This window comes from Hippoglossus hippoglossus, chromosome 10, assembly GCF_009819705.1.
Source record: "Hippoglossus hippoglossus isolate fHipHip1 chromosome 10, fHipHip1.pri, whole genome shotgun sequence".
Lineage (NCBI taxonomy): Eukaryota > Metazoa > Chordata > Actinopteri > Pleuronectiformes > Pleuronectidae > Hippoglossus > Hippoglossus hippoglossus.
Genome location: NC_047160.1, coordinates 25,039,143 through 25,100,090, shown reverse-complemented (window position 1 = coordinate 25,100,090; position 60,948 = coordinate 25,039,143). Strand labels below are relative to the sequence as shown.

At 43.8% G+C, this 60,948-nt stretch overlaps 1 protein-coding gene across 3 annotated transcripts; it reads left to right on the top strand.

Moving 5' to 3' along the window:
• The first annotated feature begins 4,245 nt into the window (after positions 1–4,245).
• LOC117769266 (complexin-1-like) lies at positions 4,246–49,951 on the top strand. Of its 3 annotated transcripts, none has more exons than XM_034598069.1 (4): positions 4,246–4,829; positions 5,711–5,830; positions 43,813–43,988; positions 47,858–49,951. In XM_034598069.1, exons 2-4 carry the CDS (start codon positions 5,800–5,802, stop codon positions 48,050–48,052), a joined length of 402 nt encoding a protein of 133 aa, XP_034453960.1. In that variant the 5' UTR covers positions 4,246–4,829; positions 5,711–5,799; the 3' UTR covers positions 48,053–49,951. The 3 variants fall into 3 exon arrangements, with proteins under 3 accessions (XP_034453960.1, XP_034453959.1, XP_034453958.1); XM_034598068.1 differs by lacking the exon at positions 4,246–4,829 and adding an exon at positions 5,138–5,161; XM_034598067.1 differs by lacking the exon at positions 4,246–4,829 and adding an exon at positions 5,217–5,371.
• The last annotated feature ends 10,997 nt before the right edge of the window (positions 49,952–60,948 follow it).

Sequence of the window (60,948 nt, the reverse complement as noted above, 5' to 3'; positions counted from 1 at the left end):
GTTGATGAATTCGATTTACCTGCAGGGAAATGCCGATGTGTGTGTAACTATCCATCATGAAGACACATCTGACCCTCATGTAGTTACATTTAGGGCTGAGACTTGGTTTTGAGGTTAGTAGCTGAGGAGGAAATTTGGCTGAAACGCACAACAACCAAACACCGGCAGTAACTAGCATTCACCATCATCCTCCAGCGTCCAGGTCACACGACTCGTCCTCTGGGGAAATCTGTGGGCTGAGCAGAGATCAGCGTCCACACTGGGGAATAAACCGAACACGTCACTGCCGTCTCACCGGCTCCTCGGGCTGATTAACAGACCACCTCGCCACTGACATGCCCAGATCAGCTTTGGAGAGTCAGTGGGGATCCTGCGATGTCTGTGACTCAGAGCCAGCGCTCCTGTTCTGCCTGGAAAACAAAGATGTATCGCTCCACTTTCTGTGTGTGTGTGTGTGTTTGTGTTTCATAAGAGACGAGGCTGTGAGAGTGAGACGGGAGCATATACAGAGCGTTGGAGTGGGTTTGAGTTGCATTAACAAGACGTCAGGGGAGCAAGTGTGAGACAGAGGGGAGAGAGTCAGATGGTCTGTGCTTCCAGGAGAAGGTGGAGAGTTCCTGTTGTTGCTCCTTTGGCAGAGAGAATTCCCAGGGTTGTTCAGGTTCAGGTTCACTTGGAGGTAAAGGTCGGAGTTAAGGTTGGGAATAAGAATTGGATTTGGAGAATCGGTGGAGCGTCAACTCACCTGATCAAATACTTCACCTCTGTAGGGCTGTGTGAAGTTCAGCCCAAAGACAGAGATGAAACCATTAGATAGATGGAACCAATAATATCATTGTATTTCAATATATTTTATTATTTTACATATTTCTGTCTTTTTTTATTGGTACTATTTGAACTTATTTAAAATGTGTTACACAGATTTATCTTTTTTAATTTTCCTCTTCTAACTTCATTACCTCTTTCATTTGGCTTTTTAAAAATGTATTTGAATTTAATTTAGTCTCTGTGTTGTTTTAAATGTCCTCAGACAGCTTCTTGTACTGGACTCTGTTGAATCCTTTATTAATGAACACAATGTATTCTTCAGGAATCCACAGAAAATAAGTGTGTAACCTCTATTTTGTGTTAGAATACTTTTGTTGACCATAAAATAATATGCAGAGTAGAACTGAAAGACAAATGAAGCACTTAAAGATCTGCAGACGTCCTGATTTCTTTCTGTTCTATTAAACCTTCAAAAACCACTGAAGGAAACACCGGTTAAGTAAAGCTCAGAATCGATTTGCTTCATGACTGGCAGATTGTTTGCTAAACTCTAATTTACATATAAATTGGGTAACGACTGACCTCAGCTGACAATAAATGCAATAAGAAAATAATGTGCTTGTTTTTGTACCTGTGATTGTTTCAGTAAATCCGACACCTGAGCTGCCTGAGGGACATTTTCTTGCTGAATCATTTACGATTTCAAACAATAAATTCGTATTAATTCCTCACAGAAGAGAAGAAAATGGTAATTTTTATATTTGTTTTCAAGCTGCGAGATAAACAACTGCGTCAGTGTTCATTTATATCATTTCTTCATCATTTATTAAATTCACAAACATCTGTCCAGTGTGAATTCTGCTGGGTCACTTGAGCCTGTGTGTGTTTATCGCTCTGTAAAATGAATCTCAACACATTCTGCAAATCAACCAAACTCAAAGTCCCACTGGACGTTCAGTTCTGCCGGGACACAAATGGCTTGTGGAAAAATAAAATCACTTAATGTGAGTTACTATTGGTTTTAGATTCCTGATCAATACTGATCTCAGAGGCTGATGGAGTGGAAGCATGCGGATGGTGGGTGGATGCAAATGACCTCTGCCTCGACCAATAAGCATCATGGCAGGAAACAGCCTGACGGAGCAATAACTACTGTGATCTGTGTGATTCTCTGATAGAAGTGAATGAAGAGCAGCCACAGAATCAAACCATCACCCACCAGGTTTTTATTTAGGTGCCAAATAATATTTCTTTGCTCATTTCTATCGAACACATTAAATAGCTCAATGTGATCAAATAAACATGATGTGCAACATTTTAGATGTTCCAACAACGTCAGGGAATAAACATCATAACTAAGATTCTCTCGACAGTAGCTATTATTATTATTATAATAACTATTATTGCAGGTTTGGATGACAAATAACTTGCATATATGTTCTTCTTTTACGATCTGGTTGCTTGAAGCAGACATGATTTCTACATCCACTTCATCTGAGTATATAAATCTAATTAATCCATTGATACCAGTAGATCACAATGAATATCAAGCTAACATGAAATAATCATCAAAACATGAATCAATATCAAATGTTTTTATTTAAACCTCTTTAGGTTTAAATCTTTGAATCTAAGCTTAATAAAATAGCTTAAATACAATAACATGAGTTTTTTTGCAGCAGCGATATGTGCTGGGTTTGAAGCGTGATACAGTGAGGTTGAACAGTCTGAGCTGAAAATACACTGTATATGGATATTTATATATAAATATATATATAGTCAGTGCACTGAAACAAGTATGTGACAGTGTCATATACTATGGATGAATGTGTCTCTGCCGGCTCTCAGATCTGCAGCTGGATTCAAGACTGCAGAAAGACATGTGCAGGAGTCTGAGGTCCTCGCAGAGCTGGTGAGGAACCAGGCCGCTTTTAAATCAGCAGCAGAGAAGATGAATTTCTGTTCGGTGCCTGCTCTGATTTCATAGATGCTCAAAACCTTTACCTCTGAAATGGACCATGGACAGAAAGAAGAAATATGGATGTGACATTGGTTTGACCAGTGATTCAAGCATTCAGACTCTGAACATAATGTTCCATGATTCAATGGAGGCTCATTATTTCTCTATCAAGCCGCATGACAAGAGAAAAAACTCATTACTGCTCAATAGAAGGTCGAATGAAGGTTGCTCATAGACAAAGAGATGTGTAATAAGTGTTGTTTCTCTTGATGAATGCTGATGTTACACATTCAAAGCAGCTGTAGTGATAACAAAATCCATGTCCCTGTGCACGAGCAAGTCTGTTCCATATCTGAGACGACACTTAAAGACGAGATTGACAAACACTACGATTAGCTTCAGAGGAGGGTCTCCTTCTCCCAACCACTCAAATCCTCCATTCGCTGATACTAATCTACACTTTCTCAATCTGTCCTCATTATGATAGTAATACATTTATTTTACCTTACAGTACATCATAGATAAAACCCTTGACGTGAATAATTAAAGTAAAACTTCTATTAATACAACATATGTACCACAAGATAAATTCAGTAGTAAAACCCAAGATTAACAGATTTAAAAAAAGGACCTGTTGGGTGAAGAAAAGTGTTTCATCCATTAAATCTATAATTTGTAGGAATGCAATGACAATTTCCTTTAACATCAAATAATAACATAGATACTAGACTGAATACTGAGCATCGTAGCTATAGAAAACATCGAAGGACAATCAAAGCAATCACATTACAGATCCATAGTAAATTAGCTCACTAAAGAGTCATTGACCCAACATGCAGACTTGAGGCGGAAAGGAAACAACAGGTCAAAAGATCAGGATGGATTTTAAAGTAGAATCACTTGATGCACAGTTTTCTCTTGTGTAAATCTGATTATTTGATTTATGTTGCTGCTCGGGTGGATCTGGACGAAGTGACACAACCAGGAAGTTTGTATTGCTTTCTTCAACATCACAGTATCGAGCGCTTGATTGAATTCAAGAAGGCTGTTGGGCCTTGGTGTATAGTATGTGCTATAGATTCTAGTTTTTAATGCAACTGAAATGCTTTGCTGTTTGTAATATGATGGCTTGCACATGGGGGGCCACCATCTATAATCTGGGGCCTCATCTTCTTCTAGGTTATGTCGGGGCCCCAGCAGCACCTGTTTCGTTTTTCCCCATCAGTGCCTCTCTGATGTGCCACAGAATAGATAAATAATCTGACCCTGCTGTAAAGGTTCCCTCTTTCCATTGCCGCCCCTGTCCCTGGCAGATCCTGTGCACACCACTGATACAGTGGGTGAATGTTATCATGTTGCAATGGAACATGAGCGATAACGATCACCAGACGCTATTCAGCTCCCACTCTACAATTCCCCATAGCAACATGATGGGAACCCCACTGGAACATTTTGTGATTCTGCACATCCCTCCACCTGCATGCAGACAGACCAACCAGGAGAGATCAAGCGACATCTTCTTCCCTCCACATCCATCACGTCCCCGGTACATTCTGCGAGCCCAGTCCCTTCGGGAAGAAGGGGTGTGGAGGAGGGGGGGCTGCCAGAGACAGGGCTGCAGACTTGATCTCTCATCTATCGGTCAGGGGAGACGTTGGTGGGACGTTTGTCTCCGCGTCCCTCCATGTGATTCAGCCCTTCCTTCCCATCACGGTGTGAACGGCAGCTGCTTCACCACCACCAACCACCCCCCCTTTTCTACTCCTCCTCTTTCTCTCTACGTGTGAGCGTGTGTGTGTGAGCGTGTGTATGTGTGTGTGAGTGTGAGTGTGAGTGTGTGTGTGTGCAGGAAGACGAGGCGGCAGGCAGCAGGAAGCACCAAGGACGTCCTTTTTCCAGCCCCGGGATCCAGCTGGAGATGCGAGGGAAGAGCAGTTAGATTCGCCTGTGCTGCCTTGTGCCTGCTGCGGGATAACTTCGCTCCGGAGGCTGCTGCAGCTGAAGCTCCGCTCCCCCCCCCCCCCCCCCCCCCCCCCACGATCCTCGCCCGGTGCGTGTCACAGAGTGAAGCCGGATTTCGGAGCCTGTCGCCGGGACGGAGGTAAATCGACGCTCGGTGCGGGGGTTTGGGGAGCTGTCCAGTCGCGGCGGTGCTGAAACCAGAAGCCTCGGAATCAAAACGAGGAAGTGCACGCGTTTCTCTGCGTTTCACAAGACCCCGCACACGCACGATCGGGTCGACGCTGAGCATATATTTACCGCAATTGCCCGCACGTGTAGGTGTAAACGTGCACGTAACGAGTGTGAGTCTGCGTTGCTGCTTAATTAACGTTACAGGTTTGGTTTTTTTTTTGATGGGATTTCTGTGTCCAATGTCTCTAATTGAGAAGTTTGACCACATGACGAGGACACGTCAGGGGTTCGGTCCAGCAGGGGAGACAGTGGACTGTCCTGCCGGGCTGAGCACTTGCACCGTGCACTTTCCCCCAAAGTGGCTCCGGGCACGTAGAGGTTATTGCTGATTGTCGTGACACTCAGTCCCGCCACCGCCTGACACCACAACACACAAGTGTCCGGGTTCATTCGCACAGTCGCAGGGAGACGTTGAGCCGTAGCCGCCGATTCGCTCCGTACATTCGACAGGTTCGGTGTTTTCCTCTGTTTTCCGTTGGGCTCCGGTCGAGATTGAACCATTGACCTCGGTGTCCTTCAGTCGTCGCATCGAAGAAACGAGCCCGACGCACAGATGCAGACTCAATGAGCTGATGTGTGACCGTTTAGCTCCGTGCGTGTGGAGACATTTAACATTATTATGCTTAGATTATTCTATCATTTGTATTATTTAATAAAATAAGTTTGTACTTAATGGCATTTAAGAATCACCTGTATCCCAATATGTGTTTTTTCTCCCTGTCCTAGTGTATTTAAAGCTTTTTACTCTTGATTCTTCTCATGAAGCAAACGTCTCTTTCTTCTTCCCAGATCTGACAACAAAGGACTTCCACTTTTCCTGCAACTATTGAATGTAACATTGCTCGGATAAAGAAGGCAGGGAATTAAAAGCCATCATCATGAATTTCGTTATGAAACAAGCGTTGGGAGGTAAGTTTGACTTTATATTTTTTTTCATATTTGCGTTGCTAAGTCTAATGATGCCTCTTCCTTGGGGGGGGGGGGGGTTGTGTTTCTCCTCCTGAACTTCTCTCGCACTGTTTGATATCCAGTGCGTTTCCAATTTCATGTCTTGCTGCACAGATTCACACATCATCATTATTACTGTTCGATCCTGGACAGATGCAGTGTTGGAAATCAGGTTGTTGTGTTTTTTTTCCACATCTGCTGCTGGCTCGCTGCACACATGGCGCAGTTGACCCCCGGGGCGCACTGAGTACAGTTTACTGTAACAGGATAGTAATTTGTAATATAGACTGAACCGTCGTGGAAAAAGGACATTTCATGTTCCAGTGAGTGCGACCTGCTTAGCCGGAGGTGTTAAAACAGGTCTCAGTCTTATACCATTAATCAAGACTGTGTTGCCCCTTGACAGTGACTCTCATCTCCACGCTGCTGAGTACACATATTCCACCTGAAGGGGGAACAAAGACAATCAAGGCATAATCTAATCTTCCATCATTCCATTCCTCTATGCAGGCACGTGGATGATTATTTAATTGCTTTTGCTGCGACAACTCCCTGGACATGAGATTATCATAACAGAGTAATGGATTTTGAAGGAATACGGACTTGTTATCATGAATGAATATGCAGATGGTGCAGTGGAAGGTGAAAGGACCTGAGTGGTTTTCAGTGGCAGAGATGCTGAGTGGAGATTTGTCTGTAGCGGGCTCTTGGAGTCGGTGTTTGCACGGAGCAGAGTGGAAACACGACCCTGCTCTGACGTTTGTTTCTTTGTGAGCTGATCAGACTCTGAAGAATCTGCACTGATGTTTCTTTGTACTTCTCCAACTTATTTAAGTTTGATTGGTAATATCTAAGGAAACAACCTCTCATCTGTCATTGCTTATTATTCAAAAGTTGCTAAACCCTGGTTGGTGCATGTGACAACTACTTGATTCATCGGAGCCACGCCCACTTAAAATCACTGCGAACAGCAGAGTCAAAACCAGCAAAGACATAAATCTCTCAGGTGGAATATTTAAAAGGGTTCGAACCTTTGGTCCGAACTAAGAAGCTGATCCACAACATGTTTTATGACCTTCAACACTTTAATTTTACTGGTTCGAGATTGTTTCCGAAATGACTTCATTAAAATCTACGAGGCTGCAGCAACTGTTGCGTCATTGGAGCCGTGGGATGATGTAACTGTGACACTAGAGAGCGGTTCACATATCATAATAAAACCTGATGTTCAGTAAAAGAGAACAATGAGAGCTCATGAGATGGTACCTGCTTAATGTCATCACTAATAAGAACACAAATGATCATTCCAATTAAATAACATTTACATTTCTGCCTGATTTTGTCACATGGGATAAAATGAGTAAAGTTTTATCAGGTGTAGATTTCAGCACAAAAATCTGTGCAAACATTTCATCAAGCTAAGAACTGACGTCAGGTCAGTGCTGCGGGTTTACAGGGAACATTTGATACTTAAATAGTAAAGAGTGGAGTGAGGAAAATGTTGATTTGTTGCCAGTGAGATAAAATCCTCAGTGATGGAATAATGGTGGTGTAGGGAAGAGTCCCCACTTCCTCACATGACTCCTCGCTGCATACAGCAAACATTGCTCGACCACTTGTTCTCGTATCAGACGACTTATTGCAGCGTGTGCGGTCGTGACAGTTCCTTTCCCGGCCGCTCACGCTCATGAGGTGACGACGGATCGGAAATCACGTCAGACTGGATCTGCACAGCGCAGACGTTAAAGCATGTGGGGGTGGAACAGGATCTAATTCAGTAAACAGCTACTGTACGTGGTTTGTTGAACCTCCTTGTTTCAGAAACATTAAAACTGTATTTTCGCTGCTGGTGAGAGTTTTAGTGGGAGTCCTGGGGAGCGGCAGGTGTCCACCGCCGGGCTCCTGCAAAGCTCCACATCAATAAAGACAACGAGTCAAATCCGCTGAACTTTGCATAAAAGAAATTTCACACATGAGGAAAAACCAGACTGTTTTCGCAGAGGTCTTCACCTGAGGCTCAGTTTTTCTTTCCATCTCGGGGAGCAGGTTTTTTTTGGTTCCTCTTTAAGGAGTAATGAGTTTTCAGTGTGCAGTGGATTAGCTGTGGGCCATTATCTCACGTCTCGCTTTCTCTCCACGCTCCGAGGAGAAACTCACACTCCATCTGCTCACACATCCAGGCCGTGATTCGTATTCTGTTTTCTGCAGCGAGGAGCGAGTCGTCTCGCTTTGCACCGAGGTGGCACTCGTCTCTGTCTCCCGTGACCTTTACAGTCTTTAAAATGCATGAGACGTTACCGACCCCCAGAAGAGAAGGAGGCTCATCCATTCGTACCCTTTACTCCGATGTGGCTAAAGACCATGCAGGTTGTTTGTTAGTCCATTAGCCACCAGACATTTGTATTTAAGAGTAACTACACATATGTAAACAACCTGGCAAGTGCTGCCAACTAGTGGTCACAACTTGTTCTTCCTGCAGCCGACCACACCAGGAATTCCCTCATTTAAAGAGAGAAGTGAGTCTGTCAAGGAAATTCATGCTGCCAAGAATTCAAAAGGGAACCTGAACTTTTCATGGTTTTGATTGGGACCCTCATGGAAACACTGAGAGGACGCCTGCCGTCCCCAGACCTCAGATTGGGAAACTCTGGCCGCAGCTTATCAGTGTAGCGAGGAAAGCAAGGGCAAATGAGGAATTGATTCAATCTGCCGGGCAGTTAGAGCATTGTGTGTGTGTGTGTGTGTGTGTGTGTGTGTGTGTGTGTGTGTGTGTAACTGGAATCAGTGCACAAGGGAGAGTGGAGGTTTTATTGCAGATGACATCATCAAAAGTGCTCGTAAACAGAACTCAGCTCTCTCTCTCGACTCGACGCAGCTACAACACCCTCCTCCTCCTCCTCCTCCTCTGGAATCTCTGCCCTCGGAGGAAGACGAGGAGGAGAACGAGGTGTAGGAGGAGATGAAAAGTGACAAATTGATCTTTAAAACTGGGTGTTATATCATCAGCGGCAGAGGTTGTACAGTCGCGCCGCACTCTGGACCAGCAGAGGCTGTAATCTCGGTTTAATGGGAGATGTTTCCTGTCCTCGTCAGCCACGGAGATCCCCTCTTCCTCCCTCACCCTACTTCTCATCATTCCTTCCTTCTTCATCCTTTTCATTGACGCCTTTCTTCCTCGAACACTCCCTTCCTCACCTACTTCTTTTCTCAGTCACGTTTCCTCCCACCTTTCAACACCTTTCTCACTTCCCCCTCTCACCCCGTACGGCTTCCAAAACCCCCTCTCTCCTTTTGTATCATCGCTCTCTCTCTCTCCTGTCTTTGCTCCTCCATCCTTCACTTTGACTTTTCCTTGCTGTCTTTCCTCCCTCCCTCCCTCCCTCCCTCTCTCCCTCCCTCCTTCCCTCCCTTCAGCGATTACAGTAAATCTAAAGGGCGAGGCAAGGAAACCTCAATTGGGCAGCCACAGGGGAAACAGGGATGTGTGTGTGTGTGTGTGTGTGATTCTGTGTTCTGCTCGTGTGTGGCAGAGAAGAAGGACTGGGGTGGGTCTCAGTAGTAAGTGTGTGTGTGTGTGTGTGTGTGTGTTGCTGACAAAAACATAAAGACATATATAGAAAATTGTTGAGCAACACACAAATGAACGACAACAGAAACACAAACCGAGGACAAAAACATGAAAAAAATCGAAACCTACTAACAAGCTGATAAACAATCCCACACACACACACACAGACACACACACACAGAGGGGGTCGTAATCAGTGGGATGCGACTAACCTCCCCCCCGGTTGAAATCCTCAGCAGGGGAACGCCGAGGGAAGCGTGTCGCAGCACAGACGGAGCAGCAGCAGCACCGAAGCCTTGTACACACATCGACTGCACAAACGTGTAAACACTCTGTAAGAAGACAAACTTCAGTGTGTACACAGAAAACAACACTGGATAATAACAGTGGCTGCAGCACAGAGCACTCGGGCAGAATGTATATACAGAGACGTACACACCAGGGGTCAGGGAGTTGAGGTTTTTACATTTGAGTTCCTCTTTATGACTCATAGCTTCATTTCCTGTCAGGAGAAGCAATTCACAGAGGAATCTTTAGGAACTGAGTGATGGAAGAACCTTTTAAATCCACAATACCCTTTGAGACAATGTGGAGCAGCTATGAGCCTCCTTGTATCTCTGTCTACTCCTCGAAGGTGCAGGTTTTAATATGATTGTTTCTTCTCACAACGACATCATCTAAAACGAAGTTAACTAGTTGATTTAGGAGATTACTCCCCAACCGGTGAACCCATCACCATCCCTGTCTCAGATTCTTCGACCCATCCATCCACTTCTATTCATCCATTCACCCTTCTACCACTTCCCAACCTCTGGTCATCGGCCCAACTCTACCCTCCTCCTTCCTTCCCTCCTCCCTCCTCCCTACCCTCCTCCTTCCTTCCCTCCTCCCTACCCTCATCCCTCAATCCTCCTTCCCTCCTCCCTACCCTCATCCCTCAATCCTCCTTCCCTCCTCCCTACCCTCATCCCTCAATCCTCCCTACCCTCACCCCTTCATCCTCCTTCCCTCCTCCCTACCCTCACCCCTTCATCGTCCTTCCCTCCTCCCTCCTCCCTACCCTCATCCCTCAATCCTCCTTCCCTCCTCCCTACCCCCTACCGTCATCCCTCCTTCCCTCCTCCCTCCTCCCTACCCTCACCCCTTCATCCTCCTTCCCTCCTCCCTACCCTCACCCCTTCATCCTCCTTCCCTCCTCCCTCCTCCCTACCGTCATCCCTCCTTCCCTCCTCCCTACCCTCATCCTTCCCTCCTCCCTACCCTCATCCCTCAATCCTCCTTCCCTCCTCCCTACCCTCATCCCTTCATCCTCCTTCCCTCCTCCCTACCCTCATCCCTCATCCTCCTTCCCTCCTCCCTACCCTCATCCCTCAATCCTCCTTCCCTCCTCCCTACCCTCACCCCTTCACCCTCTTTCCCTCCTCCCTACCCTCATCCCTTCATCCTCCTTCCCTCCTCCCTCCTCCCTACCCTCATCCCTCAATCCTCCTTCCCTCCTCCCTACCCTCGTCCCTCATCCATACCCACCTCCTCATCCCTTCTTATCACCCCCACATGGAGTCTCCCTCCGGCACCAGCCGATAAGATCTTCACCTCAACCCCCTTCCACTTGGCGTCCATTCACTTTCAACAAACAAATGAATCAGATTTTGTTGGAACGCGGTCCTTGCTAGTCCTATGTTTATTCAGGACATGTTTACTGAGCACAAACGCTTCTGTCAACCTGATCCGTTGCCCATTTGAGCAACTTAACTTTCCACTGTGGTAATGAAGGTCATGGAACTGAACCAGGAATCCACGGTAACCGTCAGAAACCATTTCTCTAACCTGAGGCCACCGGGGCCCTTTAAGAGATTTCAGTTTTTTTTTTAAAAAAAAAAGGAAAACAGACATTTGGATAATTTTTTGGACCAAAATCTATTCTATGTATTAATACACATGGATAGAGATCCGAACGTTTTAACAAGATATTTGTCTCTTAGACCAAGTAGAATTAATGATCGTGTACTAATGTTGTGTTATAATCAACAGAATCATCATGACACCGAACACCATTGAACACTTCCATGCAAATCAGCTAATGTGGTCGTCATGGTTACATCTAAAACGTGCATTAACTGTAAAGTGTCATCACCGATATTAATAGTGCAACACAGTAATATAATGTGGGTCTTTACTGTTGGAGGTGATTCCCTGTGTTGTGGTCGTGTGGTCACACAGGAGATAAAACATAATTATCCTTAAGGATTAATTAGAATAAGCTGAAGAGCCCAGGAGAGTAGAAGTATATGAAGATGTATAACTCCTGTGAGCTCACAACCCCCTCTGGTATCTGGGCTGTTCTCTGTTTGCTCCTTCACGGAGAGAAATCTGTGTTGTGTGAAAGTGTGGGGACATATTTTGTGTTTTTTAATGTTAACCTGCTTAAACAAAGCAGCATCTGTAAATCAGGGACTTTTACAAGCCCTCTTCTTCATGTCCTCCCTCTTATTATTCCTTTTTCATCCTCCTTCCCATCTATGAATCCTGTTCTGTCCCCTCTCGGCTAATGAGGGTTATATGTGCTGGGTCTTTATGAGATTCAGGCTCGGACTCCGTCCTCCTGCTGTCTTTAAAAGAGCTGCGGGACAGATTCATAACCACGGAGCCGTTAGAGCTGATTGTAAAAGCGTAATAATTTTTCTTTTTATATTAAGCTTTGGTTCAAACTATGGAAACATGGCCACGTGAAGCTTAAGTGGATTTTTTATGCAGCTGCAGACTCAACGTGACGGTGATATTACGAGATGTTTTAAAGCCCCTCAGCTCTGCAGAGAGGAGGGTTCCCAAATGTTCCCAAAAATGCAAATCGTGTGCACTCTTAGTTTGAACCAGTAACGTGTGTCGTACCTTATTCAGGAGCGGACCACTTACCCACAAGCTTAAAGATAACATGACATGTAACAACACATGCTTCCTGCTGGATTTCATTTAGAAACCTTTGCGCATGGGTGGGCAGAGTCCGTGAGCAATTCAAATGAGTTCCTTCACACTTAACCGGCTTCTGGCTGACGTGGCATGTTAGAATAATGTTTTATGGGGGATATCAACCCATTTTAATGCAATTCAGAGAAGGAGGCTGTGTAATCTGATAAATTGATGTGCGGTAATGATATCTGAACTCGATAGACACCTCCTCTGCACAGCTCAGTGGCTTCTATGGCTCCTGCTGCAGAGCCACCGTTTGGAACAACAGCATTAAAATACAAATCTGGACTGAAATGTTCAGCTTTAATTTTAATAAGAATTCTCGTTTCATATCATTATCCCCAGCGACATTTCACCCTGAATAACTCTGACACTTTTTAAGTCAGCGAACACCCGACGTCTCAAAGTTCACATATCTCACCTGATAATAAGCCGCTGGATGGTGAAACGCTTATAAATGTGCTAATATTGTAATAAGATTTATGTGTGAAATTATGAGCGGGAGACATGGATCATTATTATCTAACAAGAAACAGAGTTAACACCTGCGATGAGCTTGAGACATTGAAGATATGAAACATTTGCAGCTGAGGAGGTTTTTTAAAATGTTTCACTGAGCCCAAGTAAAAAAAGTACTTGAATTGAATGAAACTTTAAATAATGGATTTTTTAATTAAAGTTAAATTAGCTCCCTGTACCAGGTGGTACATCTTTCCTTTCCACCAGTGTCTTGCTGTTATCAGGTTATGACAGGAAGTACGTTTTTTATACCACAAATAAACAACGTTATAAATAAAACAATTAAAATATAAAACATATTCAGTAAACCTCTGGTTCATCCTCTTTTTTTACCGTCTCTTTTGAACGTGGCTCTTCTCAATGTCATTTCCAGTAAACACTCAGTGACACTCACTCAATTTGGTGGAACGAATGCAGAGCAGCTTTTTCCATATCACTTCGTGTCCTGTATCGTATTTCACAGATGTTATTTATACCACACGCCTGCTTTGCCTTTTCAGTTCAGCCCACTCAGAGCTAACTGCATGTTTGTGTGTGAATTATGTTTCTATATCGCTCTGAAAAGCAGAAACGCTCAACACAAACCCCCCCCCCACCTCTCCCTCCTGAAGGGGACGGCTTTAAAAACAATGTCCGACTGCAGATGATTGATGTATTGATATTTCACTTGTCACCACGGTGCAGCTTCTCACCCCGAAGGTCTTCATGTCACACTCTGTGTGGCGTCTGTGTTACAATCACGCTGAAGTGACAGTGACCGACCCGAGGGTGTTTTCTGAACTGCGACTCGCTGACCACTGCAGCCATGTTCCAAAGGATCTGGTTCTACAGCTTGTGACGGCGCCGGTGGCTCCGACAGTCTGGACCGTTGTCAGCAATTAAAACGGGAAAGCCTTCTCTTTAACCTTATTTGGCTCCGGCTCTATTTGAGGAGCACATGCCCTTTTTGCAGCAGCTGGGTTTTTTTTCTCATTCTGATCTGATTTGGTTTATTTTTCTATTTCTCCTCATGATATAATATTAGCTGTTAGTTTGTTTATCTGCTGTAAAAAAAAATACCCACACATCATTAATGCAGTTATATCCAGGAAGGAAAGACGCGTCTCGATTCCAGTTATGTAGCCGGAAGTTTAATATTTTACCGAGTTAATGAAGCAGACTGTTTATTTTCTACTTCACAGTACTGGAGGATGTTTTTCATGCCCAGAGGTGTGAAAAGGCCCAAACTGCAGAATGCTCCACACTCTGTCTACACCTGAGATGCACTTTCACAGCCCATCAACTCTTCAAGTCTTTGTGAACCAGAATTATTGATCATATTTCGACGGGAGAAATGACAGGATCGCTGAAAATATAAGTGTGTGTTTCTCAAAATGGATCCACAGTCTTCCTTGATGTGATGGAAGGTTTGTGGAAGCTGTTGAGAGGAGAACTCAGGCGACGTAGACTTGATGATAGAAGGAGACCAGAAGGTCTGAGGAACCAGACAGGCCCCTCTCTCCCAGTACTGTACAGATGTGTGAGGATGGTCAGAAACACTTCATGTCTCAGGTTTGTCGGGTTCTCTCGGCTGCAGCCGTCACCCACCACCCACATCCCCTCTGTGCACTGCAGGAGCATATTTCTCCCTCATGTACTAATGACAATGGATTGACACTCTACAGTCTGTGGGGGTTTCTGCCCTGCAACAGCCTGCCGGGGGGGGGCAGCCGTTCCAACGACTGCAGAGGGAAATCCCCATGGGGGCGACGTGGCTGTCAATCACAGCTTTTCCTTTTCTCCTCTGTGGGGAAACATTAGCACGGATATAAGTGGAATGGGCAGAAAGTCACCTACGCAGCTGAATGCACAGGAAACACACACGAGCTGCTTGAGTGACAGTTGTTCATTCGGTTCCTTTAAGGTTTCACCAACATGTCAGCACTCTCCACGTACAGCTGGTTTCAGACCCACTCTCTCATAGCTAATGATCCAAAGTATGATCTGATAAACCTACTGCGACTGAGATATTACCTTTTCTGGGATGTTCACTCTATCAGTCTGTGATCACGGTGACTTGACACAGACACGTTGACGTCTAACCAGTAATAGTCTGCTTGTGACTTCCAGAACATCAGGAAAGTAAAAAGCAGCACAGAGGATATTTAAATACTAGTTTTCCCAACACTCCTTTTAGCTCCGTTTAGGTCTCCACCACCTCCTGAGGGAAATATCTGGTGTTTATCAGCTGAAAAAGGACATTTGTCAGTGAGACTTGGTTCTTGGTTGTTAATGTGCAGTGGGTTTGTGAACTTTATCACTAAAAACAGCTGCCTGCTGCTGTTGGAAATCAGGCTGATGAAAGGGAAAGAGATCAAGGGAGCTTGATGAGATGATTGTGGATGTTTTGTTTGGTCAAATTTGACCGAGTGACTCGAGCAGTGATTGTTTTAAACCTGTTTGTTTGGCCTGTGGTGAAGCTGGAGGCAGCTTTTCTTTCTCAAACTGGACAAGTGACCTGCAGCAAAGTATCTGCTGCTGGACTCAATCCACAGAAACCTGAAGATTCACCATCTCAAATGATATAAGGAAGCTCGTCTCAGAACCTGAACTGGAGAACCCCTTGTTGTGGTTTTTGTGTGTAACACTAGATTCACTCGATTGACTGATATCGAGCTCTGTCCAATTCGCTTCAAATTCAACACTGCACTTCCTCTGGCCCTTAACATTTTCAATATATACGTTTCACAGACAGAGAGAGAGATTTCTGGAATAAGTAAAAAGACGGTCAATAGAAAATATGCAGGTCTTATTAGTATTCGTTCAAGCTGACTGTGTACAGCAATAATATTTCCATAAAGCATCTGTGCAATGTAGATTCCTGTGGAAATGCATAAATTGTTTGCTGTCACATAAATCAGTGACTCGTAGCAACCGTGCAGCGTTTGGCCACCAGACAGAAATGGACGCCTCCCTCTGCCACCTGCTCCTGACAGCGTGAGCAACAAGTGGAAACCCGACTGCTCCTCCCAACACCTGTGGTGAATCACAAAGACTTCAGAGGAAAAACTCAAACTCGCTCCACCCTCCGTTATCCGCTCCATGAAATATTAATGGTGAAGAAACAGGCCCGGCTGCCTCGGTCTTTCTGAGTATTTCTCTCTCGGCTCTTCGGTAAAAACTGAAAGTATCAGATGTTTTTAATATGATTCAGCTTTTACTTTACAGGTTTATTGTAATTTTCATGATGCAAATTCCTCAGTAATGTAGAGTTACAGTTTTTTAAAGGCTTTTAATGACAACAGCCTCTGACCCAGTGAGTGATTTCATGTTACCGACTAAATCCATATTTACAAAATAATACAAATGGCTTCACTACACACACACACACACACACAAACACACACACTCTCAGTTACACACACACAATAAAACCACAACCTCGCGCAGTCATCCGTGCAAACAAATGAGCCTCTCGGAGCCAAAAACACACAATACAACACGTCAGTTCTTTAGCTTCTCTGCACTAATTACGTCTCCAAATTGATTTTTCCTCTCCTCCTCCTGATCTCGACGAAGAGTTCGGGGGAATCAAACCCTCTACCTGCGTCGCCGCGGAGCCGAGAGACACGGTGCTGCAGGAGATACGCTGATGCTTATTACTGATTCACGCTCTGACCTAGAAAGCGGTTAATAGCGTATGCTGAGGCTGCGTGACGCTCGACTGTACGCCGCGGTGAGAGGGACGAGTGGGATGGCACACATTAGCATTACGGAGCAGCCTCTCGGTTGTGAGTGTGTGTATTTGTGTGCATGTGAGTGTACACGGTGAACTGTACATCCATCGTTATTCTACAGGAGTGTCGCCGCTATTTTTACCGAAATATGCAGTTGACTCCGTGCTCTGGCTGCTGGTATTGTTTTATGATTCAAGTTTTTATGGCTTTCAGATGTGATGTAGCATGTTGGCTGTATAGGTGTAAAGGCATTTTGCAGAGCAGTGAGTGGAGTTGACTTGTAATCGTAAACCTGTTTGTATCGGACAGGAAACGTGTTGTATCCTACAGGTTTTACGAGGCCGAACACTGACAGCTTTTATGTGATCGATGTCAAGAATCTATAACAACCAGCTGGCATCACTCCAGCCTCATCCAGACGGCAGAGAGGGGAAGTCACAGCCACTTGTAAATAAAGAAAAGACGTCTACCCCAACTCCATGAAAATCACATTAAGGGAATTTTTTTTTTACTTTAACATGTCAGGACAATGAAACAAAGCCGGTTGTCACAGTGAAAGTGAGAATAAGCAAATCTAGAATGTCTGTTTTATAAACAATTTGCATATAAACAAAGGATTATGGTTTGTAAAATCTGACAGATACATATTTTAGTTTAGTTTCTGCTTTGGGTTTATTTCTTTCAAATGAGTTTGTGTATTTCGAGGAAACATGATGTTTGCTTTGTTGCACTAGTTGTTATTGAAATAAGGCAAAAACTGCGCAAACACATCCATCCATCAATCATCTTATCAGGTTCAAGAGGTAGCCAGCTGAGTGGGGTATCCCAAATGTCCCCTATTCCTAGCCGGGCCTTCCAGCTCTTTTCTGGAGAATCCCAAGGTTTCCAAAATGTAATCCCTCCAGCGAGTTCTGGGTCGATCCCACGATGCGTCCTGACCAGATTCACCTCAACTGTTCCCTTTCAACGTGAAGAAGCAGCTCCCTCAGGATGTCTGGAGTCCTCACCCGACCTCTAGGGCTGAGCCCGGCCACCTGACAGAGCAGTGGGAAAACTCATTTCCACCACGTGCATTCACAACCTCGTTCACTCGCTCACTTCCCAGAACATGTGACTCCAAAATATGGCTCCTTCACAGCCGAACGGCCAAGAAACATTTTCTGACTCCCTGAAAGCAACACAGAGCTTTTAAAGTGTCATTGAAAACTTTTTTGATATTTAATGGAGAAAGAAATCCGGCTCCACCGGCCTCCCATTGGCACTGAACAATAGTAAGTAGTGCAGAGGACATGCTAATGGATTCCAGACAGCGCTGCCAAGGTTTCTGTCATGCAGGTACGACATGAGTCACCACCTCAGACTGATAATGGATGAAGCTGCTGCATTCTCCTTTGGCACAATGTTGCTGTAGATCACTGGCAATTCACAGACTAACATAGACATGGAGCTGTGCACATTTTTTCACATCCTCACAAGCAGCCTGGAATTAGACGCAGACCCTGACTGTCCTTTTGATCATAGTTTGCAATAGTTTGTAGTTTGAGGCGAAGCTTTGACCCCCGACAGGATCCAGAACTTTGTGCAAGGGTCAGCAGCTGCACACACACACACACACACACACGGTGGCCGGTCTGTCTGAGCTGAGGGCAGGAGGCCTCCTTGATGTGCTGCGGCCTGCTGAGGATACTGATGCAAGGAGACGCCACCTGCTGCTGTGACACCCGAAGGGGCGTGAAGTTATCAGCGACGCCGCAGGAGCCGTACAAACCGCAGTTTGTTTCCTCCGTCACAAGTTGGCCTGTGAAGTGGAATTTCTCCAACACGGGGCCAAGAGACGACTGAGTCACTGTTGCTGCTCAACAACCTTCGTGAACCATACAGATGCACTAGAGAAGAAATCCTACTTCTTACTCTTGTTTGTGATGAAACACACACTCATACACATGCTGGTCCACCAAGAAGGACATATGTGTATCTGCAAGTTCAGCCAACAAGAATCAGAAAGATACTCGTGTGTTTGGCCTGAATATTTTCACCGACATTACGCAACATCGCTGTTCCTCTACGGTGATTCAACATCAAACCATCACGGCCTCGTTCCGGGTCGGGGGAGTTGAGAAGATAAAATACTGAAGCAGTTTTTCGGGGTCAAGTGAAAATATAAAGACATAGTTAATCAGCTCAGCCTCAGGAGGTGTGACGGTTTCTAAGAGGCTCCTTTTTTTTAAAGAGACTGTTTCATGGGACTCTCTCTGGAGCTGATGTGGAGAAATCTGCAAGATGGATTTTTTATTTAGTTACATAAAACCTTTTTAAGTGGAGCTGCACTGGAGACGTAAAATATTCTGATTGGTAAACTTAAACACCACAGATGGAGCTGGGAGTCGACTGGTTTATAAAGTGCAAACAATCAAACTTTAACTAAGTTAGCAGGTGGAAGGAGAAATATGTTCACACCAATATTCATTTAGGTTTTTTGGTTTTCTGTCAATATTCATACAAACTCTACCTAAAAAAGAAATAACTAAATACGACAATACCCATAACTCAAAGCTTTGATTGGATTATTCCTGTTTAAGGGCATCATCCTTTCTTCTCTCCTTTCTTCTTCGCCTCCTACTCTGTAGCAAATACAGAACTCAACATACAAGTGTATTTATAAAGATGTATTAATGTAGGATCAAAGCACTCATGATCCTCAAAGCACCACCAGGAGAACTGCAGGCTAGTAGAGCTCAAACATAAAATACCAGGTTAAACGGCAAAAGATGAACAAAAAGTAAAATTTATTTCCTTCTCAATATTGTTGACTTGTCTTTAATAGTTTTTTTGCACTTCAAAAGATTCACATGTTTTTTAAGTCTATTTATTTCACCCTTGAAGCTGATTATTTATTAAAGGAACCTCTGCTGACGTCTAGAAATCCTCTTTTCCTCCACGTGGCTCTGCCCAGTGACCACGATGCTAACTCTTTGGCGACGGCAAAAAGCAACAGCTGACCTCCCCTGCGCCTTCTTGACCAGCTTCCAAAATGGCCGCCCTCTCCAATATGTCACGTTGGCATAAAACGAGCGGCCACTCCTCGACCGAAGCTATGCCGTCATCGCAGGAGAATTAGAAGTGATTCCCTTAAAGTTGCACGAATAACTAATTTACTTTCACTGGCTGAGCTCCTGCGGATCCATTAAACCTCTCTTTTCATCCTGCTGTGTTCAAATGTGGTTTTAACCGGCTGGAGACAAAACACATTAATGTTTGAGTCAGCTCCTCTTTGATATCTCTCCTCCTGTCCTTCACGCTCAGATAAGACCACTGCTGGTTTTCCCACTTTACTCGTTAATTGGTGTGAAAGGAATTCAACCTGGCCTCCCGGTGTAAATCAATTTCTGATTAGTGGGCAGGAGTCAAAGTCAGCAGGACTCTGGAGCCCGGGGACTGTGCTCAGGGACGTCTTCAGTCCACAGGGACAAACACGAGTGCTTTACATGGAACAACACACAAATATATCTGTCAGAATCATAAAACTGTTATTTTCTATATGTTTCTCTACAAGGTTCACATTCTCTTTTATCAATTCCGTTCAGGACAAACTTTGTGTCCCGCTGGTCGTCATATGTTTCGTGTCCTGAAAAATCCTCGAACCCAAACACCGCCAAGGTCTCTGTGGTTTGAGTCCGACTGGGTCAAGCCAAGCTGAAAATATATCCACTCACGACATTGTATGGTTCCGTGGACTAACAGCTTCTCGTATTCATCGCGGTTGAGGTGCAAGAGAGAGGGACATGTGGACGAGGGGGGGGTGGTTCAGGCGGGGGGTCGAGAGAACACAACCCCACCCTGACTCTGCTGATAAGATGGAGACCATCTGTCTCAGGGAAACTCCTCCTGTACGCTGCTCTGGAGCAACAGGAGCAGGAGATCGAGTTACCAGAGAGGTGTGGAAATTATGATTTTATTAATTTCATAGCATGAAATAATGACACATACAGACGAGGCAACATTCAAACTTTGGCTGAAGTTTATAAAGTTGTGCGCGTTGCACTTAGGAGATTTGGATCTGGCTTTCAAGCTCGATCTTAGCAAATACAAATAGCTGCATTTATACACTTGAAATAACTGAAATACCAAATCTCTGTGCAGAGTGTAGCAGCTAGAACGTCTAAATGTCTGTCTGAGATGGTGGTTTGCATTTAAACTTCACTACTTTTATTATTTATGTGTTTGCACAGCAAGCAATTGAAAAGAACCGCATGAAAACCTTAACGATGTGGTATCATGCATTTCTTGTGGGGCTGGTTTGGGTTTGGTTGGATGCAGGAGCCTGGTCCATTTCGCCCGAGGCCTCCAAAAGTGCAGCGTCCGTAACTCTGTCCTGACAACAGGCCAGATCTCTGCTCTCACAGCCGAGGAACAGATTTACCAAGTTTGAATTCTTTCAGATGGAGATAAAATGCAGTTTAGGCTGGAATCCCTCACGGGGGCATTTTCAGTTTTGGTTGTTTTGTAGCTGGAGGCTTTTCATGCACATCCCTTCAGTGCTGAGTCATACCACAGTGCATCTGTCTCCCTGCTCAGGTGGAGACTCCGGGGAATCAATTCACCAAACCTGATGCTGATTCTGAGCTTTCAAAAGGCTGAATGTGCTGTCCACAGCAGGTCTGCGGTCTGCAGGCTTTAACACATCGCTGCTGTGTGGTGAAGCACACATGCACCGTGTGGACACCCACACAGACACAGCCTGCTGGGGGCATTCATCTCAGTGAAGTTAGCTGTGGTCACTGATAGAAAATGTGTTATTTCACTGTTGTATTAGCACCAAAATCCTCCTTCCCTTCACTTATGCTGCGGAAGTGCGACAGAATTTTATAGAGTTGGTTTGTTGAAGATAATATCTAAATTATCTAGAGAACCATTCATGATATCAGCTTCACAAGCAAGTGCAGTGTTGAATATCTGTTTTGGAACGTTATACATTCAATATGAATAAGATTTGAATAAAGACGACGATCACAACCACGGCAGATATTTCAGTCCGGGGATCCGCAGCAGATCTTTACTCACCACAGCTCAATTACTTTTACAGTTTTAGGGACAGAGCTGCAACCAGCCTCACCACAGGCCAAACAAACAAACCCATTCCAAACAGTTTAGATGGAGCCCTGCACTGGATCATTAAAAGCACAGCCTCAAATTCGAAAAACTCAAAAAAAGACAAATCTGGAGTTGCTCCTGTCAACCGGTTTGAGGTTTGATCAAGCAGATGTTTCAGGAAACCATGGAGACAGGAGAAGGAACCAATGATTCCAATTTATCGTTGAGATGCTGAAAAATGGATTCTGAATTGTGTGATGGCAGAAAAGTATTTTTTTTTTTTTGCACAACAAGCAATTTAGAAAGGAACTAAAATAGATCAGTTATCAGCTCTTTCTCTGCAGGGGCTGGAAACGAGGACTGCTTTCCTCTCCGTGCGGAACATGAGCAGAGCTGCGGGGTCTTGGAGCTGCAGCAGTTTGCTCTGCACGTTGTACGAACCTTTTGTGAAGGTGCACAGGCGACGTGGGTGTTGAGATGCCGAGCTGCCCTGACGAGTGGGAGTGTGAACTTCTGCTGACTGCTAAAAAGCTTTGTGGAGCTTCCAGGAGCATTCAACCTGAAGAGCAGCAGTGGGTTTCTGACAAACCAGGTCAAACCTTTCACGGTGAAACAGGGGTTCACGCACTCCGACTGCATCTCTCTGCTGCGGCACGGGGGCTCGTTCCTGCACTACTCTTACCCATATAGTCTGAGGATTTGTGTCTTTGCAAATCGTATTTTCTCAGTTTAACAGTGCGTATGTAGCTGAAAACAAATAGGGAAGCTCAGTCACTGAAAACCAGTTGTATGGAACCGAGCGAGTATTCAAGAGGCTTGAAAGAGCCACTGAAATAAAAGAAAACTGAGACGTGGAGCCGAAGCCAAGTGGCACAATGCTGCTCTAATTAGTTTGCAGATGTGAATTGGAAGCCAAGCGTCTTGATTTTGGGGACGGTTAAATGTGTCACACGCAGTGAAGGAGCGCTGCATGAAATTAGTCTATTTAACTGGAATCCCACGTCGCTGCTGGATGACTCACAGACGACCATCTGCAACAACATCAAGGTGCAGGTTTAACACAACTCCCACGTTTTCAAACAGCTCAACCAAAGTAGAAACTCTGACATCAAACAGAGGAAAAAAGAAATATCCTCAGATGCAAGTTGATAGAAATAAAAGGATGAACTCAAGTTGTTGTTTTTTGATGATGAATCTCAGGTTTATCTTTGCATTCAGTGCAATGCATATTATTTAAAATGAATCATTTCAAAATAAAAGTTAATTTGAACATTGAGGGGACCCAAAGTCACACAGGATAAAAAACTCTAAAGCTTTAACAGTCAGATTAGTTTGAAAAGCTCATTAATTAACATGTTTAATTGTTAAATCCTAACAAAACTGAATATTAAATTAACAATTCGACTGTTTCTTTGCCAGCTTGGAGCAAAATAACTAGATTACCTCAGATTCCAAGGCTAACATCCTATCTCACCGTTAAATGAGAAAATCCCTTGGTTTTGTATTTTTTTAATAATCCTGCTGACAGATAGACAGCAAGGAAACCATAACCTCCTTGGCAGAGGTAAAAAATAATGGGTGGCAGTAGAACGCAAACCTCTGCCAAGATCCAAACGTTCCCTTAAATTCAATCAAGTTGCACCAAACTGCGAACGTGTGTAAATCTTTAAGTCGTCTTTCTTACACTAAACAAACTGACGGGGTTGAAAACCTCCTAACCAGAGGTGAATGGAGCAGATGGCTGGTGAGTCGCAGTCAACCTTCACATTTCGCTCTCTATCAGAAATCAAGAGCTTACATTGATTTCAAGTGAGCAAATTGAAAAGAAAATGAGTATTGATCGTACTGACTAGCATGAGCACAGCTTGTGGTGCACGTGGGTCCGTGGGTTGTGCTTCTCATGCGGTGGAATGTAACCTGATGCAGACAGTGCAGGGCAGGTGGGTTTTTTTAATCGTTCATTGTCACAGGGTCGGGACCCGGGTCAAGGATGACGACCTTCCGCCAGACGTTTAATCCAACAGCCGATGCCCTGACGTCAGTGCTAACACCTCACATGCATTAACAGTTTGTGTGACATCGCTGAGGTCGCGTCACCTCCGTAGTTCCCCGGAGGTAAAGCGTGATGGAATCGATAGCAGCCTGAGGGTCACGCTGCAGAGGAGCTTTACTCTTTCTACTGCCAGAGTGATTATGAGAGTGAATTGGCAGCTTCGTTATCGCGGCAGTGCACGGTTCAGACATCACTGCCAGTTTTTGTCTTCCAACACAAAAGAGAGGAGATATCTCCTCAATCCATATCTACTGTACGCGGCTTCCACAAAGGGACGTGTCCCACCGGCCAGACAGAGCCGCACAGCAGCACAGCCGACTGCGCAGATTGAAAAGTATTGATGGAGGCGACGGAGAAAGCAGCGGCAGCCCGACACCGGAGGATGCTTGAGTGCTCCAACACATTCAGGGGGGAAATGACTCTCACACACATTATACACTCTGAACAATGGACACTTCTGACTACAATGGCTCGGTTTTATTCATAGTCTTCCAAAACCTATTAGCCTGAGAATATCACAGAGTCTGTTCGCTGAAGACCATTTGTCACTGGAGATCGGGGTTTGGACCAAAGTTCAGAGACGATAATCTTTGAATCAAAGGAGACATTTAAATTGTTAAGTGTTCTAAACAAAGGGTCGGGACCCATTGGGGGGGGGGGGGGGGGGGGGGTTGGAGACACAGAGGGAGGGTGTCAGGAAATCAAATACAATACAGAAGCAATTTTTAACATCATATTCTTTCTTATGACAGATTAGCAACGATTGCTAGCAACTTTAGCAATTAGGTCAGTTTATTCATCAGCCAGCTAGTGGGGACATTACAAAAACCTTGAATTAAGATTAAATGTCTGCTATGGAAAGTAAATGACCTCCAAATATCTCAATATCTCCTCCTCCATTTTGTACCTCTTTATATTAAAGATAACTGCCTCGACAGTAACTTTAATTTTTGCGGACAAACAGCATTTTCCCTTTAACATAAGAAGTTAAATATGAATCTCCTGGACGAGTAAAGACAATGCTGCTTTGTGAAATTCCGGAAAGAGAAAAACTATATTTGCAGATATATAATATATGAATATGAATACACCAACAGTTTGATACGTCCGGAGGCTGCGTTTAATAGTTGAATCATTGAAGACCTGTGTTAAACATGAGGTTGACATTAGGTTAAATTTACATAAAACTGTCAAGATATATTTGCAAAGGCTGAAGGCTGCTGAACGTTTCCTCTGCTCGAGCAGGAATCCTAGATGTGTGTGAGTAGAAAACCCAAATGAGAGTGAGGAGACATGACGAGGAGATTACAAATGAGACAGAAGCTCATTTACGATGCGGTGGCGGTGATGGTATGCTAATGGTAAAGCTGCTAATGAGTAAAGATTCAGCCGGAGTGAAAAAAGCAACGAAATCAAGTCATGTGACAGGAGAAGAGTTGATTAATGAGTTTCCTCTTCGTCGTTCTTCGCCCTCGAGGGGAAGTGAAGCATCGAGTCATTTCTGTCATTATGTCAAATTTGTCTTAAAAACAAATCTTTCAGTACTTATATTTCAGTCTGTTTCTAACAAAGATTTCAAAGGGATTTTCTGAAAACGTCAAGCAGAGAAGAAACCCTGCTGCTGCACAATGTCCCGTCGTCAGAAAGTTATTGAATCTTCCCAAGCGTGAGGATTCTTTAATTTGACGGCGTTAACATCGAGATCAGTCACTCAGAGCAGAGTCACTGGGCCCTGCTGCTTTTTGTTCCAGCATCAGCAGAGCCAGTAAAAGAAGTTCCTCCACTTCTGTGTCCCTCACAAAATATAGACATAAACAGTCTCTAGTTGCATTTCAGCACTTTAACCTCAGTGGGTGTTACAGCTCCCGTCCAATTAGCTGGAGCACAGAACAACTGTAAATTACTGTATAAAACTATAACATGCTTTTATGACCAGTGATTTCCAGCCTCTTGACCATGTCGCACCGTACACGAGCAGCCGTGCTCTCTCTCATATTTTGACAATCCGGTGTCCGGGGCCAAAGTTCCTTTCCAGGCTTTTATCAGCTGAGCGATCTAAGCTGCTCTGACACCCGCTCGCTCCCCATCTGATACCTCCCAGGTCCAGTTATCCTCCCGGATCCTGACACACACAACTTCTCCTCTCGGGGGTTTAAACATCGTCCGCCGCTGACCGGCATTCCCCCGACTCAACCCCCAAGGAATAAAAAGGTTGATTTTCCGAGTGAGCTGCTCCTGTCACATGCATTAATGTTGTGATTCATACAGTGTGTGTTGGAATGCACACAGCGTCTGGGGCGGTGGATGCTTCTTGCCCACGATGACTCTCACAAGGCCGCTGACTCCAGAAAGCATCTAGAGAAATCCCCCCCGGGTTTAAAAGGCAGCGACAAGTGGTAAATCTGCCTCTTTTAAATGAGGGTTGAATGTTAAACTTTGATAGTAAACACGTTTGGTAGAAGGGAAGTTGGCCTTTTGGTTTCTTGTACGGTCGACAGAGACATTTTCTTTTCAATTGCTCACTTTTTGCCCAGTAAGGGTTGATGGAATAAGGTGTAAACATAATACTTTTGGTAATATTCTAGTAAACAGTTGGCTATTTAGACGTTCAACATGCCCTGAAGTCCAATACGCTCTCTCTTTTTTGCCATTTTCTGTTCTCCACCAGCTCCAATGGAGCATATCTGTCTCTATCAGTGGTTTTTATAGGTTTTGCACACTGGCTGCCGGGTTCAGAGCAAAAATAGGCAACGTTTTCTGTTTTATTGTTTTTCTGTTTCTGTTCCCTGACCTACAACAAGGTACCTGATGAGTAAAAAACACACCCGACAAAACTACTTGACTGGAAATATGTTTCCATGACACAGTTTTCCTACCGAGGTCTCGATATGCAGATAAACTCACAATGTGGTGAACTAACACAACAACATGTTCCTCCATCGTGCACTCCATGCCTGGCTGGATGCTTCATTTGGACTCACAACTAGTTTGGCACAGCAAACAAAAAACATCCTTGCACAACACATGCCATTGAATTCAATGGGTTTCCGAGTGCAGTGGTGTGAAAAGAGCTGGTTGAGAACAGTCCCTGGATTCGTCATCACCACACTCCGATGTCCCTTTCACACCACGTTCGCAATTCACTCAAAGTCCATTGTTAGTAGTGTCAATTAGCTGTTAGCATCAAGGTGAGGGATTCATGTGTGTGTTTCATCTCGAGTCTGATCCAGATCAAAAGGCCCAGGAAGGTGTTTCATATCGTCTCCAATGCTGCTTCAGTCAAACCCACGATAAAGAGCGGAGCCGCTGGCAGCCAGCGACCAGCTAAGTGCTGACACACCATGTGAACACAGGCAGGGAAGCAGAGGAGATTAAAAGAAAGTTTTTCTACAAAGCAAATACAAGCAGTTTTTAAACAGACCACACACACAAAAGGAGCTTAGTAGTAAAACAATTAAACTGTGGTCAACAACGCTGACTCACACTGTGTTTAGTTTCTGGGGAAAAGTTGCATTTATTATCGAAGGGCATTATGCAAAGTGTTTTTTATGTTGTAAGTTTCCTGGAAGAGGATTATTTTAGATTTATCTGAGGTATAAATGGATTGAGAAGAGTTGGACGGTTTGTGTTCGATGAAAGTGTCGGTGAGTTGATTGTGGAACAACGGATGCTAACGACATTCAGACATTCAGCATGGAGACGACTTGGATTCTTCCCTTTGTCTTCCTGTTTATTCTGCCAAAGGATTTGTTCCTGCTTGCAGAACGTGGTGGCAGATTCGCGGGAGCAAGACGAAGGTGTTTGGATAAGAGACGGCGATATGAACATGTCATATTAATTGTTAGTCTATAAACAAAACAGCTTCCTGCTCCTGTGATAATCCTCCGTACGAGTCGAACTGTCAGTTCAAATAAAAACACGTCTCAGAGCCGCTTTCTGACTTTACTTCCTACTTCCACTCATTTTCCTTTTCTGTCTTTGTTCATTTTTACTTTCTAAGGTACCTGAGCAGCAAGTTGTTAGACCTGCAAACACAACCACGCTGCTATAAATACTCAGGCCCTCCGTCTGACCCTCCCCACTGGGAAGATGCAGGATTCCGGAAACACGCGTCAATAATCTCCAGCTTTACGTGATAATTTGATCAAGGCTGATCGTGAAGACACAGCAAAGTAGTATTAATGATTCTCCCTGAGAGGAATAGAGCGTCCATCTTTGTTCTCGGTGTAATTAAACCTCACGGCGTCCTCGCTGACCTCACCTTCACTGTCTCCCCGTGCTGGAGCAGAAATCCATTTACAGTGGAGGATACTGTTGTTTGCAAGGGTCAGAGACAGAGAAACAAACTCTCTGACACAGAATCTATCGTAATGAAGCTGAAGCAGAGTTTAGTTTTCCGCCCCTTCGTCCACCCAGAACTCAGACGCCATAAAAAACAGCAGCAGGCGATTTGTGCGTCTCGCTGGAGGACGCTTTTAACACGACAGATGCTCGACAACACAACTGCCCTCACACATAATGGACCTGAAGTGCCGTCTCTTTAAAAAAGTCACATCCGCCCACTGCACAAATAGCACAACTAAATATATTTAGTACACCGAGCTGGAGACACACGAACCGTCATTAAACAGAGGGTTGTGTAATGAAGTTCCCTAAATAAAGACCCTATAATGTCATGAAGACATCTTTAGTTAGTCTCATTACGGCCTCAGTCACAGTCTTTGCTGAGCTGGACACAAATACAGACAAAGAAAAACACATTTAGTCGTCTGGAAGGTAAAAGAACTCGGGTCACACAAAAGTGAAACTGGAAACTGAACAGACGACCTCACCGACACAAACACAGCGACTGTGAGGAGGCAGGGGAAGTGAACACAGGTGAAACACATCAGGACACGTGGACACAATCACACGGGCAGGAAACAGCAAGAGACACACAAGCAACACACTTTCAAAATAAAACAGGACATTAAAAACTCCAAAGGGGGAAAAAAAAAACAAATCCCAAAAAATCTAAAACCCCAAACACATAATAAATCAAAAGTCCAAACTCAAAGTCTCTCGTAAATCTCGTAAAAAATAAACTTGTGTTATTACTTGAAAACCCTTTAACATACAAGAAAACACACCAGAGGAAAATGAAATAAAAGCCTCATGATTTCTTTAAGAGTTGTTCTGAGGACAATGAGAGTTGTCAGAGTTCACTGTGACCTACATAAGGAAACAACTCGACCTCATTAGACATTTATACCATTTATAATATTGATGTCACCAACGGACCTCCATGATAAGACTGAGCAGAGGATGTGTGATCACAAAGAACCCTGATGTTCTTAAATCTTATGGAACCGACCCAATTAAAACCACGTAAACCTGCCTCGGCTCCACTTTACAGGAGGGACATTGATATTCTGAGCTGCTTCTCTTCCTCTGGACAAGGTCACTGACATGCATGAGTCAGCATCACAAACCCGTCACACTTTACTTCCTCTTTGTCCTTGGCGACAATCACTTTCCAGCCCCTCGCCTTCTATTTTTCAATTTATCTCCTTTCTTTCCGCCTGTCTCTCTGAATTCTCACCTTCTCCCACCCTCCTTCCCGTCTCACTCCCTCTTCCATCACACGAGGGATTATATTTCTTGAAAATTCAGAAATAAAACGGCGGCCTGGGCAGATCTGCCTCGCCGCCACGGAGAACTCTCAGAGAAGCCAACGCTGACCTCAATTCTCAGCTCGCTTCTTAGACTTTTCTTTTGCTCTTTTCTTCGTCCGAGAAGAACTTCAAAGCGCTGTGGGAGAAGCGGGGGTCTGGTCGCCTGGTGAACATCAGAGGACATCAAGAAACACTCCAACTCCCACCCACACCGCTGAAACTGTGCCAGAGCGTGTGCTGTGAAAAAAAGAAAACCAGTCAGGGGAAAGGCATGATGGGATTTTTTCTGCTGTAGTCAGTCACACTTCTCACACCGAAGTGGCTGGATGTGCCACAGCGGCGCTTGTTAAACTGGAGGTCGAGAGCAGTTTCAGGGGGAAACAAGGACATTTGAATAAAGTAAAGCTAATACATTGGCATAGCTTCAGTTTCTAAAACGATATGTGCGGCTTCCTCCGAGGATCCATCGTGCGGCACAGCCTGAAGAGTGGAATCAAAAAACTGTGTGGTGTGGAATGTTCAGGTCGGATTCCTCTCCACGACGCCTACTTGCACATGGGTGACAAGTAGGAGTTGTGTTTTTTGGAGCATTTGTTTTGGTCTGAATTTCAAAAATATATATAATTGGACAGTTCATGTAAAATTCATTATATAACTGGCACCAGCGGCAGAGGAAATAACAACTGAAAAATGATTATCTCACCCTTTTACAGGATGTTATGTGACGGACAAGTGTTTCAACGTCCTGTCCACAAACACGGTCCAAAGTGCATTCTCAAAAACTCTAGTTTCCTAGTTGTGTAAAAACGGAGCATTTAGGAAACGATGATGTCTCACATTATATCGCTCATGTCCACTGTTGCTTTGTGTTATGAGCATGTGCCAGTAACAACAATGGCGGCTATACACTGGTTTCTCGACACTTTGTTCTCACTGCTAAGTCTAATTACACGTTTGCAGCTAAATGTAGCATCACTAATTGGTATTTAATGGATTGTTGATGTGGACTTTATCGAAATTTTATGTAGAACAAAGGTCGTGTGTTTGTAGAAAGTTAATATATAATAGAGAACAGATGAGTGTGATGAATAAGTGTATTTTCTGAGCTGCTCCTTTACTTCCTGGCGGCCGTGAGCAGCTCATGAACTTCAGACCTTGGCTGTGTTTGGACAGACATCACGGCTGCAGCCCCCTGATACGTTTGAGATGCCTGCGCTGGCACAGCCGACACACGGCGCTCTGGCAAACAACTGAAGGTCATCTGACGTAGAAATTGAACTTTTGTTCCAGTGCAACATCTGGCAGAGTGAGAGGACGTGCACAGAGCAGCACGAGTTGTGAAACCCTCTCTTCCCGTGTTAGAAAATGTGCTGTTTGTGCTGAGCTCGTTAGTGACTAGTCTCCGTACTGACATCTTTTGTCGCGGTGGAACCTAAAGCTGTTGCAGGGGATGATGGGTAAAATCAAACAAGATGTAAAACAACAGGTGAAGAGCTGAAGATAACGCTCCACATAGACTTTATATAAAGATGGATGACACAACAGTTACCTGAAGTGAAGCCGAAACATCCGGATCCCCCTGGTGGCTGGCGGCAGTACAGGTCTTAAACCCCGCCTACTCCATGTTAGTGGAAAGTTCACAGAAGGTTTCTGTCATTCAAGACAGTTCTGTTCAGACGTATGAAAGTTCAAGTTCATGTTTCCAATTAGATTATTAGTTATTTGATGCTAGGGTTAGTTCTGAGATGTCGTGATTGACAGCTGAGACTGCTTCACGATTGGTCGAGAACATCGATCGGTTGGATCTCAATATGGCGGCTCAGCACCGCGATCGTTACATCACCAGTATCCGATATATGTTGGATCCGCTACAGACGTATTATCCATTCGTATACAGTTTATAATGTAGCCATACATACCTTTAATCAAACTACTCAAACAAAGCTCTTACATCACTACCAGTGGTAAAGTGATTAGGCTGAGGGTGAATGGTTCAGTCCTTTATGAAGGAATATGAAATGTGTTATTATACAGTTTCAGATCATTTAAATGGAGGGTGTCATAGAGCGGAAGAAAGAGGCTGTAATTATCCATCAGGCTCTGATTCACAGAATCAGCCGAGCTCAGTCGTCATTGTGCTTCCAGACGAGGGGACGGAGAATAAGTCAGAAGTGGAACTTCACATCAGGGTTTATTGTCCGTTCAATGACGAGTCTTCAGAAGATTTTGAAGCTGTATCTTTATTCATCGCCTCTCGGAGTCAGACTTGTGCATTGAGGACAGTTTGGCTTTGAAGTGGAAATCTTTTTAACTTTCTTTTTTGTGTTCGCAACTGGACTCGCTGCATGTTTAAAAGATGAGGGACACCTGGTGTCTCTTTGAGAAACAGTGAGTTCAAGGAAACTGTGCCAGATATGATCCCATTTAGGTTTAAACATTTTTAAATCCAGTGTCTTCCAGTTTTTACTTTTTCAGTTTCATGAATACAGGTTTTATCTGTCATCTGTTATCTAATACCTGTCAGCTCCATTGATTCGTCTTTATTTATGGTGTTAGCATTGGCGGCATCATGATGCAACATGGATGTGTAAATCACTTTCGGAATCAAACAGCGGATAATTTAACACATGTGGACTGATGGAAACCCGGTGGCAGGTGTTGCTGCTCTATCTGGAAACTGAAACCTAATCCAAACCATGCAGAGCTCCACAGTCCTGCTTTGCATGTGCGCACTGCCTTTGCTCGTGCATGACCACACATGCTGTGAGGGGGATTGTCATGGTTTAGCATTTGCATATTTCACACGCTCGAGAAAAAGAAGCTCCAAAGCCACAGAAATCCAAGCCACGGGCGACGGCGTGGAGGTCGGCGCGATCTCATGTCTGAGCGATGGTGTTAGTTATCACCCAAATCAGATCTCCCCCACGTGATTGATGAGGATACTGGGAGAGTGGCAGGAGAGGATGAGGCGCGGGTGATTATGCGAAGCGGGGAGCCGCGGCTCCGTCGAGCTAATTCACAGACGCAGCCTCTAAAAGCCATCAGGAGGCGCGGAGGATTGAATCATAGGTCCTGATATTAGCATAGAGGCAGGACACAAAATGGGAGCTAAAAGCATAACTGTGGGGGTAAGAGGGAAGCAGAGCCCTGGGTCTCGGGGATCAATGTGCGTGCATAATGCTGAGGGTACCCACCCGAGGAGGATCGCAGCCAGCTTAGCTCTGCAGGGTTTTCATGGTGCTGCTTATTTCAGGAGGTGACGGCAGAATGACAGCGCTCCCTGAGAAGATGAGAGGCCCTCAAAGGTCAAACTGCAGTCTGGAGTTTTAGATTCCCCACTTGGCTTGGCTCGGAAATTTCAGTTCAGATTTCACATTACATATTTAAAACTCGTGTGCAGTCAGTTGTTGGTTAAATGTTTTTCCTTTAAATCCACGTGTCAGAGAACTGGCTTTTTCTGCAGTGTCCCAATTCCTGGTTAATGAAGTAAACAACTCGGCTGATTTAAAAAGTTGAAGAACTTCAAAGTACAAAACAGAGGAAATGCTTCAGCCTTTAAGCTCAGACACCAAATCCCAAGCAAATACTTTTGGCTACAGGATCATTTGTGTCTTTTTAAACAACCCCACCCGTTCTCCTCCGGGCCAGAGGAGGAGGAAGGGGCGACTGGGTGTGGAAAAGCCGGAGAAGCCAGTGTCGTCATGTGTGGGTCCAGTAGAGGAACACACAGCTTGGGGAATTTCACCGTCTTCCTCAAGGAGCTGTCCGGACGATCTCCAGCGTGACCCGAGGTTGACCAGGCCAGTTTGATGAGCTGCTAGCTCGGGTCAGTGTCACAATTTGTCTTGTTTCCTTCTCAACGCAAATTGTTGCTTGAGTTCAAATATCTCAACTCGTGAGGATTGATGTGAATCAGGCATCTATCGCATCGTGTCAAATTTCCATCTATTGGCATCTTTGCTTTGACTTTTTATGGAATCTCCTTTCACTAAATATTCACTTTGCATCTGCTGTGAACCACATTCTTCTCCTTCCTCGTTCGACGGCTCAGAAATATGTAAACGCTGAAGCCTCAAATTCTCTGCTTGCTTCATGACTTCATGTATTTTAAATGAACATCGAGAGATATTTTTCTTTCGGTTTCAGCCTTTACATGCAGCACTTTTTCAAGCGTGGGTCGGATGTCATCATCATCATCATCATCATCATCATGGGCGCTCGGCTCATTGATTGTTTTAGATGACAGATCTGGAAATGTTTGCAGAACAACGGCCTCGTCAGAAGCTGCTCTCGTTTCTTAATGTGAAAGTCTCTCAGCCGCACGGATGATTGAGAGTTTTACTGCACAACTGGAGCGTGAGCCACATTAGCATCTTTATTCATGTGGGAAATACCATCTCTGGAAAAGCAAATGACGGATTCACCTAAACATACTGTAGCTGCTGGTTGCCAGATTAAACTAAATCCTTTTTCCATTCATGCGTGTGGAGGAACTCAGCCTTTTAACTTCAGGGATCTCAGCTGGAAGAAACTTTTAACAGCTCTTTCTGTGGAGAATAAAATACATTTACAATACGTTTGTGGAACAAAAACTTGCACATAGTTCACATCTGTCTGTAGAATACATACAGAAAAGTTCATCATAGTTTTCCACAACAGATAAAAACTGCATATCTCTGTTAATGAGGAGGAATAAAAGTTTAGATTCTTAATGTTTATTTTTATAACCATCCGCCTGCGGAGGAATAACAGTGAGTCGAAGCTGTTAATTAGTCAAACTGTTAATTGAATTAAACTTGTTAGAAGTCACAGCCCAGGTTTGTAAGAAGTGTATAAATAGGACATGAAAATAAAGTGAAGAATTTCAGGTAAATGTGCGACACAATAAATCACAAAGCAACGAAAACAGATAACAAACGGTTCTTTTCAATCATACTTTAAATTGCTCCGCAGTGAAACATCACATTTTAAAATATCTCATTTAGAATCACGATTGCTGCGTCGTTGCTATTAAATCTATAAACTTCCTTCTACTTTTAAATGCAACATTTGAAAAGACAAACAATCCAAAACATTCTGTATATTTGTTGTTTCACTTGTTTTGTCCATTCATCTATTTTTAAATTCCTCGTACTTTGATCAACTCAGGCAAATACCAGCAGCAGTTACCGAGCTCCACAAAGAGATGAACTAACCTGTCACATGTAACTGGGACTGAAATGATTTCAGGTCTCTTACCTGCAGAACAAAGCCGCTCACAACAAGATCATTGTACGTTGGCCTTGAATAATAAGTGAGAATGAGAGAATATAACCTGAGGGACTGGATTGATTGACACAGAAATAACAACGTATCACCGAAATAAACTTAGAGTGAGAAGTTTTGATGTTCTACCAGTTTTCTCTGATAACTTAGAACAACAGGAACATAGGAACACTGCCAGGTAATGTTTTTTATCGAATTTTTGTTGTTGTTTCGTTCTGTCGTATAACAACATTTCCACAAGCCCACGATCAGCAGCTGAACCTTTGAATTGATGTTGTGACCTCAGCCATGAAGCTTCCTGTTGGGCTGAGGGTTAATTCTCACCAACAGCAACCAACCATGCCTAAAGGCTATTTACCTGTATTGATTCCCCCCCGCCCCCCGGCCTGGATCGATTTCTATTACTTGAACAACAATTTATTATGTAAAGCTCATGCATTAAATCCCTTTTTGAATTCTCTGAATCGATCGGTTATTACACAAACATATTTGATTAGTTTTTATTCTTTTATAATAAATCAGTTAAATTCACTGACGGGCGTCGGCTGCAGCTGCTTCGAATTCTACTTGTTCACAATATTTTTTGCATTTGCTCATGTGGTAGTTTCCTTTCGATCAAATGTGTGAGGAAAACTGTGATTATGACTATTACTTATAGTAATAATACATACATACTAAACTGAAACCAATCACAGCCCTGCTATACTTATCAAGGTATTATGACTAATACTTCCTATAAATCAAGAGAACCAGTAAGTCCACCCACCAGAGTCATATTTCTCACCAGCTCAGTATTTATACTTCTCTTTGGTTCGACTTCTCCTCACCTGGTAGCGTGCCCCCCCCCCCCCACATTAGGGTTCAATATTTTCATAAAAAATACTGAGATGTAAGAGCTCAGTGCACGGTTCATTATTTCAAAAGCAAGCAATTAAACGTTCTATTTATTCCTGTTGCGACGCACCCTGAGGTCATTCGTCTTCTAATGTTCCTGTTCATAATGTAAGTTAGTCAGCTTTCAATTGTACTCCTCACCCCCCCCCCCCCGAAAAGCACATCTACCTAATTCATAAAGTGAGCCTGCAACTATTCAAATTATTTAAGTGTCTCTACTGTTCGACCAAACTTTTTTACTAGAGCACGAATTGGGTCAAAATATGTAAAAATATATCATCTACTAGGTCAGATCCTTAAATGAGAAAAGTGAAAAACAGGCAAGTAGGTTAGTTAATGTGTCATCAACTCTGATCAATGATAAAACATAAAAGTGTTTTTTAATTGATACAAAGGATTTTAATGACATTGATATAATAGTGATTTAATATATTGTATAGTTTGTTTAACTCAATGGTTCACTTATTTCATAAATGTCATAACTTCCATAATATAATATAGTAAAGTTAGGTTTACAGAATGATTTACTAGGAGTTTGAGCAATATGGTAGAAAACGGACAGATAGTTGAACATAACACAGAGGAAAATATCCTTTAGATCCTTTAAAATGCAGTTTTTGTTTGATTAGCAACTCAGGATGTGAAACTTCCATTAAAAACTGGGTCGTTCCACGTGGATTTACAGTAAATCAAGCAGCGGACTTTTCTGGTTCTGGTGTTTCACCTCCTCTGTGACTCTGTGGTCGGTCGGTGGAGGGTGAGTCTGATGCAGTGTCACCTCCATGACTCATTACTGCAGTGACTCCGCAGTAATTGCTTGTGAAGTTCTGCGATTGCTCTCCATGATCTCCGGCACGCGACCGGACGTGTCACCACAGAGCTGCCGAGCGATGTCAGAGCTCGTTCCCACACAGGAAGTGATCATCTAAAGAATCAGAGGACGCTGAAGTCCTTATGAACACAGAGATGAAGCTCATCATCAAAGTGAAACTAAAGTGGTTATTTTATCTTGTTTTTTTAAATTAAACCTTTGATAGATGTGATTCATGGCTCCAGATAATTTTTCTTGTATCTTTAAATTACATCAAATACATCCTCATATCCAGTGGTGGTCTGATGTGAAGTCCTGTGATCTGGCTCTGATGCACTTCTCTGATTTATTGTTTTCCATTTCCGTGAGTCATGGTGTTATTCATCTCGCTTAATTTGCTTTTGTCGGCACATTTAACCAAGATAAACTGAGAAATCCTCCAGTAGCCTAATGCATGTTTTGGTGACCTACCTTCTGCTTGAGTGTGTGTGTGTGTGTGTGTGTGTGTGTGTGTGTGTGTGTGTGTGTGTGTGGATGGATGGTGTGTCTCGTCCTCGGTGAAAAACCTCAGGGATGATAAATGTGGCCTGTTCCTGTTCGCTCATCACCAAGGCCGGACCCCGTGAGGCTGTCTTCCAATGATAATGGTGGTGACCGGGTGATGAAGCACAGGAGTGAAGCCCCTGTTTCCCGTGTACCCACAGATTCACTGAGGTGTGGATCAGGGAGAGGGAGAACAACCACAAACCAACAAGTGTCCTTCCTTCTTTTCCACAAGTCCTTCCACCACTTACAATATTATTTCTATTTCCAGTATTTCTCCTCATTTTACATTATTTAATTTTTATGATAAACTGATTGAAACAACACAAAAGATGCTGTGATTCAATTTGGCCACTAAGGGCACACTTGTGTCTTGCTTCAGGGCATTTAGCAGATTGAACTTCACCATCCAGCCATGAAAGAATCATTCAACCCACCCAGATACGCTTTTTACATTTAGAAATATAAAGCAACATTCTTCAAAACTCTTTCTTTGTCAGAGCTCTCCAAGGACAACTGTCTCCCAAAAACACGAGTGGAATCCCAATGAGGAGCGTCACTGGCAGCTCAGTGAGAAGAGTGACTCAGCGCCGCTTTGACAAAAAGGGTTTTCATCCTCCCGAGGTCTGACACCGGTATGACTTTGTGACGGAGTTGAAAAGCAGCCACAGATCTTTAAAAGTACCACGATGCAACCGCGACTTATACGTGACCTTTAAGAAGTGGGGAAGATGTGGCTGTGAACGAGTTTTAAGACCTGATTGGTTCCTTCTGCCTCAGTAAGACCCGTGCAGGTGTTTAATGGTGTTCCAGTTGTTGAAAAGAGCTCTCAACAAAAAAAAAACCAATGCATATATATTATCTTATTATTAAGTTGTTATATGGTCGACATTTGAGCAAACAGTTGTCATCCATTGGAGTCCTGGTTCTTTCTAAACGTGAATAAAAGTGTATCCAATATTCACGTTAAGGCAAATTTTTACCACTTGGTCGTTTGACGCTGGGTTTGTTATAACATAAGGAAGGAATAATACAGTAAATGTGTTATAAAGCTTAATCACTGTGTGGTCTCATGATCCAAGGGGCACCAGCTAAAGCAGCTAAAGAACGTGGGATACCACTCATGGAGGATATCGACTGACAGCAGAAGAAAACAGCGTTCTGCTCTCCGTCTCTCCTCACAGCCGTGAACAATGTTCTGCTTTACACCCTGAGCTTCCCTCGGTGGTCTTTCCTCTGGGTGTTTTCTGAGACCACCGTCCTTCACAGCCCGGGGCAGGAGGCTGATGATGATGGTCCGCCCGGCTGGTGTGGACCGGGGGGGCTGAAGCAGAGACCCGTCGGTCTGCAGCCGTGGACTGCTGACAGATGGAAGAGCAGGAACACACAGTCCTTGAGCTGGCCCTGCTGTTTCCTCTCTCTCTCGCGCTTTCACTCGTTTGTTCCCTGCAGTCTCCAATACCCTCGTTCTCTTATTCCATCTTCTCCTCGAAATCGTTCTTTCCCAGGTCCCCTTGAGTGTCCTTTCTCTCAGGCCATCTTTTCCAAATGTGGTCTCTTCTCCCCTCTAGTACTTGTTGTTCATTTTGTGTCTCACTCTCAGCTCTTTAATCTGTCCACAACACATTTACTCTGTCGCTCTTATTAAATCTCTAATTTGCTGTGTTGTAGTGGAACCTTATTCCTCCGTCCTTGCTCCTGTTTCTATCTTGATTCTCTTCCCTTTCTCCGTCTCTCTCTCTCTCTCTCTGTCCTTCTTTCTCTGCCTTCGGGCTCCACATGGGGAACCTTCACAGCACGAAACGAGCAAGCAAATCGTAAATCGTGCACACACACACAGACACACACAATGTTAACGTTACAATGCGCCTGGAGGACACACACTCAATCTTACTCTAACAGCTCGCTGAAACAAGTGCAGACACATACACACACACACACACAAACTATATGTGCACATTCATATTGTGGGAATTAAGAGCTGGACAATTTGTTCCCAATCTACACACACACACACACACACACTACGACGGATACTTTTTAAACACTCTGTCCTCATGTCTTCAAACAGCCAAAACTAATACCAGCCTTTATATAACTCTGCAAAGTCCAATCCAGTGTTTGCCACGACCATCTACAACTTCCAGCCTTTCACTGATCCCTTTTCAATTTCACCTCCTCCTCCTCTTCCTCCTCCTCCTCCTCCCGCTAAGTAGGCGAAGCCTCCTTCTACTTTAAAATTAGCCCTCAGGCCTCAGCTGACCTAAAAAGTCCCTATAAAGCTGTAATGAGTTACTGTAGCATGGACAGCCAGCTCTGCACGCTGCTGGCACGGACGTCACCATAGGGACCCGAGTGACTGGAAACGTGGCTTTAGGCTCCATGGAACTGGGAATGGAAATGTGTTTGGAGTGGATTGACTGGAACGTGTTTAAGTTTTGTAGCCCCTCCGCAAACTGACGTGATCTTTGTGAACTTTGCTGATGCACTGATTTACTTTCGGCACCATCACAACTGCTCGCGTGACCGTTGACTCTTTATCTTAATTATCGTACTTGTGTGATGATTCCGTCCTCTGTACGATCAATAACAACAAAAATGTGAATACTAGTGTGTTTGTTGTGATGATGTAAGTAAATATGGACCAATCATCTGTTTCTTTACTCTTCTCTTTTCACGTCTTTTGACACCATTGACACACTGGAGGAGATTTTTCTTCATCTCGCTATATTTGCAAGTGGTGTCAAATACTTGTTTACCTGAATGTGTGTAATGAAAGTATTGTTTAATTATATAAACTGTATTTATTGATCATATAATATTACTGTTTTTAATCGAAACAATGTTGAGACCTTAATATTAAACCATGATAACAAACATTACAAATCATATTAATGTTTCATGAGAGGAATTTCAGAGCTCCAGTTAAAATCATATTTGCATTTTCCTGCCAATCAAAGCAAACAACACTTTGTTCTGTGCAAAGTAGAATTGTGATGAGGAATGACTTATTCATCGTGTCTTCTAATTAGATGCGTCAGACTGTGTTTCAGTGTCTTTCTAAGCGTAGCCGAGTCTCTACACTCCTCCTCTGGAGCTTTGTTGTTTTGCTCGCCGCTCCCAGACGCCACAGCTGGCGGCGTTTGATGACACCGAGGGTTTTGGGGAAAACGGCGACGGTCTCACGCCGCTGCTCAGCAACTTTGTCACAATCAAACAAGCTAATTAGCCTTAAGCATCGAGATTAGTCGTGTGGAAGCTGAGGAGCGGCTCTGCAGCATGTGGAGGAGACGAAGGGGCACAAGCTGCAAGGAGGTAGAAATCAACAGTTTAGAAGTTGTACACGTATAAGTTTATAAACCTGAACATTGTGGTTTCCAGACAAAAACTAGGGCACTGCAAACGACTCCTTTCTGAAAATTAGTTTCAGGGAAAATCCAGAAACAAACTTTGGGTACAAGTTAAATATAATTTATATATATAATGTAACCCAATTTTATAGACTCTGCAAGCTTGAGTTAGCATTGCAGTATCTGTGGCAGGGCTAATGAGAAGTTGGCAGGAGGTCATGATAGAACCGGAAAGTGTGAAAGATTCATATAATAAAGTCTGAGCTCAAACAAGGTATCAAGTCTGTCCTGCATTTGTAGCTGCAGAGTCTAAAGTTGAACAAGTTCCAATTTCAAAACTTTCTCCCGGGCCGAAGAAGAAAACATCCCCCCTGCAGTGATGGATATTCCGCCTCAGAGTCTCCTCAGCTTCTGTGAGGACTTCTACTCATGCAAGACTTTGGAAATCTCCTCTCGCCGCTGGCAACAAAGTTGGGAGGAAAGTTTACAATCCCACAGTTCCCGCAGTTCTAATTAAGCCGGCAGCAAAGAACAGAATTAATATCTGAGACATTTTCTTGTGAGAGTTGCAGCAAGAAATAAACTTTACAAAGTTCTGCTCTACAAACGAGTTATTAATAATAAAACCAAATGTTTCTCGGCGCTTGTAAAGAAAGTGTTATCTTAGTTTAAGAGCAGGACAGTCTCTACTTCGAATGTCAGGAATGAGCTTTGGCCCTGACTCAATTTCTTATAAAAATCTATTGTGCAGATACAGAAAGTAACACAACTCATTCAAAGCAGCAATAGACATATTAATTTGATTGTTTATAGTCACTGGCTGCATTTCATGTACAGAGGTTTGACTCCTACCTCCACCCCAATGGCTACTTACTGCCCATCGTGTTTCTTAATATCTACACACGTCACACTGACACGAGAACACTGAGGACTGTCAACATGTCAACGGGTTCAAGTTAAAACATCAACATGTCTGTAATTAGCAGCCACCCTCCTCCATGTGACCACGGATCGGGGCTTGTCCCGGTCCATCAGCACAGCGAGTTCGGACTGCAGCCAAGAACCCCAAGGTCAACTCTGTCTCATCGGTTTCACAGCAGCGGCAGATGGCTGTGCCTTTGAGTTTTCACTCCACGCAGCCTGTGAGGTGAAGCACAGATCAGGACAGGACAGAGGCGCTGATAGAGAAAGGAAGTGTCCTGACCTCAGGGGCAGGGAGAGATGGTCGGGTGTATTTCAAAATTCGCCCGGTGTGGTTCAGCAGGTCGGCTTCTCATTAAAATCAATTTCTTTCCCGCGAGTTGGAAGTGAGCAGAGAGCCAATGGTTCAGGGAGCACCGGGGCCACTGTTAGAGCACTGGTTTGATTCCAGTCACTGAGCTGGAAAGGAAAGCTAATGCCTGTGGAGTGAGAACGCTCAGCCAGAGCCCTGTGCAAACCCAGGGAGCAGCTCATCATGCAGCTGACACTCAATATAGTCTGTGCAACATCCTGATCTGAACTATGCCCTTCCAGGTTTACTGCTCTAAAGAATTACACAAGCATGAGTTCAGAAGTAAAACCCATAAAGATCTTGCTGCGGAGAGGAGACAGAGATGATGATAATATTTGTGATGGAAGTTCTCTGGACGCTGGTGAAAGGAGAACTCAGGCAGAAGCTGATGTCTGACGCAGAAGAGTTAAATGTGGACTCAAGGAGAAGGTGGAACAATTTGCAAACATCCACAGAGTAAAACATGTATTCCTAAATCCTGTTGCGTCCTTACGTCTTGATGTCATTTAGAAAACAGCATCTGAATGAGCGTAGACACTACAGTGTTTTGCTATGTGGCTCTTTATCTATAACCTGACCTTGGGTGTTGCTCGGAGAGAGAAGGGAGTATGAGTGGAATGAGCTCTATTCTCCTAGTGGTGCTGTGCAGATGTTATGTGTGAGGATGATTCACAGTAATGTCACGTAACTCTCCATATAAAGACGAATACCAGCTGCAGGCCTACATTTCCCATTAGCAGAAGGCTTTTCATAAATGCCTTACATTTTCTAATAATCAAAGTAAAGCATTAAGGCCTCAGCTAGAAGAGCAGAGCGCACATCTCCATCATGTTGCACCAAATTTCTCGTAGATGTCAGTTCCCTGTGTTATTCCCTGATCCACACCAACATGTACCAGGTTCTTCCCTGACACATCCTTCCTCCAAGTTTTATGGGAAGTCCCTTCTGTTGTTTATGTTTAGTCTCGCTTACAATCAAAGTAACCACCTAAGAAGTAAGAGACACTGTGTTGAGAGGAGACAATCAAATGTCCCTGGAACAGGAACTGTCAAAACAAAACGTTCACTGTGCAGCGTCGTGTACATTCTACCTCCGTCTGTGGACGTTGTTTACATGTTGAACACGAGTCTGTCTTCGTCTGAGTCCTGACAGACACAGCACTGTTGACCGGCTGCACACACCAGCATGAATGTACATGTATTTGGTACATTATGGTTATTGTTGGGTAGTGATTGTGTTTATGGAATATTTTGGATGGTAAGTCCAACTCATCAAATTTAAGGTGGATCAGCTTCACATCCATCCAACACCACAACCTCAAAACTTACTCTGCGTCTATACAAACTTGTTTCCAGATTCCAGTGGAGAGCAATATCAGAATTGTCTAATATTATCAATTCCTACGGGCACTGTTTGGAGCCAAATACACCAGCCATGTATAGACGAAGCTAAGATACAGTGGGATGATGTTGTCCGACATAGCTTTGCTGGAACATGCTAACCTTTTAACCAAGGAGAGAACTTCAAAACAATATTGTGGCAACTTTGTAGAATCTTGTTTTACCATCCTGAAATGTCAGAATTGATGACTTCTGTAATGACCTGCAGGCTCCATCAGATAAAACCTTTTATTCACAGTATTAACATGCTTGTAGTGTCCAAGACAATTAGCAATACAAGCGATCAAACACGAAACTCAAAAATCTGATCATATTCAACAGGCGGGAGATGAGAGATCAGCGGCAGAACGAGCCCCAGTGTCTGTTTACTCCTTTCAGCAGCACTGCAAACCTTTTGTCCTCAGGTGTTGACCCGAGGTCCAAGTGGACGCTTTGCATGAGGATGTAAATTCCTGCTCGGGACAGCAGAGGCCACAGCGAGCAGCACAACGGCAATCAAGAGAATAGCTAATAATTTATTGCGGTGTCTTTTATCTCCGGCTCTTGTTCGTGGCGCTCACCTCTTGTTCCCTCTATTGTCAGACACTTTTGTCTCTGGTTCAGCTGGGGACGCATGGAGCTGCTCTTTCTCCGGCCTGAAAGAGGATTAAAGTACAAAGCAGCGTCTGCTGAATTATCTAAATCTTAGATGTAGCACTGCGCTCACCAAATGCTTAGAAACAGCCCAGTGGCTGAGATCTGTCACATGCGATATTACTGTGAAATGCCAGAGTTGCTGGTTTAAAGATTTCCACTTGACACTTGTTTCACTCATCACTTTTGTTTCTCTGTCACCACAGGGGCCACCAAAGACATGGGCAAGATGCTCGGTGGGGAAGAGGAGAAGGACCCGGACGCATCCAAGAAGGAGGAAGAAAGACAAGAGGCGCTGAGGCAACAGGAGGATGAGAGGAAGGCCAAATATGCAAAAATGGAGTCAGAGAGAGAAAACATCCGACAGGGCATCAGGGACAAGGTGAATACCCCTCAGTTAAATACTTGGTACAGTGAATAAAGGTGTTATTATCGTTTCGTCACTCTTTGTTTTCATTTTGAGTTTTAGACTTCTGGGTCCTGATTATTAATTTCTGTTTGCTAAGTAACATGAATAAAGTTTAATTCATGACCTCATCCGTGAACAAGAGTTGACTTCAAATGGAATTTGGGTCTGACTGACTCTGTTTTGTCTCATCTCTGATTCATGCTTGATGATGAATTAATCTGCACTAAAATGTTAAGCGACGAAATCAAAGTAACCACAGCTTGCAGTGAAAAGTCGGTCTTGACATTTCTTAAATCCCATTGAATACTTGACTGTGCTCTGTGAAGGGCCTTCGGGCTGAGCTGCATGTGAAGCTCTTGTGAAACCATCCTCAGAGTTTGTGGCTCCGCACTCCACCAATTCTTTAGTTTAGTTCTGCAACCGTTCTGACAGAAGAGAAGCGGCGGCGAGCGAGAGCGATATGACAGCATATCTTTGGAAAGTGTTTGATTATAGCGAGTGGAGAGGGGCTGACTAAGCGAGACTGTCTTCGCTTCAACTGACGCAAGCTTTTGTTGCCGTGGAGCGAGTCTTGAGAGTGACGGGGAGACTGAATAAAGCAGATTGCAGTGAGAACAAGACGGAGAAGCATGAGAGGAAAGCACAGAACAAACAAGCGAGCGGGAGGAGACACTCATCGACCAGGCACTCCGATGTTTTCTATCGTCTAAAGTCAGGGAGGAACATTTCTCCGGTGGTGAACTCAGACTTTTGATTCTCGAGTCTTGTGCGAAAAAAAGCTTCCAATTAATAATCCAGGCAAATTGGTTTGATGTAGTTTAGTGGACAATCATCAGCCGTGTCTCCTGTGCTCAGAGGTAACCGGTTAATAATGAAATATGACGTCCAGGCAGATTCAAATGTGGAAGTTGAAGTATAGATATTAATGACTTGGTTATTATCGTCAGCATTTCTAGAATCGCTCTCGAGAGCACGAACCTCAGCCAAGGCCCCAACAGTCAAATTAAAACAAGCCTTATAACTCAGGCTGCATTACGTGTCTCAGATACACATTCATGGTATAGTTACATGTTTTATTAATATCTATTTCCATCCTCAAACCACATTTAAATCCACTAGATACAGATTTTTACTTGTTTCCGCACGAAATTGCACTGTTTGATACCAACCACTAAATATGTCCTCATATTTTCATCAAGATCATGTTGTAACGCAAAAAAGTTCCTGGATCTGCACCAAAACACGTAATTTTTGCCAAATCCTGCTAACAACCAAACAAATGCAGAAGAAAACACGTGTTAAAAAGCTTGTTCTTTGGAACAGACTAAAACTCCTGAATTGGAAATGAGTTCTTTTATGTTTTTTGGATAGAGTCGGATCATTGTGTTCTCCTCGGGGAAATATGCAGACACACACATGGATTTGTCAATAACGTTTGAGGAATAAAACATCATGTTATAAGACTGAGGATCAGAATAAAGCATCTTTTAAACTGACGAGGGAAGTTAGCAGAGAAGACGGATCCCCAAAGGTTTCATCGGCTGCAGAATGGATCCTTCAAATCAGGAGCAAAACGTTAGAATATAACAACCAGGAGCTAATCTTTGTCAGTCGCAGCTATATGCAGACTTTAATGAATGGAGGACACATATATAGGATGACAAATAAAGGTTAAAACACACCTGTATGCTGCCACTGCCCCCCCACACACATCCTCACAGCAGAATTGGATGCTACTCGTCCTCCTTTAAGATATTTATTGCTCCAGAATCACATTAGCTCGAGCCTGGGAGAGCAAGCAAAGAGGTCACAGAGGAGTCTGGCTCATTTTCCACATCTCTGCCTCAAGATCAGCCATCACTCAGCCCGTTGACCTTCCCGTGCTCCGCAGACTTATTGATTTTGCTCGAACAAGGACCTCACATGCACAAAGTACACTTTAAGGAACAAACTGAGCAGAAGCTGCAGGATCCTGGGTTCAAATCGGAGTTATTATCGTTCCACTCTTCATTTGTTGAGATTCATAAAAGCTTCAGGTTCAATTACGGCAGCAGTGTTTAAAGTCACATGCTGCGTTAGTGGTGGAGTTGGGACAATGGTCTCAAGAGCCTAACGATAAAACCAGTGGCTGTAGAAGGAATTCCTTCAAATGTGGTACAAAGGTTCACTCGGACTCAAAGATAAACTGGTTAGATGATGGTGGTCAAAGGTCAAAGTGATCCCATCTTCTTGTCCCCGTTATCTCACAAAACCCTTTGTTGCCTCTTAAATGGATTATCTGAAGATCTCTGTTCCTTTCTAATTCATCAGGAAACGTTCACATGGATTAACTGAACCGATTCAGGTGGTCAAAGGTGAAGGTTACAACGGCCTCACAAAACATGTCTCTTGAAAAAGATAATTTTTCAAATTCTGATCCAATTTAGTGGTCAAAACCTTTTAAAGAAGACGTCTGTAGACTGAAACACTGCTTGGCAGAAGCATCAGGGTGGGAATTGGACTCTGAACTACCTCTCACAGTCATCATCCGCTGGTTGAGTTAACAATAAAACAAATCTAGACATTTTATACAGGTTCCATTTGACACCAGCAGAGTGAAATCATCAACAGACGAAGTATTGGCTTTTTACCCGATCCTGCAGTCCTACATTTATTTATTTAATCTTCTTTCGTTCTCATTTACTGAACAAGTGAGGAGAAAATAAGGGAGAATCACAATCAAGGTGCAGGAGAAAGAGATTCCCCCAGCAGTTCTCGTTCCCTTTAATGTTTTAAATTGCAATTTCGTGCTCTTTCTCCTCTAAACACGCTCTTGATTTAATAAAAGTCTGCCGGGGCCCAGGGATTTGTAAGGTAATCTTCAGCATTGTCCAGCACGCCTGCTGAGTGCCTCTGCCGGTAATTGGTACATAAAATATCCAGCAAGGTGAAATTAGAGGCAGCAGCAGTTACAGCCCCTGTGTTCACGCTCACAAACAAACTCTTTCTGTGCGGTTTCCACCTCGACGTCTAATTGCAGAGAAATCTGTAATTGCTGTTCATGCAGGACCCAAAGTTTTGCACCATCTTCTCGTGCGAGCAGCCTGAGGATAATCTGTGTGAAGTGAAGAGATCTGATTTACGTTTGCAAATCACTTCCACCCGATTTGCATGAAACGATCGTGTCACGCCTCACGCACGTTTCTATCTATAGACTTCAAACTGTCACTCAAGTCACTGCTTTCACAGGAGGTTTCTTCAGGGGAACGCTCAGCTTCCTGTTTGCTTGTGAAGTGAGAGGGCGAAGTTGTTTAAGGCACAAGGAAGTGACATTATTTAAGACGCCGCACATCACAAAGCTTCTCGTCAAATCGGGAAATTGGATAGTGGTTGAAAAAGGGCACAGCTTTGAAAGGCTCGAGTCAGTTTCAGGGTTCGTTCAGCAGAGACATGTAACTGTGGCTTTAAAGAGAAGTGGGAGAAATAGCCCGGCCGGCTCTATCTCAGGTTAACATCCTCCTGGCTCTTCAGGTCGTGGACATAAACAAGTGGTTTTAATCGTTTTATCTAAATCTCAGCAAGAAATGGAAATGAGTGTATTTCCCCCCCAATGTCAAACCTGACTCCTAAACATGCATTTAAACCAATAAATCCCTCAGAGTGTATCTTCATCCCAAAGTTTTGCCTTTCGAACGCAGTGATGTTGAAGTTATCACGGTTGTGGGTGGTGCTATGAGTCATGTTCAACCCACATATGTAGATTCTTGGTAATAAATGAGATATTGAGCGCCAGCATTCGCTCAATAGACAGATGTTCAGCGTCTCTGTAATAACGTGGTTTCCCTGATGTGTCCCGTGTGCAGTACGGCATCAAGAAGAAGGAGGAGAAGGAGGCCGAGGCGGCGGCTGCGATGGAGCAGGCCTCCGAGGGCAGCCTCACCCGCCCGAAGAAGGCGGTGCCCACCGGCTGCGGCGACGAGGAGGAGGAGGAGAGCATCGTGGACACGGTCATGAAGTTCATCCCGGCCCCGCTCATGGATATGTTCAATAAAAAGTAAACAGTGTTTTGGCGTGAAATATGAATAACTTCTTACGACAATTCATCTAACCAATGCTGTACCGCCCCCCCCCCCCACACGCCCAAACCTGCAGTCACACTTTTCTTCAGCCCCCCCCCCCGCACCTCCCGACCCATTCAGCCCGACTTCTAAGTGTCCTGGAATATTACAACACGTCATGACTTTGCCTTTGAGGTCAAGTATCTGATCTCGGGGGGTGGTACCTACTTTTGAATCTCTCATACAGAGAATCTTTTATTGATAATCACAGATTTAAAAAGTTCGTAACACCCCCACAGATCCAGCGTCTTTACCTCGAGGCAAACTCTGTGTTCTCTAAACGTCCGGCACTTAGAAGAAGACCAGACATCATCCGTCATCCACCATCAGTTTTGTTTGTAAATAGACTCGGGTTATAAAAAAAAGAGAACTATATATGAGTGAAATATGACGTATAACAAGATGACTGAGAGTATAAGCCATATTTTTAACTTTTAAGAAATTATCCAAATCATATCAAAATTTGATTGAATTTTCCTGTTTTGTGTTTGCTAATATTTGATACATGCGATGTATATAAATACATTTTTATTGGTTCTCCATTGTGAGGATTCACCCCATAAGCTGTCATTCATGTTCTCATTGGTTTACTGTGAACGTGTGCGATGAGCGCTGGTGAACACAAACATCTGGAAACATCTGGGAAACCAGAAAGTGAAGGACTTCCTATTATTTTATTGATTTAAACTTGTTTTGAGCATGCAGTAAACTGGTGAAGTGAAGTACACACGTGGATACCATTTGATTTATTATGACGAAGCAAAACACATTGATATTTGAGGCAATAACTGGTTTTCCATTTTTAATTGAACGACGTCTTGTCCAGCACGTACAGTTGGTGATAACTGACTCTGTGTCTGAAATGTTCTTCCATGGGGAAAACTACAAATACATGTTCTCCATAGTTCTCCAGAGTTCGTCTCAAACCCGTCAGATGAAAATCTTTCTACAAATTCACTTGCTCTAAATGTTTGTGGTTTCAAAAGTTCAGTTTTGTCCTGTGGCGGGTGTCGCTCACTCTGCTTTTGCAATAGGACGTTTGTGTTGACGTTTTCATGATTCCTCTGTAAAAGAAAAAAGAAACTTCACAAACACAACTACGTTGTGAACACACTATGTGAACAGACAGTGACAATAGTGCAATATATTGTTCAGAAAATGAGGTTGTCCTGTGTCCGTTGGTTTAACTGAATCAGCAATAACAGACAATCTTCATTGTTGTGTGTTTAAACTTACTCCTTAATGTGTTAGTCGATGTGAAGGACACACGTGTGTGTCTGCATAGTGACGGTGAAGTGTGTGTGGCTCCCACATGTTTGGTTATAACAGAGAAAAGGGGGGAAGGTGGGACCGTTTGTTTCATGTTGTCAAACATTCAGTCACAGAACAGAACAGCGAGAGCAAAGCAGATTTGTGTTTCGGAATCACAAACCCAAAGGTGAATCAAACTGCAGGTTTCCAGAGGCAGGCATTAACATGAACATGCTCCATGACCGCGAGACACACAAACTGTCCACCTGTTGGACGGCGTCCAGCTTGTCCCGCAGGTGGACACGTGTAATGGCACAAATTTAAAAGGAGGGTCATCGGAGGATAAAATCTCGTTTCTCTCCATTTGCCTTGTTTTTCTCTCTCTCTCCTTCATTCCACAGTGTCTTGTTAAAACATTCCAGATATTTCAGACATTCCACCAGACTTGAGCTGGTAACACACTCGATGCCGTGTTAGCCTACGAGTAGAAAAACAATGAAGAATATAAAATTTGATGTTGTGTGAAAATAGAACACTAGAGTGAATCAAATATACACAGAGATTCATCACATGACCACGACAGTGATTCAAAAGAGAAGAACCCCCACAGAGTCAAAGCTAAATGTGCTACACTAGCCGTGATCAGTTTGCCTTGTGATGAATTTTGTTATGAAACGTCTTTGTGATCCGCACAGTAGCTGTACGTGTATTTAAGGTTTTCTAAACTCTTTTGCCACATTCTGACTGTTTTTACTGATCTAGATAAACACGAAGTTACACTTATCCAGAGCGTGTGCGTTCCCCCGCGGCGTAGACGAGGGAGGTTTAGCTTTTTTTTTCCGGCTTCTTTGTGACCTCTGTAATCACGATGAGTGTATATTTAAAAAGACTTCCGGTGACTGAGTGTGGTAGGGTCGCCTGTAGAGCACGTTTACTGACCGTCCTATGCTTTTAATGAGCTGCCTTCGCTAGTTTAAAACGGCGTGTTAGCACTTAGTTTTGCATTCGAGGATTACGGACCATTCATCAACAGCATCAGAGCATTATCCAATCAAACCAAAGAATAGTGCTGGTAGACGTAGGCGAGTAGTGTCATTCTCATTTAATCTCTGCATCGTATTTATTTTAGAGTTCTCAGGTAATCGAGCTTTAAGTTGAAACAGACGTTTAAACCATATTTAGGCAGTTTTCCTTGAACCAACTTTAATCCACGAATGTCATATCTATCGTTTTGGTCCAAGAATACTCCAGAAAGCTACAATTACTGCCCCTGTATAGGACTTCATCAGCGTGTGTGTCCAAGCGAGTCTTTTTTCCAAACCCGGCGTGCGCTGAAAACCCCCAGATCATCCTCCGCATCCCATCCAGCCGACGCCATCGCAAACCCCCTTCGTCATCACCTCGTAAACGCCAATTGGTCGCGCTCCAAATGGCTTCAGAGACCACTGCCCCGAACCAACACTGCCCAAGTCGTGCGTAATCACTAGCGTGTCGTCTCGTAGAACGCCGCCCACTTTCAGTTCGGAGTCACACGTTTGATGTGATTTCAAAAAAAATAATACTGCCTGAAAAATACACCTCTTTACGAGAAAATACTCCTTTCGATGTGACTTGAATGTAACTGTCCGATGTTTCTCTCTCTCTCTCTCCCCTCGCGTCCGTCTGTTCTCTGTTCTGTGCGTGTTGAGAAGATTCTTACGCTGGTGCAGTGGTTTTCTCCTTCTCGTCCGTAGCCGGTCTCGTTTCTGTCTGGTTTGGTATTTTGAGGAAAAAAAAAAAACGAAAACACACACAAAAAAAAAAAACAATGTTGATTTGGTGCATTTTTTTCTACTGCGAAATCTTCTCTCTCTCCCCCTCCCCCCCCCTCCCTTCTCTGCCCCTCTCTCTATCTTCCTATTTGTTGACAAAAATGTATGCATGCTTATGGTGTGCGATGTAGGCAAGGTTGTTGATATACTCGTTGCGTGTCCTCTGTGTGTTTTCAAAGCTCCACCTGTTAGCCTCACTGCATGCCATTCTAGACAGATATTTCAGTCTGTAACTTTCCTGCAAAAAATGGAATCACCGAACACACTCTGAGAATAAAGTGATTTCATATAATTTTTTTCATCGTCCTTGTGTTTCTGCATTCAAAGACACTTCCGAGCGGCCGCTGCTGCCTCTGTGTGTAACATAGAGGAGGAACTGAGTTCTGGTTAATATATCTGGAAGCAGACGTGCAGTGTATCTCTGGTTTGAGGAGGCCACGTCACATCCTGACACGTGAACCTGCAGTCGTGTCAAACCCTTGCATGGCGCTCGTTACGGGAGTTATGTGCAAAGACCTTCGATGTATCTATATCACATGTTACTGTTTCTTTCAACATCTCTTCAATAAAAGCAAAAAGGGCTGTAAACAGAATGCACTGTGTCGTTCAAATCGTGATTGGAGGGGTTTGTGACCGGCGGTCACGTCACGGCGAGGACTCGGCCGGGGCGTCAAAGTGACGCAGTGTGTTGGTCCTAAGTGGGGGGTGTGATGTGGGCATCAGCGAACCCTTCACATCAGACCAATCCACAAAGCCAGGATTAGGGATTTGGTTTTAATCCCAGCAGGAGAAGGAGGGCGACATTCAAACTAAATTAATCGATTGTGACCCTTTGACATGTTTTTTAATTGGTTGTCAGAGGTTTGGATTTCAAGTTTGGTTGTTTTTAGGTTATTCAACAAACACAGTGCAAAAGCATTTGCTAGAAAATGTCACTTCTAAAGGTTGACACACTTGTAATTTTTACCTGCAGTGCAGCTTCACTTATTTTTGATAAAAAAAAAGATAATTGAACACGTTTCCTTATTAACTGGTTGGTACATAAATCTGTGTTTTCATCAGACGTCCTGGTTCTACGCCGTCTTGCTTCAAAAGCCACGTGTGGATTTCAGAGCACCGGAGAAAACAGAATCTCGCTGTCGCTGCGGCAGATGTTGAGTGACGCTCCACCGGTTCATCAACACCATCATCCTGGACACGTTGTCAGGATGGCGCCTGCTGTAGATCGTAGACGCCATGTGTGTGAAATGAGACTATTAGGTTTCACTGCGTTAATAAAAAATTCACAATCTCCCACTCTAGCTTTTATAGGCTACATATGAGCATTAAACCTACAGAGCTACAACAGGAAGGAGATTTCTATGTAATTATTCCTTCAATTTACATGTGTAAAACTGGGGGGGGGCTCAAGAGGTAAAGCTGGTGATTCACTAACTCAAAGGTCGGTGGTGCATGGTGCCAAAGTGCTCCTGGGCAAGATCATCAACCTTAAATTACCCCCGACAGCAGAATAATTATGTTAAAGACCTTTAATGGACGTCTCCACCACCTCAGGATGGTGCAGGAAGTTTGTTACTGAGGATTTCATTTGGGTTTAGTCAGAACTCGGTGTCCATCGGCTATTATCTGACGACAAATTACGCTTTGGGGCAACAAACTATATTTTGGGGCAACTAGCAAACATCCAGGTCGAGAGTCCACAGTTTACACAGTTTACACTGTTTACAATCCGACTAGTTTCTTTGATCACGAGTCGAACGTTTCTCAACACAAAACAAACAGTGGCGTGTTGGCAAATCTCTACGAACAGCTGCCTGCATCTGATTAGAGATAAATTAAAAAGTCGTTAGCCGATGCGTTATAACTGTTAACAACATTGTTCTTCTTGACATCACAGGACTACAAACGTAATGTAACTAAATCTAAAGGTTTGAGCTCAAAATATAAACAAGTGATATATGAGTAGACACTCACCTCATCCAGCTGCGTGAGATAATTCATCATTTAATAACCGAACTGTTCTCAAGCTACAGATGAGACCAAAACCAAAGATGACTTTTCTTTGCCAGAGGAATAAAAACGTTTGGATCAAATCTACCTTATTATCTCATTCACCTTCACTGAACCTTCAGCTGAGTGATGCCGTCGGGAATCTTCTTTGTCTTCAGCCTTCTCGTGTGTCATTATATTCACGCTGTCATTTCTCCACTGGACTTCCATAATGGCTCCTAGCTGCTCACTTTGCGATCGAGCCTCTGAAGGTTTCACTGTGCAGCCGCCTGTTCTCCACTTCGGGCTGTCGAGCACACTCCAGGGTCCCGGCTGCTCTTTTGCAATAGAAGTCCGCAAGTTTCCCTGAAGCAAATGGAGGTATTAATCAATGCCATTAGCATTCATGCTCTGAGGAAGCCTTTCAGACCGAGCTGCCTTCGTGCTCCCTGAGCAGCGCTCGGGCTGCAGGGGAGACGCAGCTTTATCGGTGTCCTGTAGACACGCTGCAGTCGGTGTCAATAAACTCTCCACTGGGCTTCGACCCCATGGAATAAGCAGGGTGAGCAGAGTGGGAGCTGAAATCTGGGAAAGGTTTTTATTTAACTCATTTGGAAGGTGGATGATGTGGAGATGTTTCAACGTATTAAAACATTTTAGTGTAAATATTAATCAGGACTCTGGATCGAACCTTGAATCGTGAAATAACTTCCTCTTCTTCTTGTATTTCTGAACACACCAAGTTTTGAAAATGCTTCGTAATATGGTGCCTTGCATCACATGAAGCAAAAGAAAGAAGTCGATTCTGTGTGCAAATACAAACATGGTACAAAACAGGAGAAGAAGAAGCAAATCATCTGACTTCAAACTGGGTAAGTGCAGCTTTATTGAAATAGTGCATTTAGTGGTGTTAGCTATTGGAAATGGTTTTGTATGGTGTTTTCCTAATGAACCTTTTTTCCCTAGTAGCATAATTGTTACTCTTTAATGCTCAATGTTCAATTTGTAAATGATAACTGACTGCTCAGGATTCTGTAAAACCAGTATCCATACAGTGTGTTTCCACATCTCCCAGTAGCTGTGCATGTGTGCAGGGTGAAACACGACAGGTTCTCGGCTGTAGATGGAAATGTGCAGCGTGACCAGCGGTGCATGAACCAGAGCAATGGATTTCTATTTAGCAAGTCTAATGTCACACAGACAATCAACCACCCTGAAAAAGATTTGTTTATTTCCCCCCCATCTCACATCATCCAGTGGACGCACACAAAGGCTCCAGACTGATGCGTGCATGCAGATTCTACTACTGTTCTGCATATTTTGATTGTATGCAAATGATTTGCTCGGAGGTGAGCGTGGTTTTAAACCCGTCAGAACCACAATCTGACTCCCGTTACACCGGGGAAGGTCTCACCCTTCACCAGTCAGCTCTGAATCCAGCGGACCTCGATAAGTATCACACCATCCTGGAGCGGCTCTGATTGACAAGTCCATTGACACGAGATCACAGCGGCGGTGGCGGCGGCGAATGAAGCTCTAATAGGTCTGTTTAATGAATAAAGTGGCCCTGAGACCTCGGCGAACCGTATTAGCAGCGGACGTGCCGCCTGCTTTTTCCATCCACCTCAGTGGCAAGAGGTCCCACGTATTATGAGGCATTTAATTTCAGCACAGGACTCCGAGGGGACATTCCTCCATTTCATCGTGTTAAAGGGAGCAGACAAATGGGCGGAAAAGGATTTCTCTTTTTTTTAAGTTCGGTTATAGAGCAACTCCTGACCTCAATTAGTGAGCATTTCTCCTCCGAGTCTGAGGTGCTAGCTGGCATATGATGATGCCAAGTCTATGCCACACGACCTCTAAACCATCTAATCCGCTGCAGAGGCCTGCATTATATATATAAAACCATGAGCAGAAGACGCAGACTGGGAGCATGAATACTGCATGTTCCTCCGTAAACAGGATGTTTTGCTCCGTCTATAAATACGGCTGCGCTTCAATAGCGTTTCCTTCGGGGGAAGATGTCACTCGCACGCTGTTCTGATTTGCTGCTCCTCCTGTCTGTGAAAAAAGACCTCGCCTCACGTTCCATCAACCGGTGCGCTCACTGGGAAAGTGGCTGAGCTGCACATTTAAATAACGTGGAGCAGAAATGTCTTTGTTTGTTTGTGGGGGTTCGGGAGTTTTATCATGGTGGCTGCTTAAGGCATCTCAGGCTTGGTTTGGATCCTCTCCTCTCCATCGTCTTGTGATGCTCTGAATATTGCAGCACACTGGACTAAATCTGGAGCTTTACTTCTTTACATTAAGCTCTGCTGAGCTGCAGAATTCAACCGCAAGGCATCTATGGATATTTGATAACATAGACTGTGAAGCCCTGAGCCTGACATCTGAAGCAGCCCAGACAGAGAGTGGTGGGGAGTAAATAATTCTCCTTATGACAAGTCAAAGCAAATTGTATTTATGTAGCCCAATGTCTAAAAGCACAAGTTTTCCTCAAGGAGCTTATCAGTCAGAGTAGGAACGTTTCTAACAGGATGGACAGATGTGTAATAAACGTCTTTATGGAGAGAATACAGCAACAAAGCCAATTAAAGGATAATCAGGTCGGGATTTGTAAAACATTAATAAAGAAAATCATGTAAATCAGGTCCTGGTAACCAGACATAAAACCTCCTCTCCACCATGAAGACCAGTAAAGACAGATCAGCTTCGAGATGCAGGTTAAAAAGGCCTCGGCCGTGATGTGAAGAGGAGGAAAGAGCAAAGGAGGAAAAGCAAGTCTGAATAAAACGACTGTACTGGTCCCCAGTGAAACTTCTGTGATATCTTATTACTGAAGCGTTTGATGAAACCAACAGTCCCGACTTCCCCTGTTGTGTCTTCAGTCCGCCCACGTCTCCTCTCATCCAGCCGGAGCTGTGACCGTTTGATCCGTCCAGAAAACTGATTACACAAAGCAGGCGGCCTAATTGTCGCAAATTTAATTTAAGAGCCTCATTTGTTCCACAGTCAAGAGATGAGCCAGGATTTATGCAGAGGGGGCTCGGGCAGCTTCAAGCAGCTTTGATGTTGAAACGCTGGCTTTTGTGTGAGAAGAGGCGCCGAGCATCTCGAGATGTTCAATCTGAAGTCAGTGGTTTAAAGAGAAGGTCATTTAATCCAAGATCCTTGTTGATGCACGACACTGTCAGAGATCTGTGGGCTTCAAATGCAGATTTCCACTGACTTCCAGTAGTTTAATGTGCCGGTAACCCCAGTGAAGTTTAGTGTTCAAACACAGCGTTTCATTTGTATGCTCTGATGGAGCTCGGTATTAATGGATATTTTCAAAGTCCATCGACGAGGAGCAAAGAAGAAAATACCTTTTGATGCACGGCACATCTCCAGAGAGCTCAACATCCGCTGGGAAAAATCATTATCTGGATCATTAAAAAAAGTTAAAATGCAGAAGTTTGGTAAAGTTACCTGAATTCACTCATGCTCTGCTTTTTGAAGTATGAAGAGACGCGTCTCGTTAGATGAGTCATGTTGGAGATTAAAATGGGACAGAGGGATGTTTTTATTTATTTGACACACTGGTTATTGATCAGGGGGGATTTTCTGATCCAGAAAATGAAAGATCAGATCAATCCCAGTTCACAGCTACAGCATGAAGTCCTGAAAATTACATCACAACACAAAGGTCGACAAAAACAACGTTTTATTTTAATTAAAAACCGACTTAGAGGGACACGGCAGAGCAACTTCAAAGTTTCACTTCACTCCTAAGTTTTGGCTGAAGTGTCTCTCCCTGGAAATTCAAAATACCTTTTTCCAAAATAGTAAACACCTACTTGCCACCTCCCACACACACACACACACCAAGTAGCTTTCTTGACTCCGGGAGCACACACACACTTTTGCGACACAATCGTCGAATGGCATAAAGGCTTCAGGTCTCCAGAGTTTCCCTCTGAACCCTTCGACCCTCCGACACAGACGTCCAGCGCTGAGTCAGCGTGGGATGAAGCACCCGAGTCTGAGGAGTGAGACGGTCCAGAGCCTTTGGAAGTTTAGTTTTGTACAGATTTGAAAATGAGCTCAGCTTTGTAGATTCTCACTCACGAGTGTCGGGTGTTGGCGAGGGGCCACCTGCCTGTAATCAGGGGGAGTTAGCTTTATTATACATATCAATATATATGTCAAGACGTAGAAACATCTGGAACACTTGGTCGCGTTTAATGCATAAATGTAGATTGTTATAATTTCTCAGCAGCATCAGTGACTCTCACGGTCCAGACCTGATCTGAAGCAGAAGCAGGAGGTTGACCGGGCGAGCACCGAATTATTAAGTGAGCTGCCATGTTACATGTGAGCTGAGCTTACATTGGGAAGGGGGGGGGGGGTGTAGGAGAAGATATGCTCCAGTTCCTTAACTGTCAACAAAATGGTGGCAAGAAGGAGCGGCGTGAGGGGTTCTAATTGGGATATGGAAAAGGGGAAGGGAAATAAAACCACTGGGATTATCCAAGAGCTGCAGAATCCTGGAACTAGAGATGTTACATTCGCAGCACTGGAGCCCTAAAATCACACAAGCATCCCTCAAGTTGATCCAATCGAGTACAAACCGTGAAGTTTGATATCAAATCAATGTAAATTCAGCCCAGACTGTGTCTCTCTGATATTTTCAATTCAAGAACCACATCATTCACTATTCAGAGACGTCCCCCCCATCCTCTCCTGTCCCTCTGTCTCTTTGAGGCAAGTTAATTGATTTGCTTAATTAGCCTGCTAGTTAAATACTGAATATGTTAAATGCCTTGAAAGCTGACTCACTTTACTTTCTGAAACGTCTCTGTAAAGCTGCTGTTATGTCGTACTTACCAACACTTTGTGTCACCGGCCTCAGCCCTGTTCATTTCTGCTCCTGTCACACGTTTGTGATTTCCCTCAGGTTGATGCATTTCTCTTGTTGTTTACAACCTGTCCACCAGATGCCCCTCGGACCTTCCCACCTTCTTCTGTCACCTGTCGTCCGTCTCCAACCGTGACGTGTTCCCGTTGCCTGGGGACGACTGGACCCTGCATGTCGGTGTGACAGTCCCCCCCCCCATACACAACTTACTCATTCATTCCAAAGAAAATAACTGTGTTATTTATCATTTATGGCACATTTCAGAAAAAATACGGCACATATGCAAAAAATGTTATGGCTGTTGGCAGTATTTTCTCATTTATGGAGGGATAAGAATATATAAACAATATCTGCTCTGTAAAAAACATGGCCTCTAATATGTCAACAACTGAAACAACTTGGCTTTATCCAATGTTGGATTTATGTCCTGGTGAACCAACAAATTACTGCATAATTAATCAAAATTTGATAACTGATCTGGGGACGTTTCACAGTGATATCTAAGAGTTTAACTGTCGCCTGTAGTGTTTTGCTTCAATATCCAAAAGATGCAGAGATAAAAACCACTGCAGGTCCACGAAGGAAAACAAAGTTCACACTCTCAGATTTCACAGATTTATAAAACTGCTCCTGTTTAATTATGGACACTGCAGCGATCTTATCTGTTTATATCTGTCGCCAAGGTGACCCCCCCCCCCTGAAAGTCCTTGTGTTCGTGCAGACGCCACGTTTCCGTCGCACAAAAGGAAACGCTGACTTTTGAAATCACCACAGCGCCTGAGCCTTATTTCTCCAGGTGTCATGGTGAGAAAATGCCGTGTTTTCCCTCGCACACGTGCAGCGTTCGATGCCCCGCAAGTGTTTGTCTCTTTCCTGCCGGCGTTGTTAATTGGATTTCTTTGAAAGTTCAGATTAACCTCGAGGGAGCTCGTGTCTCCGGTCGTGGCCCGACACCCACTTCCAACCTGCCGCTGTGTGAGGCTGATTAAATCGCTCCGTGCTTCTTCGGGCTGCTATTCATCACGGCCACACTCTTCTTTTCCCAAACAGGAAGTGGTGCAGGGGTTACGCAGGGGATCATGTTGTACATGTAAATGTTTCTTCTCCTGTAGATTGAAAAATGCTTCATTTGACTCCAACGTCTTATTTCTAAGCTCCATCTTTTCACTCAGCTTTTAAAGCACCTTGTTTTTATCACCCTGCTCGTTTGAATCTCATTTGGTTCTTGCTTTAAACCAGTATCTTTCCTTAATGGCTTATTCTTAGGCCCTATAAATATACAGTTAATCCAAAATGATCTTGATTATAATCAACTGTTAAACGCTGCAGGGGTCATGAAATAAATCCTTCTTTATACTGTATTTACAGTTTTCAAGCAGATTCAACTGATTGGCCACTTTATCACCATTGTGCATTTTAACATTCAAGACTCAGGAACTTTATTGTCAGTGTGGAAGCACAACAAAACTACAGAAGTCATCCTCATATCAAATTTATGAAGGAAAATAGTGTATAAAATTAACGACTATATAATGAAATATGAGCAAACGATAAAATAAAGTTCTTTATATTTAAGTCAAAATAAATCAAGGTAACATGGGTGTATTTATATGTATGTAAGAGCAGATATATGTTCTGTAAACTGTTTTCTTAAACATGATCAAATGTCCAGCATCTGATATAAATGGAAGGAAATCAATTCAGTAACTGTTCATAGATATCAGCTCTTTACTTCACTACACGTGTCTGATGAGTTCATAGATAAAACAGTTTCCCCACAAGCTTCTTTAAATGGTTCAAATACATTTCTGCAGGTTGAATTTAACATTTAACAAGAATATTATTCCTAACGGAGAAAACAATCCAACCTTTGCTTTGCATGCATTTAAAAAACACGACGGTTCAGGCAGTAAAGGAAGAGATAATGAGAATCTGACGTTATAGGAATCACCATTGTTTGAGCAGATTGTCCCTTTGTTATTACCATGCCACTTCTCCTCTATAGATAATAAAGAAGTCGCTGATTGCGTTTCGTTTTCCTTTGTGCAGAACGTGCAGTAGGAAGCACGGCGTGTCCTTCACAGCAGCTGTGGATCTACTCTGTGTCTGCTGGTGGCCTGGAGCTACAAGGCAGCAGCGAGCAGGGGCCCGGCCTCTGCAGGGACCAGTGGAGTGAAAAGATCCTGAAACATTGATGTGGAAGGCACACGTGTAGTCGTCCCCGCTGCTGCACGGTCCCTCAGTCACCTCCAGCAAACACTCGTGCACGGGGATGAGCCCCGGTGAGACGCCGTCACGCTGAATAAGTCACACTCCTGTATTTGCTATTTATCCTGTTGTAATAACGAGGAGAGGTGCATGTTCTGGCCTGAAATGAAAGTACCAGCTCGTCTGGCAGAACAGTGTCACACCGTGATTCTGCCTGAACTCCCTGCAGCTAACCAGAGCACGTGGCTAACTGTAGCCGTGCGCTGTGGCACAGTTAGCCACAAATGCACAAATAACAAGATTTACAGTGAAGCCTCCGCAGCCGGGGCACTGAACCACTCAGAGTCCAGCTGTGACAAAACTGCGACGGCGTACAGAGAAGATCTCATTAAATTTCTATCACGGACCCTTAAGACGTCTGGTTCCCCCCCCTCCCCCAGAGGATGTGTGACAGCTGCCAAGTATTTTTATTTTTTTTATCTTGTCACACACGCTGATTGAAGAATTATCAGCGTTCAAAAGAAGGAGGAAGCTGACACACAGATCCGAGTGGAGACTGCTCGGTTCTAAATATGGACAAAATGTCAGGCGGGACTTCAGTTTGACGAGAGCTGCCTCAGCGCTGATATTTCATAAATATAGAAATGTCAAAGATGTGGGTGCAAGGCAGGTGTAGCTGC

What these genes read in the sequence shown, in the direction of transcription:
- LOC117769266 (XM_034598069.1), top strand. Translation starts at nt 5,800, where the DNA reads ATGAATTTCGTTATGAAACAAGCGTTGGGAG. An exon ending in TATGAAACAAGCGTTGGGAG is followed by an intron (nt 5,831 to 43,812) that starts GTAAGTTTGACT and finishes CTGTCACCACAG; the next exon opens with GGGCCACCAAAGACATGGGC. An exon ending in GACAGGGCATCAGGGACAAG is followed by an intron (nt 43,989 to 47,857) that starts GTGAATACCCCT and finishes TCCCGTGTGCAG; the next exon opens with TACGGCATCAAGAAGAAGGA.